General features: G+C 46.9%; 1 protein-coding gene and 1 pseudogene across 3 annotated transcripts; one reads left to right on the forward strand and one right to left on the reverse strand.

Annotated features, from left to right (window-relative positions):
* Positions 1-13,444: 13,444 nt before the first annotated feature.
* On the reverse strand, positions 13,445-13,952 carry LOC129021943 (large ribosomal subunit protein bL35m-like; annotated as a pseudogene).
* Positions 13,953-17,822: 3,870 nt separating this feature from the next.
* Positions 17,823-33,726, forward strand: SLC52A3 (solute carrier family 52 member 3). 3 transcript variants are annotated; one of them, XM_054468054.1, is made up of 6 exons: positions 17,823-17,853; positions 25,213-25,398; positions 27,872-28,489; positions 29,793-30,298; positions 31,975-32,098; positions 32,570-33,726. In XM_054468054.1, exons 3-6 carry the CDS (start codon positions 27,923-27,925, stop codon positions 32,780-32,782), a joined length of 1,410 nt encoding a protein of 469 aa, XP_054324029.1. In that variant the 5' UTR covers positions 17,823-17,853; positions 25,213-25,398; positions 27,872-27,922; the 3' UTR covers positions 32,783-33,726. The 3 variants fall into 3 exon arrangements, with proteins under 3 accessions (XP_054324029.1, XP_054324027.1, XP_054324030.1); XM_054468052.1 differs by having other exon boundaries at positions 25,216-25,398; XM_054468055.1 differs by lacking the exon at positions 17,823-17,853 and adding an exon at positions 18,804-18,826 and having other exon boundaries at positions 25,216-25,398.
* Positions 33,727-71,064: the final 37,338 nt, after the last annotated feature.

Raw genomic sequence — 71,064 nt, forward strand, 5'->3', positions numbered from 1 at the left:
GAGAGGGGTCTTTAGGTTGGGAGAGAACAGGCTGGTGGGACGGTAATTCCCAAGAGTCAGAGTTATAAGGAGGAGGGATAACGTGAGTAGAGGGGGAATTTGGAACAGGATCTGAGGTGGCAGTGGTGATCTGAGGTGGCAGTGGCTGTCTGAGGGGAAAGTTTGGGGACACTGAGTGGGGGAAGACAGTCTAGGGGATCCCACGCACTGGAGTCTTTAGGCATGAGAGCTGGCTCCTCTGACTTTTCATTTTGAGGTGCCAGATTGGGTTCTTCCCTATTTATTTTTAAGAGAAATAGGAGGGCAGGTCCTTGCCTCCAACAAAGGGCATAGCCTAGTTCTTCTTGAGACACTGGACTTTTATCATTAACATATCGGATTAGAAGCTGACACATTACATTCTCATTCGACCCAAATTTTGGCCAGAAGATTGAGGGACTGAGGATGGGTCTCTGAGTCCAAATAAAACAGCAATATTTTATCATTTGTTGCTTTTTCCTATGTGTATCCTTTCATTATCCTTCCAGTGTTTTAGCATGAGACCTAGGGGGCTATCCAGAGGGATATCTTTGTTACCATCTTTATCCCTCTTGCTCCCTGTCTTGCTTGGGATATTTCCCATCTTGATGGTTTTGGGGTAAGGTTCAAGGTTCACTTTCCCTTACTGGAAATTTCTCACCTTTTGGGGTGAGGCTCAATTTCCCCACTGGAAATTTCTTGCCTTTTCTACTACTGGAGGTTTGTGTGAGGTTCAATCCCTGCCAGTGGGGATGTCTCACCTCTTTTTAACCTCTAAGCCACCCTGACCAAGGAGTACTTCACCACCCACCACCCCCGCAGCTTTCTTACCTTGGTCCCAACCACCAAGGAAATACTTTACCAGCTCCCGTGGCTTCTTCTTCCTTGCTCTGTGTGCAGAGTCATCGCTGAAGTATGTGAGGATTCTTTAAGCCAGGTTGCTGGCCAGTTTTTTCCCCCCGTTGCTGAAAGCTCGGGTTATTCCTTGCACTGGGTGGGTTCTGTTTTCTCCCGGCTGAGGCCACCATAAGGGGCAGAGTGCTCCCCACAAGAGAGAACCAGAGACTGCCCCCAGAGGGGAATGTAATCAGGGGCGAGCCCCCAAATTGTTACATATAAAGTTTCAGTGCCGCAAAAGAAATAGCACTCAAATATAAAATTTTCTTTTTAATTCTCAGCAAGGCAAGGTACTTCTATAGAAGGATGTGCCCTCACAGATAGAGCAATGGTGAGTGCACACCTGGACAAGGGAGGGAAAGGGGTTCTTATCCCTAATGCACAAGGCTCCTGCTGCTGTGTCGTTCCCCTATTGGCGAGGGTTAGACTGCACAGGCTAAACTAATTCCGATTGACTGATTTAAAGAGTGTGACAGGATGAGTGCTTTGGTGGGAAAAAAAATGGTTATGCAGGGTAGAGAATAATTAGTCAGGATGGAGCAGGTAGCAAGTAACCTGCAAGAGTCAGGGTGGAGTAGGTAATCGGAATGAGTCAGGGTGGAGTAGGTAATCGAAAAAGGTTGCTTTACGAGGAAGTTAAATTTAAAAGCAGAAGTCAAAGAATTGAACATACTGACATATTAATTCTTTGAAGATAAATTTAGAATTCATATTTAACAATATGGACACAGGAAGGGGGTGTGGTGGGCCAGAGTGGTCTTGGAAAATACAACATTCAGGCATGAAAACAGGAGTGCCTGTTCTTACTTAGGTCTGTGGGCACAGGCCCAAGGGTGGAGCCCTCACCAGGAACCCTGCATTTCTGTACCCAGCACTCTCCTGCCCCCCTTCCATATCACAATGACCCTCTTGTTTGCAATGAGGACAAGGTCCTGGGGGTGGCTTGTAACCCAAAGGTTTGGAACATTCTCTACTCCAGTGTCCTGGATTCCTGCAATGATGCTGTCTGTAATAATTTTGCAAAAGTGGTTTCAATGCCTTAATGTCAGCAAGGGACTCATGTTCAGGTTATGATAAAAGGTTGTGGAGACCAAGGTTCTTTTGAAGTCTTATGTTGGCTGCCCTTGGAGACAATAGATGGCAAATGTTTCCTATTCGGACCTTCAAAAGGTGTTAGACTCTTAGTTAATCTCTTCAGGATTGGGAGGGCCTGGAAGAAAAATATCCAGCTATGTTAACAGATTCTTTACAGATGCAAATTTTCAGCACAATGAGTTTTGATATGCATGCATTCCAGAGATGCATAGAAATTCTAGTTACTTATAAATTTGGGGGAAAGAAGCCTGGAATGAGATGCCTGCTTTAGATAATAGGGAAGTCTAATTGCTTCTGAATAAGGAGTTCTGATAAGGAGTTTTGTCTCTGAATGGTCTGCTTGATGGTCACCAGGTATAACTTTGCTCTCCCCAGTGGCCAAATCTGAGAGTTGTGTACATAGGCAAAAACAGAGAAGCTGAACAAAGGGGTGAGGAGAGCAAAAACCACCTGGTGACCATCAAGCAGCCCCAGAGACAAAAACTCCTTATCTGAGGAATTTAGAGGTATAATCATTACCTGAAAGGGGTCACAATCCAGACCCCTAAAGAGGGTTCTTGGACCTCACACAAGAAAGAATCCAGGGTGAGTTCACAATGCAAAGCAAAAGAAAATTTATTAGTAAAGTAAAGGAATAAAAGAATGGCTACTCCACAGGGTTGCCCATTTTTATGGTTATTTCTTGATTATGAGGACTAAGCTCTGATCTTTTTATCTTGCTGAAATTCCTATCTAAGGGGTCTGGGAAGTCATGCCCTACAAACCATAAATTCTCATCAGATGGGTTTTATTTAACCCTATATATCTGACTTACTTTCCAATTTGACTCTGGCATAACATTATGTGACAAAGAAGAAAGCAAAAATATTTTACCCAAAAACATGTTTCTTTGCCATATCTTGAAATGGCCCTGCAAAGCTATCCTTTGTGGGGGGAAATCTGTGTCTGTAAAGAATCTCTATTAATATAGCTAGATCTGTCTCTTCCAGGCCTAATATAGCTAGATCTTTTCCTTCCAGGCCTTCAGAGATTAACTAAGCATCTGGCAGCATTTTTTTTTTTTTTTTTTTTTTTTTTTGAGTATAGCAGCTTTAAAAAGTCTGAATAGGAAACATTTGTCATCTATTGTCTCTAAGGGCAGCTACTATAAGACTTCAAAAGAACGTTGGTTTCCACAATCTTTTATCTTAACCTAAACATTTCCCTTCTATTGATCCCAGGTCTTTAGACAAACTCAGCCAATTGTCAACCAGAAAATGTTTAAATTTACCTATAGTCTGGAAGCTCCCACTTTGAGTTGTCCCGCCTTTCTGGACCAAACCAATGTATTTCTTAAACGTATTTGATTGATGCCTCATGCCTGTCTAAAATGTATAAAACCAAGCTGTGCCCGAACCACCTTGGGCACATGTTCTCAGGATCTCCTGAGTGCTGTGTCACGGGCCATCATCACTCATATTTCCCTCAAAATAAATCTCTTCAAATATTTTACAGAGTTTGACTCTTCATCGACATATCTAAAGTTGGCATCTGGTTCCAGGTGTCTTTCAAAAATTTTGTAGTAACCAGAATTTCTATGCGAAACTCATTGTGCAATCCTTGCTGACATTAAGGCACCAAAACAACTATAAATGTAACCATTTATCATAACCTACGTGGCTAGTATGGTCTGAATTACCCTCAAGCTTTCACCTTAAGGTTCATAAATGCTCCTAAGGAATATTCACCACAGCGTTCTCAGTCCCCTCTTGCTGAGGCACCTTGCTGCACTCTTATGCAATGTTCTTTCTTTCTAATAAAGCTTTACTTTTTCAAACCTATACTGTTGTTGGTAAATTCTTCTTATCAGCCCTTGAGTTGACCACTTTCTGATGCTGGGGCTCTGACATTTCAACCAGCAAAGGCTGAAATGTAGTTACAAAGATTTGATTTGCTACTCCCTACTTTCTGAGGGGTTGCTTAACATTCCATTGTAAAGAGGTAACAGTCAAAAGGGGCTCTTTTTCACATACCATTATGTCCAAGTTTGAATGAGAAATAGGGAACAATGGTTAAAGGTGTAGAGATAGAGTTAGGAAAATTGCCTAATAAGTGGTCTGCTCAAACGTGTGAGCTGTTTGCACTCAGCCAAGCCTTAAAGTACTTACAGAACCAGAGGGGAACCATCTATACCAATTTTAAGCATGCCTTTGGAATGGCTCATGCATTTGGAAAAATTTGGACTGAACCAGGTCTTATTAATAGCAAAGGCCAAGACCTGGTCCACGAGGAATTAATCACCCAAGTATTAAATAACCTTCAGTTGCCAAAGAAAATAACTATTGTCCATGTCCCCAGACACCAAAAAAGCCTTCCTTTAATTAAAATCCCAAACTTACAAGGTTTTCAACAAAAGTAAAATCTGCTAAAAGTTAACAGTGTAACATGTATTATCCTAACTTCTAATCTTGTGGCCTTAGGCAGTCTAGTCCACAGACATGAGGGAAGTTTGCTTTGGGAAAAAGCAGTTATCATCTTTGACATTAAAAAAAAAGGAGAATTTATGTAAAAAGAATCTTATATGGTAAATTCTCATCCTAAAATAAATTAACTGGTTGTTTAAAGAAAGGGATGTTTACAAGTCAGAAATTGAAGTCATGTCAAAGATTGTCTGTGAAAGTCATGAAAAAATGTTATAAAAGGGAATTTATGCAAGAAATGTTGTATAATTTAAAAGTAATTAGGCCTCCTGAATGTAAAACTATTGAAGAAACAGTTTATGTGCAAGGCGTGTAAGGAAAGTAAAATATACTTTTGGTAAAAGGATTAAAAGAAGGCATAAGAATGTGGATTTTTACCTACATTAAAAGGTTAAAAAATTGTTTTGAAGGTTTAAGCAAGTTTTGAAATGTTAATTGTAAAGGAATTTCTGTGTGTAAACATATTGGCTAAAGTTAAAGGGGTATCATCCAGTTTTTCTGTGAACTGGACATTAAAATAAAAGCACAATGGGTTTTAATGCACTAACCTGCTCTTTAACAAAAATTATGAAGCATTAGAAAGAGACTATAACAATTTTACCATATGGTCAGACATTAAAATTGAATAAATATGTCTACAAGATTGTATTAAAATTGAGTTTAACATTAATAGCACACTAATATAAAGGTGAAATTTAGCTTATCTGGTATAAAATCATACGGGAAGCATTATCAAATATAGAATGGTGTTTGGCTTTCTTTGGTTTAAAGCTAATAAAAATAGGTGCTAAAGAGAATTCAGGAGGAAAATGGATATTGCTAGACCAGAGAGAAATGTTATCCAAACCCCTTATCAGGGAAGTCTTGTTCCAACGGCATTAAAGGACCCATTGGAGGCCCCAAGCCACGTGTGACGCATTCGTCAGAGTTTATGGGTATATAGGAATTTATACCCTGGCCAAACAGGTTGCAGACAGTTGTTTAGTAAAACATTACCCCTTGGGGGAAGGAGTCCAGGCTTAAGGCCATTCCAAAGTATCCAGACTGACTACACAGAGATGCCTCCAATTGATCATCTAAAGTATTTATTAGTATAGTAGATCATCTTACTTATTGGGTAGAAGCTATTTCCTTTTCAAGTACAACTGATAATAACGTAGTCACGGCATTAGTTGAAAATCTTATACTCAAGTTTAGATTAATAGAAAACATTGATTCAGATAATAAGACTCATTTCACTGTACATGTCATTAAGAAATTAGCCCAGGTACTGGATATAACATGGGAATATCATACTCCCTGGCACCTACCTTCATTAAGAAGACTGGAAAGAATGAACCAAACTATTTTTTAAAAAAGCCCTTTGGCAGGAGAATGGCGTGAACCCAGGAGGCAGAGCTTGCAGTGAGCCAAGATCACGCCACTGCGCTCCAGCCTGGGCGACAGAGCGAGACCCTGTCAAAAAAAAAAAAAAAGCCCTTTCGGAGGCCAAGGTGGGCGGATCACGAGGTCAGGAGTTCGAGACCAGCGTTGCCAATATGGTGAAACCCCATCTCTACTAAAAATACAAAAATTAGCTGGGCATGGTGGCATGTGCCTGTAGTCCCAGCTACTAGGGAGGCTGAGGCAGAAGAATTACTTGAACCCAGGAGGCGGAGGTTGCAGTGAGCCGAGATTGCACCATTGCACTCCAGCCTGGGTGACAGAGTGAGACTCCGTCTCAAAAAAAAAAAAAAAAAGACCACCTAACCAAATTAGTCTTAGAGACTCGGTTGCCATGGATAGATGCTTTCCCATTGCCCTCTTGAGAATCTGAACTGCTCCTCAGACAGATGTTGGCTTATCCCCTTGTGAAATGTTGTGTAGGTTGCCCTGTTTACACTCCACTGCTGACATTCCCACATTCAAAACAAAAGACGAGTTTCTCAGAAATTATATACTTGGTTTATTTTCCACTTTCTCTTCCCTCAGAACTAAAGGTCTTTTAGAACAGGCACCACCCCTACAGTTTCCAGTACACCAACATCAGCCTGAGGACTGTGTCCTTGTCAAATGTTGGAGGGAAGGGAAATTTGAACTGGCTTGGGAAGGACCCTACCTGTTGCTTCTAACCACCGAGACCACAGTTCAAACAGCAGAAAGAGGATGGACTCATCACACCTAGGTCAAAAGAGCACCACCCCCTCCAGAATCATGGACAGCTATTCCAGGGCCAACTCCAACCAAGCTAAAGCTAAAATGGGTTTGATCCTCTTACATTGCATCTCTTTCTTTTCCCCTTCTATTGCTAGTCCTCTCGTTATTTATGTAACTAGGTCAAGTTCACCCCAAACTATTGATGCTTGCCTTGTGATGCCCTGTGGAGATTTGCCAAACCAGAGGCAACTCCCCACTTCAGAAAAGTATCTTTGTCCTTCCTGGCTCTCCTCAGACTGAAAATCTGTTAACTGGGATCAGTTAGTCTGGGAAGATATTGATGATGGTCCCAGTATGAACTTGGAATCTTGCCCTCCTAGAACAGAACTTTTAGCTGGTCTAATGGCTTATGGACTACCAAGGAGCAAGGATGGACCACCCCATTGTCAGATGAACCAATGTAATCCAGGACAGATTACCACCTCTGCTCCCCAGAGTACCGTTTCTATGGTATAGGAGCAGAAGTCTCAGGGAAGGACCCCATAGGATCCTTTGAAATGTGCTTCATTGCCTCCTCAACTCCTGCACCCCCTTCTCCCACTCCTAAGTTCTCCACTAACCAGACCTTCTTTTGTTATATACCCAATGATAAAACCAAAGTAGCTGTTGTAGAAGTTACAGATTTAAAACAAGCTATAGCAATTGAAACAGAGTACCAGGATGTAAATGCTTGGCTGAAATGGATTAAATATTCTGTTCGCATGCTAAGCAAAAGTGACTGTTTGTGTGACAGGCAGGCCAGAGACCCAAATTGTCCCCTTTCCCCTCGGGTGGTCCTCTCATGGACAGGGCATGAACTGTATGGTAGCTCTCTTCCGGAACCCCACAGCCTGGGGCAATGAGTTAGGCAAAACTCTTTCACTGCTGTTCGCTTTCACTGCTCTTCCCCGAGGTCAAGAGCCCTGTGGGTCAGCCCGGAGGGCCATCCAGCCTCCAGCCCCTGATGTTAACTTCACCTGTCCCTTTCACAGCAGGGGGAAAAGTTAGCATTCCTTGGGGACTTAAAAGGGTGCAGTGAAACCAAGCCTTTTCAAGAGCTTACCCATCAGTCTGCCCTTGTTCATACCTGAGCAGGTGTGTGGTGGTATTGCGGGGCACTATTTCTGGGTACTGTGCCAAGTAATTAGAGCAGCACTCATGCTCTAGTCCAATTGGCCATCCCTTTCACTCTAGCATTCCATCAACACGATAAAAAAGAAAATTGTAAAAGAAGTGCCTTACGTGGGTCCTTTGACCCCCATGTTTATATAAACATTACTGGAGTTCCACGAGGAGTACCAGATGAATTTAAAGCCCAAGATCAAATAGCTGCAGGATTTAAGTCAATATTTTCATGGGTGATGATTAATAAAAATGTAGACTGGATAAATTACATCTATTATAATCAGCAGTGGTTTATTAATTACAGCGGGGATGCTGTCAAAGGGATAGCAGAACAATTGGGGCCCACTAGTCAGATGGCCTGGGAAAACAGAATGGCCCTAGATATAATATTAGCAGAAAAAGGTGGTGTTTGTATTATGATTAAAACTCAGTGTTGTACCTTTATCCCAAACAACACCGCCCGCACTGGGAACATAACAAGGGTCTTATAAAGACTTACCACTCTATCCAATGAACTAGCTAAAATTCTGGAGTCAATAACCCTTTCTCAGGGTGGCTAGAAAGGGGGTTCAGTAAATGGAAAGAAATCACAGCCTCAGTTCTTACTTCTCTTGCAGCCGTAATAGCTGTACTCATTCTTGTTAGGTGTTGTGCCATACCATGCATCTGTGGGCTAGTGCAAAGACTTATAAAAGCAGCACTTACTAAAATCTTCCTTAACTCACCTCCACCTTATTCAGCTAAGCTTTTTCTTTTAGAGGATTAAGTCGAGCAGCAAAGCCAAGACATGTTTAAAAAGTTTGAAGAGGAAGTACTATGAAAATTGAAAGGGGGAAATTGTAGGATATAATAAATTCCTCTTCAAATGTTTCAGCCTGTACATTGTTAAGTACAATGAGTTCTGAGATCCTCTCCAAGGAACCAATGTATGAGTATATTCAGGTCCCCTGTTCTTTGTTCTCCATTTTAAAGTTTAACTTCCTCATTCTCTTTGCCTCCTTGCCCCTAGTTTCAGTAAACAACCTTTCACACCAGTTCTAATCAGTAGTTCACATCTATTCCCCTGGTCACCTGCTCCTTCCTGAGTCACACCTGGTCACCTGCACTGACCTGAGTCACCTTTAGTCACCTGTTCCTAACTGTCCTTCCCACCAAACAACTCACTCTGCCACTCCGACTCGTACCCTTGCTCTGTTTAAAATAGCCAATCGGAATTAGCTTAGACTGTGCGGTCCAACCCTAGTCAATAGGGGAATGACACAGCAGTAGGGGCTACCTGTATCAGGAATAAAAACCCTTTCCCCTCCCTTGTTCAGGTGTGCTCTCACCATTGCTCCATCCATGAGTCACACCCTTCTATAGAAGTAAAATTGCCTTGCTGAGAAAATTAAATTTATGTTCGAGTGCTATTTCTTTTGCAGCACCAAAAATTTGCTTCTAACAAAGGTGTTGTAAGAGTTCAAGAAAGAGGAAAGAAACATGAAAAGAGGCTCAACAGTCAAAGACAGGTTTATTTTGAAGAATAAACCCAAGAGGGGCCTCTGTCCAATTTCAGTCAGGTGTGCTCTCTCTTACATACTAAGGATATTTATTGGTTTCAGGGTAAGAGAGCTTATCACAGGCTTGGAATGTTCCTGTGTAGGGGAGAAGTCTATTGAGGGTTGGAATGTCTCTGGTTGGAAGGGAGGGTATCTTGGGGCTGACATCTCTCCACCTGGAGGGGAGGTTATCTTGGGGCTGGCATGTCTCTGGTTGGGGAGGGCTTTAACTTATGGTTGGAATGTTTCTGGTCAGAGATGTCATTTGTGGTTTATGGTCATGCTGACCCTAGCCATTAGGCTGATGCCCTTTGGATTTGGGTAGTTTTTGATCAAGGGGAACTTTAGAATGGCAGTGCTTGTCCAAGATGTCAATGCTCCTGCTCTGTCAATCCAGACCTTATAGTTATAAAAAGGATGAGAGGCAGGGTGTTCTTTCTGGCTACTTCCTGCAGATGAGGGGCAGAGAGTTTTCTGGTCTCAGATTAACTGTAGTAGTAACACTGTCTGTGGATGTTTTTGGGTAGTTGTCTGTGAAATGGCCATGATCCTGTCAGTTAAAAATCTTTGAAAAATGTTAATTAGGCAGGGTAAGAACATTAGTCCTAGGCATATTATTAGGAGAGGTCCCAGGAATGGGATGACCCATGCTATGATTTTGTTCCCAAACCAAGAATCTATTTGGTTGTTTTGGTATAACCCTTTCCTTAAGTTTTTCAGCAGCACCTCTTACTAGGCCTAATTGGTTGATACAGAAACAACATTCCTCACCCAATGACAGGCAGAGGCACATGTTTGGAAAGGCCCATGTGTTATTTTCTGTTAGTAACTGTTATTCCTGCTATGAGGATAATAATTAAGCAAAATAGTACAATAATTGAGACTCTCTGTCCGATATTCCATCCTGAGGGTGCTGTAGTACATAGTCCCACCACAAATAGTAGAGTGAGTAAAGCAATTCCCACAATGGTGGCATAGTAAATAATTTCCATTAAAAAGTTTTAATATTTGTCTTAAAAGGAGAGGTAGGAATATCTAGAAGTATTTGGTGAGGTAGGGGTGAGACTGAGTAAGATAAGTAGTTCTCACTCAGTTACTTACTTTTTATGAGCTTAAAATTTCCTATTTCCTTACATTGATATTTAGGATGTTCCTTTGGCTATCAGGGGTTGCTTCCTCAGCTTTCCAGGCTTTGACTCAAGTGTGATGTATCCAGAAGTTGATTCTTGTTTTTTTGTTTTGTTTTGTTTTTTAAGACGGAGTCTCACTCTGTCACCAGGCTGGAGTGCAATAGCGCGATCTCGGCTCACCACAATCTCCACCTCCTGGGTTCGAGTCATTATCCTGCCTCAGCCTCCCGAGTAACTGGGATTACAGGCATGCACCACCATGCCCGGCTAACTTTTTTATATTTTTGGTAGAGATGGGGTTTCACCGTGTTGGCCAGGCTGGTCTCAAACTCCTGACCTCAAGTGATCCGCTCGCCTTGGCCTCCCAAACTGTTGGGATTACAGGTGTGAGCCACTGCACCTGACCCAGAAGTTGATTCTTGTAAGAGATGCCGTCTCAATTACCCTGGGTTCCATGGACTCACTAGATGTGGGGGCAAAGGATTCCAGGCACCCTCAGTTATTAGTTGTCAGCGCCAGCAGTGAAGAGGTTTCCTCCTGTGATGGCTGGGGGGGGTGTTTAGAGGCAGTGCCTGCTGAAATGTCTAGTTTTCGGTTCATAGGGCTTTAAGAAATCAAAGCTTATTTTGGAAACTCGTAGTCAGAAAAATCAGAATTTAATTTAAAATAATAAAAATTTAAAAACATTAGGCAACACTGGAATTTAATAACAGGTGTGCTATAGTTTCTGAAACATAATTTTCTCTCTCCAGTTTCCCTTCCCACCCCCACAAAGACGGAGTCTCGCTCTTGTCACCCAGGTTGTAATGCAGTGGCGCAATCTCAGCTCACTGCAACCTCTGCCTCCTGGGTTCAAGTGATTCTCTTGCCTCAGCCTCCCGAGTAGGTGGGACTGCAAGCACCCACCACCACACCTGGCTAATTTTTGTATTTTTGTAGAGACAGGATTTTGCCATGTTGGCCAGGCTTGTCTCAAACTCCTGACCTCAGGTGATCTACCTGCCTCGGCCTCCCAAAGTGCTGGGACTACAGGCGTGAGCCACCACACCCAGCCAAGAATAATTATTTGTTACATAGGCCTTAAAAAAAAAAAGTTAACAGTGTAACATGTATTTAAGACTATTGAAAAAACAGTTTACATATACTTTTGGTAAAAAGATTATAAGGAGGCATGAGAATGTGGATTTTTACCTAGATTAAAAGGTTAAAGAATTGTTTTAAGTTGAATAAAATAAAAATGAAGGTTTAAGCAACTTTTGGAAGGTTAATTGTAAAGAAATTCTGTGTGTAAACATATTGGCTAAAGTTAAACGTATATCATCCAGTTTTTCTGTAAATTGAGTATTACAATAAAAACACAATGGGTTTTTCTTAAAGCACTAACCTGCTCTTTAACAAAAATTATAAAGGGTTAAAAAGGGTCTATAGGCCAGCCACAGTGGCTCACGCCTGCAATCCCAGCACTTTGGGAGGCCAAGACAGGTGGATCACGAGGTTAGGAGATCCAGACCATCCTGGCTAACACAGTGAAACCCTGTCTCTGCTAAAAATACAAAAAATTAGCCAGGCACGGTGGCACGCACCTGTAGTCCCAGCTACTCAGGAGGCTGAGGCAGGAGAGTAGCTTGAACTCAGGAGGCAGAGGTTGCAGTGAGCCGAGATTGCTCCACTGCACTCCAGCCTGGACGACGGAGTGAGACTCCGTCTCAAAAAAAAAAAAAAAAGGGTCCATAAAAATCTGACCTTATGATCAAAACATTAAAATTGAGTTTAACATTAATAATACACTAATATAAAGGTAAAATTTGGCTTATTTAGTCTAAAGTCATACAGGAAGCATTGTCAAATATAAAATGATATTTGGCTTTCTTTAGACTATATTTGTATAAATATGTTATTGGTATGTGTTCCAAAGTTATGGGAGACTCCTATAATTCTGATATGTCTTAGTGTGCATTATCAGTAGTAAAATTATAATTGCTAATTATTGTGTGCCACAGAGGTAACAGATTTCCTTGTCAATTGTGTCTTTAACTATGGCTACCTTAAAACTTTTGGTCATCCATAAACAATTGTTGTCTTGTTTTGGTCCTCTTTAGAAGGGTTTTATAATCAGCTATAAAGCTCTAACAAGTGCTCTTGAATGCAGGTTTCTGATAAATTTGGAGATTGTGACATCAGAATACAGGAAAAATGGTTAGGACTCTTAGAGAGCTAAAATGTTCATTAATATCAAGCAGGACAGGAATTAACTGCATGAACTGAACTAATAGGAGACTGGAGTGATCTTTTTGATATTTTGCTTAAAATATTGCTAATACTTTGTTTGTTTTGCTTTTCAAAGTCAAAGAAACTTTTCTTTATTTTATTTTATTTTTAGATGGAGTTTCGCTCTTGTCCAGGCCGGAGTGCAATGGTGCAGTCTCGGCTCACCACAACCTCCTCCTCCTGGGTTCAAGCGATTCTCCTGCCTCAGCCTCCCGAGTAGCTGGGATTACAGGCATATGCCACCACCATATCCGGTCAATTCTGCATTTTTAGTAGAGATGGGGTTTCTCCATGTTGGTCAGGCTGGTCTCCAACTCCCGACCTCAGGTGATCCGCCCGCCTCAGCCTCTCAAAGTGCTGGGATTACAGGCGTGAGCCACTGCACCCGGCCTCAAAACTTCTCTTCTGAGCTATTAACAGCTTTTAACAATTTAGTATACTCCCATGAACAAAATTTGTAGCATACTTGTTTCTCTCTCCCTGATTTTCTCCAGAATTTGGAAACTATCTGTATTTTTTTTTTAAGTTTTAAAACTTTTATAGTTTAATGTTGTCACTGTATGTTTACATATTCATTGGCACAATTTACATCAAGTTTTGTACTTATCCATTTTTTGCAAAGATATCATGTGCACAAAGATACATATCCAATAACTGAGAAACAAGTGAAACTTCTGATCTATACTTTCAGGTTTGTTCGATTATGAGAATTCTGATAAGGATCATCGACATACCAGTTTCACCTCTTCCAGAAGGACTTCGTCATTTTATCTAAGAGTTTACTCTGGGCTTTACTGCAGAATACAAATTCCCTCAATCGCTTTTTCCTTGCAGGTGTCTTTTTCCATAATTTTTTCTTATAGCCAGCCTTTCTCCTCACCCAAAAGGCCACAATGAAGTCGAAGAAACCTATAGATGACAGCTTTCACGGTCTTTCTCTTGCCTTTTCTTGTACTGAAGTATGTTAGGGATATGACTGGCAGCTTCAGGACACTTGGAAGCATGGGGGCCACTCTATTAAGGATCACTGAGGTATGCCCACATGTCAGGTTTCTCTCAGATGTGGTAAGTCTGGGAGTGGAGGAAACAACTGGTGTCTGAATATGACTAAAACGTCCAGTGGACAATGCAGAAATAAGAGAGGCATTCTTGACACAGCTGCGGTAGGTTGAAGATGCCAAAATATTCCGGGGCCGTAGGATTCCTGAAGCTGCTCTTACTGCACCAGCAAAGGCAGAGGCAGCCATCTTGCCACCCTCGCCTACGGCGGCCGCTTTGGGTATTCTTAAGTTATGGCAATGTAGTTATTTGCACAAGTGTAATAAGAATCTATTTTCTTTTGTAACAGGGCACAATTGTAAAAGCTGGCTATTTTTACCAAGGCCTTGACTGGAATGGTATGCTTTCCTTTAAGGAATCAAACTTGACTTACGAAGCCAAGAAAGCCCTTGGAAACTGGCCTTATATTTTGTGTACACAGTCCCTGTATAGGACTTCTGATCTGTGGTAAGTAAAGAATGCCCTTTCTGAGAGGCCAGGAACCCCAAGTTATCTTGTAACCTCAAGAAGAAACTCATAGGTATTTAATGGTACAATTCCATGGCTGGGCTCGGCTTTACAGTCTTATCTTAGATTCTTTCTATGGAACAATACATGTTACACTGTTAACTTTTAGCAACTTTTACTTTTGTTAGTAAGTTTGAGATTGTAATTTTGTACTAGATGTAGAGCCTAGGACCTAGACAGAAGTGCAGATAAGGTCTGACCTATTCCGGCATTTAACTCCGTGTGTGCTAGGTCTTACCTAGCTACAAAGCAGGCAAGCTGTACAGCTAAGAGTTATGGTGGCATTTTATAAAGCATTCAGGAGGCCTAGTCGTTTTTGTTTTTGTTTTCTTTAGATGGAATGTCGCTCTTGTCGCCCAGCCTGGAGTGCAATGGTGCAATCTCCGCTTACTGCAACCTCTGCCTCTGGGTTCAAGCTATTCTGCCTCAGCCTCCCAAGTAGCTGGGATTACAGGCACCCACCACCATGCCCAGCTAATTTTTTGTATTTTTAGTAGAGACAGGGTTTCACCATGTTGGCCAGGCTGGTCTCCAACTCCTGACCTCAGGTGATCCACCCGCCTTGGCCTCCCAAAGTGCTGGCGTTACAGGCGTGAGCCACCATGCCCGGCCCCCTAATCACTTTTAAACTGTACAACATTTCTTGGATAAATTCCCTTTTATAAAATTTTTACAATTTACACAATCTCTGACATGCCTCAACTTTCTGACTTGTTGTAAACATCCCTCTTTTTAAACAACCAGTTCATTTACTTTAGAACAAGAATTTACCATATAAGATTATTTTTTATATAAATTCTCTTTTCTTTAATATCAAAGATGGTAAGTCCTTTCCCTAAAGAAACTTCCTTCATGTCTGTAGACTAGATTTCCTAAGGCCACAGGATTAGAAGTTAGGGTTTTTAACTAAATAATTCAAGATATAGCTATCTTTATTAAACCAATATTGATGTTTCATTATTAAAAAATTATACAAGCAAAGATTATTCTGTTTGGATTGAGTTATAGTTTTGTACCCTCTATGCCAAATTTTGACACCTTATAGTATTTGGCAGAGATAAGTATGAAATTGCGGCCAGGTGCAGTGGCTCAAAGAAGGGTCAAATGATTGAAGTTTAAGGAATACGGTCTTAAGCCTCCTGGGGGTTTGTGGAGACACAGTTATGGGAGGGTGAGGGGAAGAATTATTGTATGGTAAATAATGGTTGTCTTGTCATGCAGATAAAAGTCTCTCGGGTGGCCGGGTGCGGTGGCTCAAGCCTGTAATCCCAGCACTTTGGGAGGCAGAGGCAAGCAGATCACCTGAGGTCAGGAGTTTGGGACCAGCCTGGCCAACATGGTGAAACCTTGTGTCTACTACAAATACAAAATTAGCTGGGCGTGGTGGCGTGCGCCTATAATCCCAGCTACGTGGGAGGCTGTGGCAGGAGAATCGCTTGAACCCAGGAGGTGGAGGCTGCAGTGAGCCGAGATTGCAACATTGCACTCCAGCCTGGGCGAAAAAAGTGAAACTCTATGTTCAAAAAAAAAAAAAAAAAAAGTATCTAGGGTAATTCTTCTGGAGCAGCCCTTTTCCTGATACAGGCACCTTTACTAATGTAGATTTCCTTGATAGATGTAAATTTCTTTTACCAAAGAATAGCTTTCCAGAGCTACTCCTATGTCTGCAGTTTCTCTGAATAACCAGCTCAAAGTATGTCAAAGAGGTGTATTTGGAGGTGGCACATTCTGGTTTCCCACAGTCATATTTTGGGGGTGTGTATGTCCTAAGCCCCAACAGTGGCGACACTTCCTGAACACCTGCCTGCTAAGCGAGGGGTCTGGCCCCTTCCCTAGTGCCTGCTCACCTCTCGCCCCAAGCATTAGCCTGGAGAATGATTGATTGCTTGTTAAGTAAATGAATGTCTTGGAAAATAACACAACAGGCAGGCCAGAATTATTTGTAGAAGTCAATATGCACTGAGCATTTACTAGGTGTCAGAATCTGTGCAATATGTTTTACATCCATGGAGGCACCAATTTGAGTCTGCATTCACATCCTGGCCCTGCACTTACAGGCCGTAGCACTGTGAGCAACCACTTTTGTAAAGTTAATGAGAGGCCGTCAGGCTGGTGGTAGAAGAGGAGCCTGGGTCCTCCTAAGGTGTAGACATAAATGATTGCTAGCCATTATTCTGGAGGTTATAAGATATGCAACTTCCCCAATTACTCATGCAAATAACACCACTATTGTAGGTTGGCCTTTTGAGATATCTTTCCAGTTGGTGTTTTTTGTTTTTTGTTTGTTTGTTTTTGTTTTATTGAGACAGAGTCTTGCTCTATTGTCCAGGCTGGAGTGCAACGGCACGATCTCGGCTCACTGCAACCTCCGCCTCGCGGGCTCAAGCAATTCTCCTGCCTCAGTCTCTCTAGTAGCTGGGATTACAGGTGTCCGCCATCATGCCCGGCTAATTTTTGTATTTTTAGTAGAGACAGGGTTTCGCCATGTTGGCCAGGCTGGTCTTGAATTCCTGACCTCAGGTAATCCACCCGCCTCGGCCTCCCAAAGTGCTGGGATTACAGGCATGAGCCACCACGCCCGGCCATCTTTCCAGGTTTTTTGCAGATTTGACACCCCATGGCTCCACCTAAACCTGATGGCTCCACCAGGACCGCCAACCCTGCTCCTGTGGCCCCACCCAGAAGCGATTCAGCCTGTAGGAGGACAGCTTCGACCCCCTATGATTTCATCTCCACCCCAACCAATCAGCAGCAAGCACCTGTTACCTGGCCACTCCCAACTCTTCCCCTATACTGCCTTTGAAAAACTCCTCACCTACAAGCTTTGAAGATGATTTGAGTACAAACTCATTTCCCCTGTGGCATGGCCAGCATCATGGTCTTTCTTTATGCAGTGGGCAGAAAGAACCCCTCAGGTGGTTACAGTATTTGTCAGGGTAGCTCAGAGAGCATCAGAAACCAGTTCTGCCATATACAAGGTGTGTGACCTACACAAGGCTCTCGACTTCTCTGGGCCTGTTTCTTCATCTGGAAAATCAGGATAGTAATAACATCTCTCCAAAAGGCCATGAAGGTTAAATGCATTAATTCATATCAAGCCCCAAGAACATGCCTGACACTGGGTCAGCTCAGTACACACTGGCAGTTGGGATTTCTGTCCCATGAAGAGGGCACTATTATTATCCCCGCTTTCCACATGACTTACTGAAGCACCAGTATTTGAACTGTTTTTGCTCCGGGGCACTCTCTTCCTGTGTGAAAGGAATTATGGAGATCTCAGGGTGGTGCCAGAACCAACTGTTTGCACATAGCTTTTGTCAACTGGGGATCAACCCTCATGAAATCTGGATGGCAGAGAGCCTCAATAAAGCGAGCCCTTTATTGTAAAGTTCTACCATCAGGATCCTCCTCCTAGCTGGGCTGTAGGGCAGATTACAGACACATAGTAGGCTCTTGGTCTTGCTGGGAGCCACACCCACCCTCTGCCTGCCTTTCCCCAAGCTCTGGGCGGGGACGGCTTTATACAAAACGAGCTGCCTCTGGCCCCTCCCATGCAGAGCCGCTGGGGAACTGGCCCAGCAGGTAAGTGGGCAGAGCGGGGCGGCTGAGGCCTGTGAGGGTGCAGCTGCAGCTATCAAGGCCGGCTGCTAGCCAGGAGCATGGGACACTGACCGGGATGTGGCAGGGGCACTTATCTGGAGCCAGCAGGTGTCCCATGGCCTTTCCCCTAGTTTCAGGCTGCCATGTCGGGAGAGTCCAAAGAGATAGGAGGGAAGAAAGGTTTCCTCCTCAGCTGGCATGTTGGAGTCGGGACAGGCTGAGCCATCCAGGTGAATTCCAGACCCCTGGTGCCTCCAGACCAAAAGGCTGGGCCCATGCTGGGTGTCATGGCTCACGCCTGTAATCCCAGCACTTCCGGAGGCTGAGGCAGGTGAATCGCTTGAGCTCAGGGAGTTCAAGACCAGCCTGGGAAACATGGCAAAACTCCATCTGTACAAAAAATACAAAAATTACCCAGGTCGGACGTGGTGGCATGGGTTAATAGTCCCAGCTATTCAGAGGCTGAGGTGGGAGAAACGCATGAGCCAGAAAGGTTGAGGCTGCAGTGAGCTCAGATTATGCCACAGCACTTCAGCCTGGGTGACAGAGAGAGATCCAGTCTAAAAAAAAAAAAAAAGACTGGGCCCCCACTGATTTTACCCAGGGCCATCTCCATGCTATCTCTGAACAACTTGACCAGGCTAAAGCTGCAGGAGCCTGGGAAGGAGGCTGGGAGTTGGGATGGACGTGGAGGGGAGGGGAACTGGCCTGGGGGAGGCTGCTCCACCAAGGTCAGCCCCATGGGAGGCCTGAAGCCCTTCCTGGCCTTGGGAGGGAGGAGAAGGGGGAAGAGAACTCACAGTCCGCTTCTGCTGGCCAGCCTGAGCGCCTGTTATCTCATTCCCTTTTTCCTGGTCGGCTGAGCCCAGAAAGGCTGGACATTCCCAGACCCTTTCACAGATGGCGAAACCAAAGCCTAGAGAGGGTGAGCAGCTGACCTGAGGTTGCACAGCCGGTGAGCACAGGCCTGGATGTCTGCCACAGCCTGAGATCAGGGGTGGGGCAGGGTTCAGGGAAGCACTATCTCCTCCCTGGGCCTTGGTTTCTCCACCTGTGCAATAGGGACGTTGAGTTGGGATGAGTTCCAGGGAAACTCTGAGGTCCCAGCAACAAGAGGTAGAGATGGCCTTCTGCTACATGTGGCTGTGAACAGTGAGGGTGGCTGAGCTGGGCCCAGGCTCCCAGCGCCCCAGCTGCCTCCTGCCTCCTGGCACCTCCTTGCCTCCCTCTCAGCCGCAGCTTCCCGTTTTTCCTTGTCTCTGTGCCTCTGTTGTCCTTTCTCCCCATTTCTGCTTCTAGCTTTTGGTTCTTTCTGTCTCTTTGTCTCAATCTCTTCTCTCTCACTCCCCTTCATCTCCCCATCCCTCCCTGTGGGTTTTGTGGTTTTGACCTCTCAGCCTCCCTTCTTCATGGGCTCAAAGTCAATCCATTCCTACCCACTCTCATGAGGGTGAGGTCAGGCCTTAGGTAGATGCCTACAGGCCTCACTAAGTTCTCCAGGAGCCTGGAACCCAGGAAAGCATTGCCTCAGACCCTTGCCCAGGAGTGAGATGTATCCAATGTCAGGCTGCCACCTGGCACTGCCCCAGGGGTCACCCTGGCCAACACAACCCTCATAGCTGAGGTGGGTTTCCTCCAGTCTGGCCCACAGGGCTAGGTGCCTACCAGCTGGCAGATTATCCCTGCAGAGCGAGAACTCAGCCATGGTGCCCGGAGCTCAGGTGGCCCAGCCCGTGGCAAGCCAGATGGTCACCTGGGCACTGGGGTAGAGGACAAGCCCCCGCTCACATGGAGATTACACTCCCATGGGAGACCAGCGCTCAACAGATAGACATAGATAAACTCCTGTAACTGAGCTGGTGTCGGTAATACTTTGATGGAGGAAAGCAGAGGACAGGAGAATGCGGAGTGGGGCGGGGGCCAGTGGGTGGGGTGGAAGCTGCCTGAGCTCCCTGGAGGAGATGGCCCAGCCCACACAATGAAGGTGCACTGGCCCTGGTCAGAACCCCACTCCCAACTCTCTTCACTCTCTTGGGCTGGGGGCTCACAGCTTTTGATGCAAGAATGCAAAAGAGAAACCTTTGTCTGAAACTGATCCTTCTAGCTTCTCTATCTGTCGCCCACCCATTATGGGGCATTTTAACTGTCTCATGTGAAGCCTTAGGTTTCTGGTCTCTGGTGATCACAGAAGGGGTCCTGGATCTTTGGGAAGCAGATATGTCTCAGAGCCTCTCTCAGCTTCTCCTGAACCTGTACCCCGTTTCTCTCTTTCTCTGGCCCAAGTCTCGGGAGGCCATCTGTGAGCGGAAAGAGATCCTGCTCAGCTTGGCGCCCCTTCAGAACCCCTTCACCCTGAGGCTTTCTCAGGGCTGGGTCCACAGTCGAGCATGCCTGGATATAAATCTCAGCTCCCAGCTGTATGACCCTAGGCAAATTTATTTCCCTTCTAAACCTCAGTTTCCTCATCTGTAAGATGGAGATAATCATAATGCCAGCCTCAGGATTGTGGAACAAGATTTGACAGGTAATGTGTTCAAAGAGCTTAGCATAGGGTCTGGCACAATAAGTAGCTGAGGAGTGGCAGCTATGGTTGTCACTGTTGTCATGGTGATTGTTAGCCCTTTTGCTACAGCTTCCTAACCCTCCAAAGGTTTACTCCTGCTTCCTCCCTGGCGCCTCATGTTTCTCCTCACAACAGCCAGCACGATCCTGTTAAAAACTAGATTAGAGCTGGTCTCCTCTGCCCACTCACGGAGCTTTTTGCTCTAGAGAAAACACCCAAGCTGTCACCACAGGGCCACAGGGGACCTGCCCTGTCTCCTCCCCTCCCACCTCGCTCCCGCTGCTGCAGCCACACTGGCCTCCTAGCTGTCCTTTGAACAGCAAAATCCACTTCTGGGACAGAGCAGGTGTGGCCGCACCCCAGGGCCTTTTCACTTGCTGCTTTCTCCCCTGGACCGTGCTTTCCACAGACAGCTCACTCCCACACTCCCTTCATGTCCTCTCCTTGACAGCTGCATATTCCCCATTCAGGAGCTTTGCTTTCCTCCGGAGTCCTTGCCACCATCTGACTTGCTCTATGTTTCTGTTTTTTATTCTGCTTCGTGACTGCTTCCTCCACCTTCCTGAGAGCAGGGATTGTGGTTGAGCACACAGTTGGTGCCCAAGAAATATTGGTTAAAATGAATAAATAAGAACTGCAAGGTCACTGTAAAACAAACAAACAAACAACAACAACAAACAGAAAATACAGATATGCATCTTTTAAAAGTATCCCAACACATTCTGAACACCAGCCATTCTGAGTCTCTCCTTTTCTCTGGGGCCTTTTTGCACAAGTAGTTCCCTCTGCCTAAGACATCCCCTTCGTTGTCATTGATGACTGTTCCTCACTGTGTCCCCGAGGTCCAAAAGCACACCTCACTTTTGAGGAAAGAGATAATTTGGGAGCGGGCCAGGGCCATAGGACAGATGGGTCACCTGGGGACACACCCCCACCGTGCCTGGTTTCCAGACAAGGAAACAGACCCCCAGAGCCAAATCCCATCCCTCAAGTGACACAGCCGTGGCAGCACCTGGGTCAGAATCAGAGAATTCGTCTTTGTAGGGAGCAGGGATTTAGACGTTCAGTGCTTAGGAGTTGTTGAACATACAAGAAAGTCAGACTCCTTCTGCCCTGTCTGCCCTCATCTCCCCATCCAGCCCTCTGTGGGAAAGCTACTAATGTTTGTAAATGTTTAACTGGACACTCTCATTAGTTTAATAGCTTTTCGTATGGCAAAGGTCACCATCATCTGCAAATTCTCCTACCCCCCTTAACTACTGACTTAGCCCTCTTTACTAGGTATATCATTTATTGCTTTTGCTATATCCTTGTTTATTTTGCACCTTCGTCTGCTGTCTTGACCTGAAAGGGTGAGTCAGGCCTGTACTGCTGGACTGTGCTTCTGTCCATTTCTCCTGGAATGTCTGAGGCTATTTCAGGAAATATTCAGAATACAGATAGTCACTACAGTTTTGACTCTTTTATGAATTAGAGTTTTGATATATGAAATGACTCTTGGTCTCAATTTATACTTTTGGTACCAAATTCTATATGGAGGGCTCTTTGTTCCTCTGTTCCTCCCTCTTTCTCTCTTCTCCTTTTTTTTTTTTTTTCATCTCTCTGCAAGACATTTGCCCCCAAGTGTCTAAACAACTACTTTTGTTAAATTTTGATCTTTGATCAAATCCTGGTTGGGACAGGACCTAAGTTTCAGAGTCAGAAAGTAGGTGGTAAAGGAGATAAATGCATTCATTAGTTTTTGGTTACTATAATCTGTCAATACATATCCTGGAACGTGTATCTCTGTGCACTTAGTATGGAGTAGTTTTTGTCTGTTTGTTTCTTTTTGTTTTTTGAGACAAGAGTCTTGCTTTGTCGCCCAGGCTAGAGTGCATTGGTGTGCTCTTGGCTCACTGCAACCTCCACATCCTGAGTTCAAGCAATTCTCCTGCTTCAGCCTCCCAAGTAGCTGGAATTACAGGCGCCCGCCACCATACCTGGCTAATTTTTTGTATTTTTGGTAGAGACAGGGTTTTACCATGTTGACCAGTTGGAGGCTGGTCTTGAACTCCTGACTTCAAGTGATCTGCCAGCATCAGCCTCCCAAAGTGCTGGAATTATACGAGTGAGCCACTGTGCCCAGTCTCTGAGTATTTTTGTTGTATATAAAATAAGAGTGACTTAAACAACATAGAAGTTTGTTTACAATTTAATAACATTAAACAAACAAACAAAACAGTTCAACACAGGCAAAACAGGGCTGGTATGTGTGCTCTCTGCCACAAAATCTCAAAGGAGCCTAGTATGCGTCTAACCCCCACCGCATGCCTCATAGCATAAAATCGTTACTGGAGTTCTGGCCATCACTTCTGATTCCAGACAGCCAAATGGAGGAAGAGCAGAAGGGCACACTCCCTTATTGTTAACTCTTACCCTGTTTGCCAGAAGGAATACCTGCTTGTGACTGCAGCGTTTACCCCAAGATAACTTTGCCACAAAATACCTCGCTTTTATTATTATTTTTGCCTTGCTCTAGTATATTGACTTTGGAAACAAAAGACATCACTCTATTTGTAGCATTCTGGTTTTAGTCGTGGTATTTCCATTTACAAAACAAAGTAATTCTCAATCGCTGAAAATAGCAAATCCTAGCATTCCTACGTGTGACGTTAACATTGTTCTTCAACAGTTGTTGGCCAAAGATTCGTTTGATGAATCCAGTTTTTCTGAAATAGATGAGTCTGATGTTAGTTCTGGTTAGAAATAACTCCAAAAACAGTTTTTACATGTTATTTTCACATTGAAAATCAGTCAGATTTAGGGTTGGGCGTGGTGGCTCACGCCTGCAATCCCAGCACTCTGGGAGGCTGAGGCGTGGGGATCACTTGAGCCAAGGAGTTCGAGACCAGCCTGGCAACATGGAGAAACCCCGTCTCTACTAAGAAATACAAAAAATTAGCCGGACACAGTGGTGCACGCCTGTAATCCCAGCTACTAAGGAGACTGAGGCATGAGAACTGCTTGAACTCGGGAGGCAGAGATTGCTGTGAGCCGAGATTAAGCCACTGTAGTCCAGCCTGGGCTACGCAGTAAGACTCTGTCTCAAAAAAAAAAAAAAAAAAACAGCAGTCAGAATCAGTCAGATTTGCTTCAACCTCAAATAGCATGTTTACATAAAATTAAATGAGCGCTGGCAACGAGCTGCACTTTTTTTTCTAAACAGGAAACGGGCTAAGGAGACTACTCAAAGTCACATTTGAATTCATTGGCCTGTGCTTGATGACATGGCCATGTGCAGCTACAAGGAAGGCTGGGAAATGTAGTCCTTTAGTTGAGTGGCCATTTGCCTAACAAAAACTGGGTCTCTTTTTTTATTTTTTCTTTTTTAAGATGGAGTCTCGCTCTGTTGCCCAGGCTGGAATGCAGCGGCACGATCTCGGCTCACTGCAACCTCCACCTCCCAGGTTGGAGCCATTCTCTGGCCTCAGCCTCCTGAGTAGCTGGGATTACAGGTGTGCGCCACCACACTTGGCTAATTTCTGTATTTTTAGTAGAGACGGGGTTTTGCCATATTGGCCAGGCTGGTCTCGAACTCATGACCGCAAGGGATCTGCCCGCCTCAGCCTCCCAAAGTGCTGGGATTACAGACGTGAGCCGCCACGCCTGGCCGATAACTACATGTTTTTGAATGCAACTGATACATTTGCTGAAATAGTAATCTTATAATGATGGTTCATTGAGCCCTTACTATGTGGCAGGCACAGTTTTAGCACTCTGCATGTTCCTAGCAACAATTCTGATGTTGGTGCTGACAGCCTACCTGTTTTGCAAGAGAAGACTCTGAAGCACAGGCGGTTAAGTCACTTGCTCAGCTTGTAAGAGTTGAAGCTGGGATTTGAACCCAGGCAACTGGTTCCAGATGTTACCGCAGGGGAGAGCTCCAAGATGGCCCAAGTCTAGAACAAAGAAAGAGGCCAAAGTGGGTGGCCACTTCTTCCAAAATATTCCTGAGAAGCCAGAAATGCTGAAGGTTGCTTGCCATCCCCTCCATTGCTGATTACAGTAACAAATTGTTAAACACACTGGGCAAACCAAAGTAATATATCTGCTGTCTGGCAGTGGCCAGTGAGTTAATAATTTACAAATCCTAAGCTAAGTCATTGAGAAAGGCCCTTCCCCCTTCAAAATGTCAGATTCCCAAGCAGCCCCTGCCCTCAAAAAGCTTCAGTCTCAACATATGTGCCTGCATGCACCCACACAAGAACAACCTGAAATGAAGGGGTCATGGGCCCTGGTGAGGACACCTGAGAAGGCGAGGCAGCCAGAGGTCTCCTGGAGGACGGGATCTTGTAGAAAGCTTGGATGTGGACAGCAGAGGGGGCTGGTGCTCCAGGCTGGGAGGACAGCACAGGCAAAGGTGTGCCACTGCTGTCTGGGAGCTTCCCCTCCCTCCTTGGGTCCTCTTGGCACACCTTGAGTGGGCCTCACCTGTGCTATTAGTCAAGTCAACTTCCTAAGGGAGGGAACAGAGTCTGAGGCCCCCAGAAGGGAGGGGGCAGAGAGGGACTGCTAGGGGATCTGACTGCATTGCACCCCAGGAGTGGCTCCTCCCAGAGAGGAAAAGGAGGTGCCCAGAAAGGCAACTGAGCACCGGGTTCGCTCAGTGAAGGTATGAGGAAGGAAGTCCCAGCCCTGTGAGGGAATTCTGTGTGTGCGAACCGTGGGGAGGAGCTGCCAGGATTCAGGAGTTTCCTGGGTGAGGTGTGGCCACAACTGACACTCCTGCTTTGTACTAGAAGGAAGGAGTATGGAGTTAAAGACTGCGGTGTGAACTGACGAATCCTGGACAGGCTGCTTGCTGCAGGGGACCCAGTCCAGATCCCAGGAGAGCCCCTCTGCCCCTTCGGACCTCATCTCCCATCTACAATACGTGAAGATTGGCCCAGTTGACGTGTCTCTACAAAAAGGTGCATATACCACTGGTGAGTTCAGTTGATACCTAGTAGGGGAATCTTTTCCCTTTTTAAATTTTCATAGTCATGTATTAATTCTCATGTGAATTAGACAAAAATAACGATGTCACCAAACCTGCCATTTCATGATAATGATCAGTAACCCTTAGTGGTGCTTACCCTATGCTGGGACTGTTGGAAACAGCATAAACTCACCAGCATCCTTATATCTCATTACAAACCACGGAATTCATACTATCACTATCCCCTACTTACAGATGAGGGGATGAGGCAGACAGAGGCAAAGCCACTTGCCCAGGGTCACCCAGATTGTAAGCAGCACAGCCAGGGTCAAACTCAAACAGTGGGCTCCAGAGCCTCACTCCTGGCATCTCCCATATTACTGCTCAGACTAAGGATAGCTAGAAGAAAGTTGTTAGTAACAGCACAGGTGGGCTGCCACTGGTAGCTGGCAAAGGGGTAAACAGATGGCAGAATGGCTCTGGAGGGCTAGAGGAAGTGGTCTCCAAAGGCCACCTAGAGAGTGATATAATTTCAGGAGGAAAAAAAGCCAGATTGAAATCTTATTTCAGGTAACCATATATTTGCATCAGGTAATATGTTTACATGGTTCACAAATCAAAACTCTTATTAAAAGATATACAGAGGCAGGGCCGGGCGCAGTGGCTCACGCCTGTAATCCAAGCACTTTGGGAGGCTGAGGAGGGTGGATCACAAGATCAGGAGATTGAGACCATCCTGGCTAACACGGAGAAACCCCGTCTCTACTAAAAATACAAAAAATTAGCTGGGCGTAGTGGTGGGCATCTGTAGTCCCAGCTACTTGGGAGGATGAGGCAGGAGAATCACTTGAACCAGGAGGTAGAGGTTGCAGTGAGCTGAGATTGTGCCACTTCACTCCAGCCTGGTGACAGAGTAAGACTCTGTCTCAAAAAAAAAAAAAAAAAAGATATACAGAGGCGTCACCAACATCCCTGCAGTCCCTGTGTGTCCTTCAAGGGTTGCTTTGTGCAAGTACAAGCAAAGAAAACATGTTTTTCCTCCTCTCCTATGACCAAAAGGCAGTACACCTTTTCCTGGTTCCATTTACCTGCCTTGATTTTGTTTCAAGATTATCATTATAGCCTGGAGACCTTTCCTTATCAGTCACCAAGATCTGCTTTCCTTATTTCTTATTCCTTTAAACAGGTATGTGGTATTCCAGCAGGTCCCTTTAATTAGCCCCCTCTGTTGCTAGCCACCCAGGAGAAAATTTCCCATAACTTGCTATTACCAACAAGATCACAATCTATAATAACCTTGTATGTGAGTCATTTTGTCAGGCTTTGGGACAATCTCATGGTGAGAAATGGCACCTGGAGTAGTTTTCCTATTGTGAATGAAGGTGATAATATTTTCATGTGTTTAAAGCTTATTTGTACCTTTTTCTCTGAATTGTTCATATCCTTGGCCCTCTTGTATATGGGGTCTCTTTGTTCTTGATTTTTAAAAACTCTTTATATATTAGGAATGTCACACACGTCCATGTGAAGAGACCACTAAAAAGGCTTTGTGTGAGCAACAAGGCTGTTTATTTCACCTGGGTGCAGGCGGGCTGAGTCCGAAAAGAGAGTCAGTGAAGGGAGATAGGGGTGGGGCGGTTTTATAGGATTTGGGTAGGTAGTGGAAAATTATAGTCAAAGAGGGTTGTTCTCTGGCGGGCAGGGGTAGGGGTCACAAGGTGCTCAGTGGGGGAGCTTCTGAGCCAGGAAAAGGAATTTCACAAGGTAATATCATCAGTTAAGGCAGGAACCGGCCATTTTCACTTCTTTTGTGATTCTTCAGTTACTTCAGGCCATCTGGATGTATACGTGCAGGCTTGGGCTCAGAGGCCTGACAAGGAAGATGAGCCCTTTGTCTGCGATTTATGTGGCAAGTATTTTCCCCATGTTTTCATTTAACTTTTGACCTTGCTGTTGGTATCTTTTGCAGAAGCTGCTTTGTTTGCTTTTGTGTGTTGTATTGAACTTTTCTTTCATGAATCATGGTTAGGAAAGGCTTCCCTTGTTTTCTGCTAATAAAAAGCCAGCTTGGGCCAGGCATGGTGGCTCACACCTGTAATCCCAGCACTTTGGGAGGCCGAGGCAGGCGGATCACCTGAGGCCAGGAGTTCGAGACCAGCCTGACCAACATGGTGAAACCCTGTTTCCACTAAAAATACAAAATTAGCTGGCATGGTGGCATGCGCCTGTAATCCCAGCTATTCGGGAAACTGAGGCAGGAGAATCACTTCAGCCCAGGAAGCAGAGGGTCACTGAGCCAAGATCATCCCATTGCACTCCAGCCTGGGCTAAAAGAGCGAAACTATGTCTCAAAGAAAAAGAAAAAAAAGCCAGCTGGTTCACAGGAAGGGGAGTAATAAGAGAAAACCCTGGGCCCCAGGTCCCAGCATCTTGCTAGTTGGTGAAGTTGAAATTACTCACCTGGTGTCCTTCTCTGCCAGCCCCACTGCAGGCTGATCTGGGGAAGCCTCTGGACCAGGGCAGATACCGCCATGGCCTTCCTGATGCACCTGCTGGTCTGCATCTTCGGGATGGGCTCCTGGGTGACCATCAATGGGCTCTGGGTAGAGCTGCCCCTGCTGGTGATGGAGCTGCCCGAGGGCTGGTACCTGCCCTCCTACCTCACAGTGGTCATCCAGCTGGCCAACATAGGGCCCCTCCTGGTCACCCTGCTCCATCGCTTCCGGCCCAGCTGCCTTTCCGAAGTGCCCATCATCTTCACCCTGCTGGGCGTGGGAACCGTCACCTGCATCATCTTTGCCTTCCTCTGGAATATGACCTCCTGGGTGCTGGATGGCCACCACAGCATCGCCTTCTTGGTCCTCACCTTCTTCCTGGCCCTGGTGGACTGCACCTCTTCGGTGACCTTCCTGCCGTTCATGAGCCGGCTGCCCACCTACTACCTCACCACCTTCTTTGTGGGTGAAGGACTCAGTGGCCTCTTGCCTGCCCTGGTGGCCCTTGCCCAGGGCTCGGGTCTCACTACCTGCGTCAATGTCACTGAGCTATCAGACAGCTTACCAAGCCCTGTACCCACGGGGGAGACTGACATCGCACAGGTACCCAGCATCACCCGGAGCCATCTCAGCACTTGGCTTGATCACAAATGTAGGGGAGGGAAAAACTGCTCACCTCCATCCTTCTAGGTTCTTTGGTCAGCCTATGAGTTAAACTGACATAAGGCAGATCAACAGCAGGAAACTCATTTTAATTACTTACATACATACGCATGGGAGTCCCCAAAAAATACGAGACTCAAAAAAGGGCCAGATGATTTCAGCTGGATGTAGCATCCTGAGCTACAAAAGGGAATAGGGGCTTGGGGCTACTGCAGGATGGTGGAGACAAATTATGGGAGGGTGAAGGGAGGAAACTTATGGTGAATAAACATTGCACTGTTACGCAGATAAAAGTTCCTCAGGTGATAAAGGCCATCACCTTTCTCTTCCTGGTTCAGATACCTCTTCTTGGTACAGATACCTCTTCTTGGTACAGATAAGATAGCTTTACTAATAAAAATTTCCTTTAGAAGTAAATTTATCTTACAAAATGGCAACTTTTCAGAGCTACTCCTTAACCTGCAATTTTTCAAAATAACTAGTTAGAAATAAACAATATGCCAATAGGTTCAATTTTGGGGTGGCATATTCTGGCCTCCTACAGTCATATTTTAGGATGACATGTCCTGAAGGCCCTTATTTCCTAGACGGTGGGTAAAGCAGTGTTCTTCCTTAGGTGGGGGCTCTCCCCTTAGGTGGGGGGCTCTCCTCTTAGGTGGGGGGCTCTCCTCTTAGGTGGGGGCTCTGCCCTTAGGTGGGGGCTCTCCCCTTAGGTGGGGGGCTCTCCTCTTAGGTGGGGGGCTCTCCTCTTAGGTGGGGGCTCTCTCCTTAGGTGGGGGCTCTCCCCTTAGGTGGGCGGCTCCCCTGCTCAGTCTCCAGCTAGCTCCTCCTCTGAACATGTTTGTGGTTGCCACTGCTGTGGGGTAGCAGAGTGATAAAAGGTGTAGCTTCCAACTCAGAAAGCACCAGGTGGAGTCTGGCTTTGCCACATTCTCCCTGTGACCCTCAGGTAAGGGACAAAGCATTCTGATACCTCAGTTCCCTCTAAAATGGGGGATGATGGTCCCCACTGCGCAGGCCTGTTAGGAGGCACAGGGTCTTATCCATGCACAGTGCCTGTGCTGAGTGGGCAGTCAGTATCAGCAGTCATTATTGCCACATTTTTAGTTATGTTTATTTATTAATTATCTACTAATAATAACAGGTGATCTGTATTCTGTATTATCACTGTCATGATTGTTGTTCTGCAGTCTGATCCCCTCCCCTGACCAGGGATCTGACTGACCTGTCTTGTCCTTTGCAGGGAGTTCCCAGAGCTTTGGTGTCTGCCCTCCCCGGAATGGAAGCACCCCTGTCCCACCTGGAGAGCCGCTACCTCCCCGCCCACTTCTCACCCCTAGTCTTCTTCCTCCTGCTATCCATCATGATGGCCTGCTGCCTCGTGGCGTTCTTTGTCCTCCAGCGTCAACCCAGGTGCTGGGAGGCTTCCGTGGAAGACCTCCTCAACAACCAGGTCACCCTCCACTCCATCCGGCCACGGGAAGAGAATGACTTGGGCCCTGCAGGCACAGTGGACAGCAGCCAGGACCAGGGGCATCTAGAGGAGAAAGCAGCCCCCTGCTGCCCGGCCCACCTGGCCTTCATCTATACCCTGGTAGCCTTCGTCAACGCGCTCACCAACGGCGTGCTGCCCTCTGTGCAGACCTACTCCTGCCTGTCCTATGGGCCAGTTGCCTACCACCTGGCCGCCACCCTCAGCATTGTAGCCAACCCTCTTGCCTCACTGGTCTCCATGTTCCTGCCTAACAGGTGTGCCCTCATCTGGTCCTAGGGAATCCTAGTGGGGGAACACTTCATTTCAGAACCCAGAATTCCAAACGCACCTACTGGGCTATACATGTAGTGGTTAAGAACATGTTTTGGGAGCACCCCGGTCCAAATCCCAGCTCTGCCACTTGTCAGCTGTGTGTAAGACAAGTCACTTCAGTTCTCTGTGCCTCAGGGATATTTATCGGAAAATGGGAGTAGTAACAGTCCCACCTCCTAGGACTGCTGGAAGCATGATGTGAGCTAATTCTATAAAGCTCTTGGAGCGGTGCCTAGCACGTGGCAGGTCCAGCGTAAGTGTTGACCATCATTGTCATCGGTCCATGAGGAGGAGCAGACAGCCACTGGGGTTCCCATTTATAAGGGGAAACCCTGAGGCTTGGAGAAAGAGCTTGACCTGGTCTAATTCCCAGGATTTCGGCCCTGCCTTCCTGCCTCTAACCTCCTGCTGGTTCCCTTAGAGCCACAGTTCTAGAAGAATGGCTGGGCAAGTTGATAAAATGCAGATTGAACCAGCCTAGACTGGGACCTGGGATTTCAATTTTTAGTAAGGAACCCAGATGGTTCTGAGGCAGGGGCTTCAGACCCCTGTAGGAGAAATACCACCTCGGGATCTTGACATTTGAGGTAGGTCCTACATCCTCGTATCCACACTGGCCTGCCTGCCCTCACTGGCCTGCTTACACCCACTCTCCCAGCCCAGAAGGAGGACAGTGAGGACAGAAGAGCTTGACAGAAAGCTTGCAAGGAAGCTGGATTTTCTACCTTGGGACCTAGAAACTGGAAAGAGGATGGAGGATTTGAGGGAAGCAGGACCAAAGGCCCAGACCTGCAAATCCAAGAAACCCCAAATATTAGAATTATAGAATCTGAGTCATGGAATCCAAGAACCTTGGAGCAGAAAGAGTCTTTAAGGTTATAGGCAGACCTCTGTCTGTTCTTACCCAGGGCGTGGACCAGTCTTGGGGTTCTGGAGATTGGGACCCCAGGGACAAGGACCTCTGAGGAAGGACAGTGGTCCCAGATGTAGGTTTGCATGGAAGGCCACCTGTAGAGAGATGCTCCTAGCAGCAACAAGCCAGCTGCCAGGGCCCCTGGAGATCAGCAAACTCCACATTGCAGAGGCAGGTAGCTGAGGCCAGATGGGGAGGGGTCCCCAGAGGAGGCACAGCAAACCCTACTGTGCCAATGCCCAATCCAGCCATCTTCACTTCAGCCCAGCTTCCTGGCTGAGGCTGAGGGTGTGTTGCAGGAGGAAATGGCAGCAGGTAAACACCAGGTGGGCCCACAGCTGAGCCAGGCCCTGCATGCTCTGCTCCTGGAGGTCACGCAGCCTTGCAAAACTCCGATTTGGAGGCTCAGAGACCAGTCTCAGCTTAAACAGTAGAATTGGGATTTGAACCAGGACCATCCGGTGCCAGAGTCCATTATGTTTTTCTTGCTGGGGTGCCAGGCCCTGCCGTTAATGCTGGGGATGACTCAGGCCAGCCCTGCCCACTCAGAAGCCTCCCTGACCGACTTGAGCCAGGCAACCTGGAATTTTCTACATGGGTCTAAACTAACTCTGGAGACACTGGCCATCTACATGCTGCCCAGTGGGGCGGGGGGGACAGAGGTCAGGCTTCTCACCTCCACTCACCTCCCCCACTTTCCTCTAGGTCTCTGCTGTTCCTGGGGGTCCTCTCCATGCTTGGGACCTGCTTTGGGGGCTACAACATGGCCATGGCGGTGATGAGCCCCTGCCCCCTCTTGCAGGGCCACTGGGGTGGGGAAGTCCTCATCGTGAGTATCTGGCCGGTGGGGCTGCTCCCACTCCGTACCCCTCACCCCTAGCCAAGGCCTGGGAGAGCCTGGGCGCAGCCCTTTCCAGGGAGCAGAGTCTGTGGGGCTCTCCCGGGAAGCCCCACGTGGGAGAAGTGCTCCTTCCTCATTTGGGAGTGGAGGCTTAGGGAATCGAGGTGACTAGTAGGACTCTTCCCACCATGTGTACCTCAGCAGTGGCCTTCTCTCAAGGGCCCTTCACTTGATCATGGGCACATTAACCCAGAAAAGCCATTGGGTTCTCCTTTGCCCCTGGGCGGTCAACTCATGGGACCCGTCAGCCCCGCAGGATCACTCCCAGAAGGCTCTCCTTGCACCTAGAGAGTATTCCATGGGTTTCCCTGAGCCCTGTGAGAGTTCTTTGCTCTGGCGCTCGCCCCGCAAGCCCCGCAAGCCCCGTCACTCTGCATCTCTTCCCTCCCGTCCCCGCAGGTGGCCTCGTGGGTGCTTTTCAGCGGCTGCCTCAGTTACGTCAAGGTGATGCTGGGCGTGATCCTGCGCGACCTCAGCCGCAGCGCCCTCTTGTGGTGCGGGGCGGCGGTGCAGCTGGGCTCGCTGCTCGGAGCGCTGCTCATGTTCCCTCTGGTCAACGTGCTGCGGCTCTTCTCGTCAGCTGACTTCTGCAATCTGCACTGTCCCGCCTAGGCAGGCCACCAACCCCGCCCCCATCGCTAACGGACGGAACTGGGGTCCAGAGAGGCAAGGTCACAGAGCAAGTGGCAGGAACAGAGAGACAGAGCCTGAGTAATTGAATTATGAACGCAAGTGCCCACTAGGGACTGTGGGGAAGATGGGACCTGGAAATGCAAGGTGCAGCTCTATCCCCAACTCTGTGTCACAGTACCTGTGACTACCAGTTCAGATCTCCTTTGCTTTGACTCTCAAGAGAGGACTGATTTGCAGCATCTAGCTGGAGGCAGGCCCAAGGGTGTTAGAAGGGAAACAGCTGGGAGGGCGAGCTGTCCCTTCAGGCTGTGTGACCTTGGGAAAGTCACTTGGCTTCTCTGTGCCTGTTTCTTCATGCATGCAATGGGGATTACAGTAAGTACCAACTACCTCACAGGCATGGCACGGAGACAAAAGGAAAAAGCAGCCGGCATCAAGCAAGCCCTCCTGGGCCACCTGCTGATCTGACAGTCCATCGTAGTAACAAGAGTGGCAGTCTGCACAACCTAGAAGTGGCCAGAAGGGCTGAGACAGGCCCCTGCCCTCTCTCCTTTGCCCCTCAGTCTCACAGAGGGGCTTCTACAAGACAAGCAGCTAGCAGTAGAATCTTGGGCTTGGCTTTCGGATTCTCAGTGTGGAGGGACATAGTACCCTACACACCCCTTCCTGTCATCCTTCCTGGCCCATAAAGCCCACTGTTGGAGAGTAAGTACCCTCCTGGAAGCAGGGAGAGATGATTTGCCGGTGGAGCTAGGGAAGGCCCATCCCTGAGCCTCTGAAAGTGAACTCACCGACCAGGTTGGGGACCAGACATGCAGAGCCCCTGGAAGTATTCTCTCAAATGGAGGCGGCAGAGGTGATTGTTATTTTGTTTTAGTTTTTGTTTTTCATTTTTTTAAATAAAGGCATTCCCTGCTTTTACACTCAGATCTTCCTTCAAAGGAGAAGTTCAGGCATGGCACAGTGGCTCACACCTGTAATCCCAGCACTTTGGGAGGCCAAGGCGGGCAGATCACTTGAGGCCAGGAGTTTGAGATCAGCCTGGCCAACGTGGCAAAAACCCACCTCTACTAAAAAACAAAAAATTGCTTGTCATGGTGGCACATGCTTGTAGTCCCAGCTACTCAGGAGACTGAGAATTGCTTGAACCCCGGAGGTGGAGGCTGCACGGAGCCGAGATCGTGCCACTGCCCTCCAGCCTGGGTGACAGAGCAAGATTCTGTCTCAAAAATAATAATTTTAAAAAGAAGAAATTTAATGTGAACTCCCAAAATTTGTAATTAGTTTTCACTTGGTTCTAAGCTCAAGGCTGAGCTCAGAAATGAACAGAATCAAGTGCTTAGAGGATGTCTGGTTCTGGGACTTTTTTTTTTTTTTTTTTTGAGATGGAATCTTGCTCTGTCACCCAGGCTGGAGTGCCATGGCACAATCTCAGGTCACTGCAACGTCTGCCTCCCAGGTTCAAGTGATTCTCCTGCCTCAGCCTCCTGAGTAGCTAGGATTACAGGTGCCCACCACCACACCTGGCTAATTTTTTTTTTTTTGGAAGCAGAGTCCTGCTGTTGATCAGGCTGGAGTGCAGTGGTGTGATCCCGGCTCACTGCAAGCTCTGCCTCCCAGGTTTAAGTGATTCTCCTGCCTCTCAGTCTCCTGAGTAGCCGGGACTACAGGCGCGCGCTACCACACCTGGCATATTTTTTGTATTTTCAGTAGAGACGAGGTCTCATCATGTTGCCCAGGCTGTTCTCGAACTCCTGAGTTCAGGCAATCTGCCCACCTTGGCCTCTCAAAGTGCTAAGATCATAAGAGTTAGCCACTGTGCCCGGCCCCTGGGACTTCTTTTTAGAGGTTTCGTTTGCTTCCCACCACCACTCTTCCCTTCCCTGTTTACTTATTGTGAATAGGTAATACAGTCACGTGTTTGAAAAAATCAGAAAATATAAGGTGTACAGAGAAAAGTTTTCATCCCTTCCCTCTCCCTCATCTGCCCAGTTTCTCTTAACACGCACACACACACACACACACACGAGCACTTTTATCAGTCCCTGTTTACCCTTCCAGAGATTATACAAATGGCAAATACAGTCTTCTCAGACCTCTTTTTTTACAGAAAAAGTAGTAAACTATTGTGCACCTTGCACTTTTCATTCAACAATGAAAACAGGCTCCTTGTTTTTTTGTCATGGCTGTGTAGTATTCTCTTGTGTGGAGATGCCACATTTATTTAACCAGCCCTCTGTAGAAAGACATTTGAAGGTGTTGGAGACAAAATTAAAGATCTGATCCAGAAAACCTTTCCACAAAAGTAGAAGAGAAAACAGTTTTATTATTAAATATGCGTTAAACCAGACTGCAGTGGGCATCACAGGCAATCTGCAAAAGAGATTACAAAGAGAAATATATTTCATCCTCCTATATAACCAAGCAGGTATAACCTATTGCATACATGTCCTCAAATAATAACTAGGGCCGGGATGGTGGCTCATGCTTGTAATCCCAACACTTTGGGAGGCCAAGGCGGGCAGATCACTTAAAGTCAGCAGTTCGAGACCAGCTTGGCCAACAGGGCGAAAACCTATCTCTACAAAAAATACAAAAATCAGCTGAGTGTGGTGGTGCATGTTTGTAATCCCAGCTTGGGAGGCTGAGGCGGGAGAATTGCTTGAACCTGAGAGGCAGAGGTTGCAGTGAGCTGAGATCGCACCACTGTACTCCAGCCTGGACAACAGAGCGAGACTCTGTCTCAAAAAAAAAAAAAAAAAATTGTCCTCAAGTCAGATGACTGCACAACACGATTTGCAACTTATTTCATCCCAAAGTCACGTGGTAATTGGAGTGGCCATCTGTGTTAGCTAATTGTCTTTATCTAGAGAAAATATAAACTCACATCTTTATGATAGGTGATGGATTGTTTTGCAACTTGGAGCCAGGCACTGAAGTTAGGCTCCCATCCACCCATGGAGACTGGATGAGAAGGGTGCTATCTTGATGTTTACCTTCCAAAGAGATGGCTCCTACGTCCTTGGGAAAACATTCCTGGCTTGTAAAACTGGCAGGAGGCTCATCTGGCTTTTAAAAAGACTCACATCTTAAAGGAACAGAGAAATAATTGAGAAGTTTTCTAAAGTGTTTCCTCTAGAGTGTTTAAGATCAGGAAACGGGCTGTTTCTTTCTCTTTTCTGCACCAGGGAGAATTATTTTAGTTTTTGTATTTGCCCTTACAAGGGCATTTGGGTTTCCAGTCAGTCCCTCCCAGGAAGGATGTTGGAGTGGATAATGATCAAGGAGTTTCTCTGTACTGATGTAGGAAGTTGCCCCAGAATTAATTATACGTGTGCACACACACAAAGGAGATGCAGAAAAGCATGTGGAGTGTGGCGCTATCCATGCTGATGTGGTTTGTGAAGGACTGGGTGGAGGGTGCATTGGCAATTGGAAAAGGCACCTCCCTGGTTTTGCTTTCATGCACCATCCTTGCAGGTCTTTAGCCCTTAAGGTACCGTGCAAGACCCAGCTCTTCTCAGCCTTGTCAGCACATGCGGATGAGAAAAGCACCTCCCTCCTAGGATTGCTGTAAGGATGCACTGAGCTAGTATGTGCAAAGTGTTTGGCACCGCACTGGCAAACAGTAAGTGCTCAATAAATATCATTAAAAAGCTGTCTCACTTTGGGAGGAGATCCACCACAGACGCTTGATGTCCCCAAACTACACTCTGCCTGCCCCCGCCCCACTCCCAACTGAAATGCAGTTTTGAGGCAGGCCTAAGACACGTGATGCTCCTACAGACACCAAGTGACCAGCTAGGTAAATTCTCTGAAGAATGAGATCAGGGCTGGATGTGGTGGCTTACACATGTAATCCCAGCACTTTGGGAGGTTGAGGCAGGAGGATTGCTTGAGCCCAGGAGTTTGAGACCAGCCTGGGCAACATAATGAGACCCTGTCTCTACAAAAAAAAATACAAAAATTAGCTAGGCATGGTGGCACATGCCTGTGATCCCAGCTACTCAAGAGGCTGAGGTGGGAAGATTGCTGGAGCCCAGGAGTTCAATGCTGCAGTGAGCCATAATGGTGCCACTGCACTCCAGCCTGGGTGACAGAGTGATATGCCATCTCAAAAAAAAAAAAAAGGCTGGGCACAGTGGCTCACGCCTGTAATCCCAGCACTTTGGGAGGCCAAGACGGGTGGATCACCTGAGGTTGGGAGTTCGAGACCAGCCTGATCAACATGGAGAAACCCCGTCTTTACTAAAAATACAAAATTAGCTAGGCATGGTGGTACATGCCTGTAATCCCAGCTACTTGGGAGGCTGAGACAGGAGAATCACTTGAACCTGGGAGGCGGAGGTTGCAGTGAGCCAAGACCATGCCATTGAACTCCAGCTTGGGTAACAAGAGTGAAACTCCGTCTCCAAAAAAAAAAAGAGAGAGAGAGATCAGAACTCCAGAAGTCCAAGGGGTGGGCTTTCCCAAGGATGCCCCTGCAAGCTGGTATCTCAAGGCAGGTAGGAGGGAAGGAAGTGTGAGGTAAGGCAGAAGGTGCCTTCCAGGAGGAAACTACACTTTTGAAGGCCAAAGGATAGAGCCAGCAGGGTGCATTCCAGGGCCTGATGGAAGCCAGGATGGGGACCCAGAGAGAGAGAGACAGAGTACCTTGGAAGCCAAGATCATGGAGAGATGGAGGGCTGCTTTGGCCTGCGTGACATTGAAAGAGACCACACCAGATGCAAGCAGGCTCAGAAGCCACTGCAGCCATCCTGAAGAGAAATAACATCACCCTGGGCAAAGAGTATAACCGCCCAAGGGGTTCACCTTGCAGGCTGCCTATTCATCAAGAGCCGATTCATCAAGACAGGAGAATTGCAATAGAGAAAGAGTAATTCAAGCAGAGCCAGCTGTGCGGGAGACCGGAGTTTTATCACTCAAATCAGTCTCTCTGAGCATTTGGGGAGAAGAGTTTTTAAGGATAACTTGGTGGGTGGGGAGAAGCCAGTGCACCAGGAGTGCTGATTGGTCAGGCATGAAATCACAGGGAGTCGAAGCTGTCTTCTTGAGCTGAATCAGTTCCTGGGTGGGGGCCACAAGATCAGATGAGCCAGTTTATTGACATGGGTGGTGCCAGCTGATCCATCAAGTGCGGGGTCTGAAAAATATCTCAAGCACTGATGTTAGGAGTAGTTTAGGGAGGGTCAGAATCTTGTAGCCTCCAGCTGCATGACTCCTAAACCAAAATTTCTAATTTTGTGGCTAATGTTAGTCCTACAAAGGCAACTTAGTCTCCAGGCAAGAAGGAGGTCTGCTTTGGGAAAGGGCTGTTTAAAGTATAAACTAAGTTTCTCCCAAGGTTAGTTCAGCTTATGCCCAGGAATGAACAAAGACAGCTTGGAGGTTAGAAGCAAGATAGAGTAGGTTAAGTTAGACCTCTTACTGTGGGCCAGGCGTGGTGGCTCACGCCTGTAATCCCAGCACTTTGGGAGTCTGAGGCAGGTGGATCACCTGAGGTTGGGAGTTCGAGGCCAGCCTGACCAACACGGAGAAACCCCGTCCCTACTAAAAATACAAAAATTAGCCAGGCATGGTGGCGCGTGCCTGTAATCCCAGCTACTCGGGAGGCTGGGGCAGGAGAATCACTTAAACCCAGGAGATGGAGGTTGCAGTGAGCTGAGAACATGCCATTGCACTCCAGCCTGGGCAACAAGAGCAAAACTCTGTCTCAAAGGAAAAAAAAAAATGATCTCTCACTGTCTCAGTCATAATTTTGCAAAGGTGGTTTCAAGAGGGACCTGCACTGGGCGTGGTGCACTGGACCAACCTACCACATAGACCAAAATGTTCTTCTTTTTGATCTCCTAAGAATGTTTTTCAGGATGTTGGTCACCAGCTGAACAAAGGGACTCTGCAGGAAAAGGACAGAATGGCCCTCCCTCTCTCCCGGGCTGGCAGGTGGGAGCTGAGAGGAAATGCATGTGAGAAGGCAGGGTGGGGGCTCAGTCTCTGCCCTGAGAACCCACAGCAAGAGTGACTGCTCCAGCTTAAAGCTGCCCACTCAAACCTCCAAAGTGGAGGTCCCCAGGAGACACACCCTCCTGCCATTTTGCTGGGGTGGTGTATTCTGGGAGACTTTTTTATTTTATTTTATTTTATTTTATTTTATTTTATTTTATTTGAGATGCAGTCTCGCTCTATCACCCAGGCTGGAGTGCAGTGGCACAATCTCAGCTCACTGCAACCTCCACCTCCTGGGTTCTCCTGCCTCAGCCTCCCAAGTAACTGGGATTACAGGCACTGCCACCACACTTGGCTAATTTTTGTATTTTTAGTAGAGACGGGGTTTTGACATGTTGGTCAGGCTGGTCTCGAACTCCTGACCTCAAGTGATCTGCTCGCCTAAGGCCTCCCAAAGTGTTGGGATTACAGGCGTTAGCCACTGCACTGGGCCACTGGGAGGCTTCTAGAACTGCCTGGAAACCAGAGCCAGAAAAGTGAAGCCTGTGGCAGGGGGACCTACCCACCCTGGCTCCCTGCTGTGCTTGACCTGGTCAGCCCTGCCCTAGATTTGGGCAAATCTAGCCCCAGCTCAGGAATCCTGGCCCCAGGCCCAGTTTCTGTCTTGCCCCGCCCTGACCTTCCCTGGCTTAGGGAGAACCCTCTGCCTCTCAGGGCACACGGCTTCCAGTGGCCGTGGCTTGACTTGTACTTTTTAACACTTTCTCTACAATGGCCTGTGGGTCTGCATGTGTGTCCCCGGCCTTGCACATGGGGTTGTGTGCTGACAGTGGTCCTTGCTCTTCAAGTCTCTGAGCTCCAAGAGGGAGGACCTGACTTTGAATTGTTCACTCTGAACAACCGCCACCCCTGCCTTCCCCCGCCCACCCCTGAGGCTCAGCCTCAGGTAGGAGTTAGGCAGGACTGGTTTCACAAGGTACAGGTCACAAAGACCTTATTGATAAAACAGGATGCAGTAAAGAAGCTGGCCAGATCCCGCCAGAACCAAGATGGTGATGAAAGCAACCTCTGGTCCTCCTCACTGCTCATTATAATATATATGCTAATTATAATATATTAGCATGCTAAGAGACACTCCCACCAGCGCATGACAATTCACAAATGCCATGGCAACAGTCGGAAGCTACCCTATATGGTCTAAAAGGGGGTGTGCTGGCAGGCTCCTGTAATTCCAGCTACTCAGGAGGCTGAGGCCTGAGAATTGCTTGAATCCAGGAGGTGGAGGTTGCAGTGAGCTGAGATCACGCCACTGCACTCCAGCCTGGGCGACAGAGCAAAACTCCATCTCAAAAGAATGGCACAGGCCAGTGTCCTCTCTCAGAGTTCAGTGGTTAGAATGTAAGACACAAATTTTCCCCTCTTGATGGGGAAAAATATTACCATTGAGAGAATAAAGGTGAATAGCACTGCTAGTTGCCACAATATCCATTCTCCTGTTTCTTTCATAGTCATAGAACCCCTGACTTTTCACTGGGCACAAGGCAGCCCAGAGGAAAGACCACATTTCCCAGTCTTCCTTCTGGCCAGGATGGCCATGCGACTACATTTAGACAAATGAGATGTGATAAAGAATAGTGTGTGTAAATTCTAGGTTGTATACTTAAAAGGCCCTCTACTTCCCATTTTCCCCTTCTTGCTGGCAGGAAACAGATGTAATGGCTAAATCTGGAGCAGCTGTCTTGGACCACGAGGAGGAAGCCAACAGTTGAAAATAATACATATGCATATACACACTCAGTCACACAGGATGCGGACTGGAAAGATATATACCAAAATGTTAGCCTAGTTAGCTCTAGGGGAGGGGAGGAATCTCAGGTGATTATTTTTTCTTCTTCGTTCTTTTCTTTCTTTCTTTCTTTTTTTCTTTCTTCTTTCTTTCTTTCATTTATTTATTGAGAGGCAGTTTCACTCTTGTCGCCCAGGCTGGAGTGCAGTGGCACAATCAGCTCACTGCAACCTCTGCCTCCTGGGTTCAAGCAATTCTCCTGCCTCAGCCTCCCGGGTAGCTGGGATTACAGGTGCCTGCCACCACACCTGGCTAATTTTTGTATTTTTAGCAGAGACAGGGTTTCACCATTTTGGCCTGGCTGATCTCGAACTCGTGACCTCAGGTGGTCCACCCGCCTTGGCCTCCCAAAGTGCTGGGATTACAGGCGTGAGCCACCATGCCCGACTGTTACTGTATTGTACTCTGAATTTTTCTTTGAACATGTTTCAAAATCCAACAAAAATAAAGAAAAGTAAGAAAAGAGGAGTCCTATAAATAGATTCTATTGTTTAATTCACCTACATTTGCTTCAGATCAGCCTCCAGAGGTCACATACACACACACTTGGAGTTACATTTTTTGGAATATTTGGCAGTATTTTCTGTGGGTTATGGAACTTTTTTTTCAGATGTTCTTTTTACTGAACAGAATGTCTTGGAGATGATCCCATGTCCTATGTATAGCGTGACCTCATTTCTTGTAACCAGCACAAAGCACTCCTTGGCTAGGCGTGCTGGGGTTTACTGGGTGGCCCCTGTTGGTGGACATCTGCACTGTTTCTGATGTTAAGCTACTGAAAGCAATGCAGCAGTGAACGTCCTCATACCCGCCTCTCTGTGCACCTGAGTGAGGCTTTGGAGTATCACATATGGGTGACTCTCTCATGTAGGTTCTTATCTGGCTTCCCTGCTTATTTGCTGCATAACCCTCAGGCGACTTACTGCACATCTCTGAGTCTCTGCCTCTTCATCTGTAAAATAGGGAAAATAACAAGCCTGACCCAGAAAATTATTGTGAAGATAATAACAACTGAAATTTATCACGTGTTTACTGCATGCCAGGCACTTTTCTGAGATTTCTATAAGATTTCTATAAGATTTCTAAGATTTATATGAGAAAGATTTCCATTTCTTCACTTTTCTAAGTGCCTCCCCTGAATTAACTAATTTAGTACTCACAACGGGATGACATGAGGTCATGCTTAGACAGCTGCCCTGAAAGTTTTTTAGAAGCTCCTGGCTTTCAGACAACCAGCATGAAATCCTCTGGCTAAATTTTCATATGTAAATGACTTCCATATGAAATACGGAAATACCCTTCCACTGACTTCCTAGGGTTGGTGGATGTATTAGTCTATTCTCTCGCTCTAATAAAGACATACCTGAGGCAAGACATGCTGGCTCATGCCTGTAATCCCAGCACTTTGGGAGGCCAAGGCAGGTGGATCATGAGATCAGAAGTTAGAGACTAGCCTGGCCAACAGAGTGAAACCCTGTCTCTACTAAAATACAAAAATTAGCTGGGTATGGAGGCATGCACCTGTAGTCCCAGCTACTCAGGAGTCTGAGGCAGGGGAATCTCTTGAACTTGGGAGGCGGAGGTTGCAGTGAGCCGAGATGGTGCCCTTGCACTCCAGCCTGGATGACAGAGCAAGACTCTGTCTCAAAAATAAAATAAAATAAAATAAAATAAAATAAAGACATACCTGAGACTGGGTAATTTATAAAGGAAACAGGTTTCGTGGACTCACAGTTCCACATGGCTGGAGAGGCCTCACAATCATGGCTGAAGATGAAGGAAGAGTCAAGGGACATCTTCCATGGTGGCAGGCAAGGGAACTCCCCCTGATAAAAACATCAGATCTCTTGAGATGTCTTCATTATCACGAGAACAGCACAAGAAAAACCCGCCCCATAATTCAATTACCTCCCATGGGGTCCCTCCTATGACACGTGGGTATTACTACAATTCAAGGTGAGATGTGGGTAGGGACACAGAGCCAAACCGTATCAGTGGACCTGTGGACCTCATAAAGTGCAAACACTCACATTATCTGGTGTAAATTAATGGCCACACATTCCTCCCAACCCTTATCCACACCCCTTTGCAATGTGACTCTGCTATTCTTCCCATCCAAGGTGGAGTCTGTTTCTCTGCTGACTTGAATCCGAGTGAGCCATGTGAATTGATTTGACCAATAGCGTGTGACAGAAGTAACATCATGTGGTTTTCAGAGCCTCTGCCTCAAGAGACCTTGCAGCTTCAGTCTTGGACTTGGACCGTTGGACCCTTGGGCCTCTATGTAAGGGATGATGTCTGACCTAACAGAGCAAGAGTGACCACAAGGAGGAGAACACAGACATTCCTGCTGACAATCAGCACCAATTGCCAGTCATGTGGATGAGGTCATGTTGGACCTCCCAGCCCCCCGACCCTCCTCTTAAATTTTTTGGAAGAGTTTGAGAAAGATTGGTGATAGTTCTTCTTTAAATGTGTGGTAGAATTCACCAGGGACTTGTCAAGGGTTTTTCTTTTTTGGATGGCTTTTGATCACTGTTTCATTACAGGTCTATAAAGATTTCCATTTCTTCATGACTCAGTTTTGGTGTATCGTGTGTATCTAGGAATCTGTCCCTTTTTTCTTTCTTTCTTTCTTTCTTTTTTTTTTTTTTTTTTTTTTTTGACAGAATCTCGCTCTGTCACACAGACTGGAGTCCAGTGGCACAATCTTGGCTCGCTGCAACCTCCATCTCTCAGGTTCAAGCAATTCTCCTGCCTCAGCCTCCTGAGTAGCTGGGACTACAGGCACGTGCCACCCATGCCAGGCTAATTTTTTGTATTTTTAGTAGAAATGGGGTTTCACCGTGTTAGCCAGGATGGTCTCAATCTCCTGACCTTGTTATCTGCCTGCCTTGGCCTCCCAAAGTGCTGGGATTACAGGCGTGAGCCACCACGCCTGGCCAGAATTTGTCTGTTTCATCTAGGTTCTCCAATTTGCAGATACGAAATTGTTCATAGTATTTTCTTATAATTCTTTTTATTTCTGTAAGGTCAGTAGTACTGTCCAAACTTCCATTTCTGATTTTAGTAATTCGAATCTTCTCTTCTTTTCTTAGCCAGTCTAGCTAAAGGTTTGTCAATTTGATTGATCAATTTTTTGTTTCTTTGATTTATTATTTTTTTATTTTTTATTTTTTTGAGACAGGGTCTTGCTCTGTTGCCCAAGCTGGAGTGCAGTGGCATGATCTCAGTTCACTGCAACTTCTGCCAGGTTCAAGTGATTCTCCTGCCTCAGCCTCCCGCATAGCTTGGATTACAGGTGTGCACCACCAGGCTCAGCTAATTTTTGTGTTTTTAGTAGAGATGGGGTTTCACCATGTTAGCCAAGCTGGTCTTGAACTGCTGGCCTCAAGTGATCCACCTGCCTCTGCCTTCCAAAGTGCTGGGATTATAGGTATGTGGCACCATGCCCAGCTTCACTGATTTTTTTACCACTGTTTTTCTATACTGTATTTTGTTTACTTCCACTCCAATCTTAATTATTTTCTTTCTTCTGCTAGCTTTGGGTTTAGTTTGTGCTTCTTTCTCTAGTTCTTTTTATTTTTTATTTATTTATTTATTTTTTTTTTTGAGATGGAGTCTCACTCTGTTGCCCAGGCTGGAGTGCAGTGGCACGATCTCCACTCACTGCAAGTTCTGCCTCCCAGGTTCACACCATTGTCTGCCTCAGCCTCCAGAGTAGCTGGGATTACAGGTGCCCATCACCATGCCCAGCTAATTTTTGTATTCTTTCTGTAGTTCTTTAAGGTGTAGAGTTAGGTTGTTGTTTTGAGACCTTTCTCCCTTTTTTAAAAATTTTTTATTTATTTTTATTTTTTTTGAGACAGAGTGTTACTCTGTCACCCAGGTTAGAGTGCAGTGGCACACTCTCGGCTCACTGCAACCTCTGCCTCCTGCATTCAAGCAATTCTCCTGCCTCAGCCTCCTAAGTAGCTGGGATTACAGGCGTGTGCCACCATACCCAGCTAATTTTTATATTTTAGTAGAGATGGGGTTTCACCATGTTGGCCAGGCTAGTCTCAAACTCCTGACCTCAAGTGATCCGCCTGCCTCAGCCTCCCAAAGTGCTGGGATTACAGGCGTGAGCTACCACGCCTGGCCCCTTTCTCTCTTTTTAGTGCAGGTCTTTACAGCTATAAATTTTTCTGCTTTCACTGAATCACGTAAGTTTTGGCATATTATATTTTTATTCTCATTCCCTCATGGTGTTTTCCAATTTCCCTTGTGATTTCTATTTTGACACATTAGTTGTTTGAGTGTGTTTTTAATTTTCACATATTCATGAATTATCTTGGTTTTCTTCTATTGATTTCTAGCTTCATTCCATTTTAGTCAGAAAAGGTACTTTGTATGATTTCAATCTTTTAAAATTTATTGTCCAGGTAGGGTGGCTCACACCTGTAATCCCAGCACTCTCGTAGGCTGACTTAGGCAGATCACTTGAGGTCAGGAGTTCAAGACCAGCCTAGCCAACATGGTGAAACCGTGTCTCTACAAAAATACAAAAATTAGCTGGTTATAGTGGTGGGTGCCTGTAATCCCAGCTACTCTGGAGGCTGAGGCATGAGAATTGCTTGAACCCGGGAGGCTGAAGTTGCTGTGAGCTGAGATCATGCCATTGCACTTCAGCCTGGGCAACAGAGCAAAACTCCATATTAAAAAAAAATAAAAGATAAAAAAATCATTGATGTTTGTTTTGTGGTCTAACATATAATCTGTCCTAAATAATTTTTCACGTGCTCTTGAGAAGAATGTGTATTATCTTGTTGTTGTGTGAAATGTTCTATAGATGTCTTTTAGGTCTTGTTGGTTTAGTGTTGTTCAAGTCTTCTATTGCCTTCTTTTTTTTTTTTTTTTGAGACAGAGTTTCACACTTGTTGCCCAGGCTGGAGTGCAGTGGTGTGATCTGGGCTCACCGAAACCTCTGCCTCCCAGGTTCAAGTGATTCTCCTGCCTCAGCCTCCTGAGTAGCTGGGATTACAGGCATGCGTCACCACGCCTGGCTAATTTTGTATTTTCAGTAGAGACGGGGTTTCTCCATGTTGGTCAGGCTGGTCTTGAACTCCTGACCTCAGGTGATCCACCCGCCTCGGCCTCCCAAAGTGCTGGGATTACAGGCATGAGCCACCACACCCAGCCTCTATTGCCTTCTTTAGTCTTCTGCTTAGTCGTTCTATTCATTATTAAAAGTGGAGTTTTGAAGTCTCCAAATATTATTTTTGAATTGTCTATTTGCCCCTTCAATTCTGTCTGTTTTTGCTTCATACATGTTGGGGCTTTGTTGTTAGGGGCATATCTGCCTATAATTTTTATGTCTTCCCAATGGATCGATTGATCCTTTTACCATTATAAAATGTTCCTCTTTATCTTTTGTAACATATTTCATTTTAAAGTCTTTTTCCTGACATTAATATAGCAAATCAAGTTTTCTTATGGTTGCTGTTTGCGTGATATATTTTGTTCATCCTTTAACTCCCAACCTACTTTTAACCTTTGAATCTTGAGTGTATCTTCTGCACACAGTATATAGTTGATCTTGGCTTTTTATTTAGTCAGGAAATCTCTCCCTTTTGACTTGATCCATTCACATTTAATGCTATCATTGAGAGAAGTTGGATTTATGTCTGTCATTTCACTTTTTATTTTCTGTATGTCTCATGTCTTTTTTGTTCCTCTTTTCTTCCTTGACATCTTTTACCCTAAATGAATATTTTCTAGTGTAATATTTAAATTTCTGTTTTTTGGATTTTTTGTTTGTTTTGTTTTTGTTTTTGTTTTTGAGACAGAATCTCACTCTGTCACCCAGGCTGGAGTGCAATGGCATGATCTCAGCTCACTACAACCTCCACCTCCTGGGTTCAAACAATTCTCCTGCCTCAGCCTCCCAAGTAGCTGGGATTATAGGTGCCTGCCACCACACTCAGCTAATTTTTTGTATTTTTAGTAGGGAGGGGGTTTCACCATGTTGGCCAGGCTGGTCTCGAACTCCTGACCTCAGGTGATCCACCTACCTCGGCCTCCCAAACTGTTGGGATTACAGGTGTGAGCCACCGTGCCCGGCCTTAAATTTCTTTAATAGCTTTTTCACTGTTCTGTTTGTTTGTTTGTCTTAATGACTGGTTTAGGCTTACTATATGCATCTTAACTTATCAGAATTGACTTCAGATTTACAGTAACTTAATTCCAGTGATATACATAAATATTACTCCTATATATTTCTATCTTTTTTTTCTTTGGCAGATTCTTGTGCTATTGCCCAGGCTAGAGTGTGGTGGCATGATCTTGGCTCACTGCAACCTCCACCTCCTGGGTTCAAGCATTTCTCATGCCTCAGCCTCCCCAGTAGCTAAGATTACCGGCACATGACACCACACCTGGCTAACTTTTGTTAGAGATACGTAGAGATACATGGTTTCACCATGTTGGCCGGGCTGGTCTTGAACTCCTGGCCTCAAGAGATTGGCCTGCCTCGGCCTCCCAAAGTGCTGGGATTATAGGTGTGAGCCACCGTGCCCGGTGACTCCTATATAGCTCTATTCTCTCTTCTTCCTCTTTGCACTATTCTTTTTATATATATTACATCTACATATGTTACAAAACCAACAGTACTTTGTTATAATTATTACTTTATATAGTTTTATGTCTTTTGAAGAAGCTGAGAGAAGAAAGGAGAGCAAGTATATATTAAAAGACTTTGTTTTATTAACTTTCTTACTTATAATTTCTGGTTCTCTTCATTTGTTCCTGTGGATTCCAGTTCCCATCTGGTCTCACTTTCTTAATCCAATACAGCTCTGCTCCCACTCACCTCCTGTGTGCTATTATTATCAAAATATATTACATTTCTATATGTCTTGGCCCCACAATACAATTATATACAAATTATTTTTAAAAATCTGTTAAGAGAAGGTGAATAAATATGTATTCTTACTGCCTTTCATAACGATCTAATTGCCTTTCCCAGAGCACTTTGGCTTTTGTGTATGTAGATTCAAATTACTGTCTGAAGAACTTCCTTTAGTATTTATTGTAAGGTAAGTTTCCTGGCAACAAATTCTCAGTTTATGTTTATCTGGAAATATCTCTTTCATCATCACTTTTGAAAGATAATTTTGCTGGATGTAAGATTCTTGCTTGGTAGTTTTTGTTTATGCATTTTGAATATGTTGTCCCACTGCCTTAGGGCCTCCATCGTTTCACATGAGAAATCTGCTGTCAATCTTATTTGGTGTTCCCTTATATGTGATGAGCTGTGTTTCTCTTGCTGCTTTCAAGATTTTCTTTTTATCTTTGGGTTTCAACATTTTCCTTTTATGTATCTGGTTGTTGACCACTTTGCATTTGTTCTACTCGGAGTTCATTAAGCTTCTTCATGCATAATTCATGTTTCTCATCAAATTTGCAAAGGCTTCAGTGATTATTTTTGCACATTTTTTTCTGTTCCTTTCTCTCTTTCCTCTCCTTCTGTTATATATGTTATTGTGCATATGTTGGTGCACCTAGCTGTGTCCCACATTTCTCCAAGGCTTTGTTCATTTTTCTTCATATTTTTCTCTCTGTTCTTCAGACTGCGAAATCTCTATTGATCTGTCTTCAAATTCACTGAATCTTCCTTCTGCTGGCTCAAATCTACTGTTGAGCCCCTCTAGTGAATTTTTCTTTTGCACTTTTCAACTCCAAAATTTCCATTAAGTTTTTAAATATAGTATCTTCTCGTTGACATTCTCTGTTCATGAGACACAGTCATCATAGCTTCCCTTATTCTTGTTTTTTGTTTTTGTTTCTCTTTTTGAGATGGAGTCTCTCTCTGTTGCCCAGGCTGAAGGGCAGTGGTGCAATCTCAGCTCACTGAAACCTCTGCCTCCTGGGTTCAAGTGATTCTCATGCCTCAGCCTCCCGAGTAGCTGGGACTACAGGCACCTGTCACCATGCCCAGCTAATTTTTGTATTTTTAGTAGAGATGGGGTTTCACCATGTTGACCAGGCTGGTCTCAAATTCCTGACCTCAGGTGATCCACCCACCTTGGCCTCCCAAAGTGCAGGGATTACAGGCATGAGCCACTGCACCCGGCCTATCTTCCCTTATTCTTTAAGCATGGCTTCCATTATTTCTTCGAATATATTTACAGTAGTTGCTTTGAAGTCTGTGTAAGTCTGACCTCTGAGCACTCTCACAGGTAGTTTCTGTTGACTGGTCTTTCCCTGTGTACGGGTCACATGTGTTCATTTCTTTGAAAGTCTTGAAATTCTTTGCTGGAAAACAAACATTTAAGATGATATATTATAGCAACTTTGGGTCCCTGATCACTACCAAAATCGCCACTGCTTCTGAGGGCACTCCTAGGCTTAAATTTCTGCATACTCTGCTCTAAAGAAAGTCAGTTCCTTTACGGACAACTTTAAAGATCTGTGTTGTTATGACCTGCCTCTCTCTTGGGCAAAGCATCTGTGACACTGCTCTGGAGCTGGGGGCAGGGACAACAATTCACTTCTCCCAGAGTAACCTTCTTGCTTTATGAGCAGGGCTGAGTTGGGGCAGTAGTCTTAGTCTCTGGTCTTCTCAGCTTGCATCTCCAGACACGGAACCTCTGCTTTAACAAGTAAGCTAAGACAAAAGCAACTGGGGCTTCAATATTCTTAGCCTGCTGCACTTGGCATAGCCACCACCCTATGAGTGGGGACTGGGTAGAGGAAGGAAGATCCCAGTCTCCCAGCCACACCTACCTGGGGTTTAGCCTCTGTAAGATATAGCTGTGGGGAGGATGACAAATGCTGGTAGCCTTCCCTTTCTGGGGAGATGCTGTACCCCATCGACTAGGAGCTTGGGGGGAAATGACTCCCATCTTCTTGGCCCTGGCTGCTCACAGTGGAGTTTCCATAACAGTAAAATGGAATGGAGGGGAGACAGAGAGTGGATTGTGTCTCAAGTTCTACAAACTCACTGTTCTTACCCAGATTTAGTAGATTTTCTTGAATAAGTGTTTCTTCACTTGCTGTATGCTCTTAGGACAATTTCCAGAGACTTCAAATGATTGTTTTTTAGAAATCATCATCAGTTGTTTTCACCAGAAAGCAGTCTGCAGTGTTCCTCACTCCACTGTTCTGGAAGTAAATCCCCTGCAGACCATTTTTATGACCCAGCCTCTGAAATCATGGAGCATTGCTGTTGCCCTACCCTCTCACCCAGAGTCAAGGGGAGCAGTCAGATTCTCACCTTCCGATGGGAGGAGAACCAGACAGTTTACAGTGCATTTCAGAAACTGACACAAACCATATAGATTATCTCAATCAATCCTCACCACACCCTAAGATGTAGGTGCTATTGTCTTTCCCACTGTATAGAGGGAGGAAAGGGAGGCAGAGATGGGAGAGGTCACCCAGTTCAAGGTGACGGAACTGAAATACAAACTGCAGTAGTGTGACCTCTCTACACTAGCAACCATGATTCTGTCTGCCTCTCAGCCTCACATGGGCAAAAAGGACAGGGAAGAGTGCTCCAGGCCAAGGGGACAGCAGCAGCAAAGGCCCAGGGCAGGAGTGAGCTTGGCACCTCAAGGGCCTGAAGAGGAGCCCAGAGAGAGGGATAACGGGTGAAGACAGGGATGGAAGCAAGGTTAGACCCTGTAAGGACGGGGTGGACTCAGAAAAGATTTAGGTCTTGATCAAAAGTGGTGGGAGCCATTGGAGGGTTTAGGCAGGTTGGGAGTGACATGCTCTCATTCCTGTTCTGACAAGAGCCTTCGTTGGGATCCAGCAGGAGAGGCACGAAGGCACATTGGGCAACCCTTCCCACAGTCTTGTGGGCATCGTGGTCAGTTGTGGGCGCCTCCCAGGAGTGGGCCAGCCCTGGAGCACCTGGATGCGAGGAGTGAGGACCCTCCAGGAACCTCCTGGCACACGGGAGTGTGTGTGTGCGTGTGTGTGTGTGAGAGCGAGAGAGTGAGATTGTAATCTTGGCAGCCAAAAATCAATGCCTGCTGGGGTGGAGAGCAGGATTTTCCCCTTGAAGTTTCTGGATCACCTCTTGTGCACATGGGCAGGGAGTTCTGCTGGTTCCCTCCTGCTTCTTTAGTGATTGCAAGGGAAATCTGTGGCTTCAGGCAGGATGTCAGATGGGGCAATGCTGGAGAAGATGGGAAGATTCCCTGGAGGGGTACCCCAGGAGGGCCTTACACACACCTGCCCCAACGCATACCTCCTCTACAGAGGGAGGAGGGAGGTGGGACAGGGAACCCTCTACCTCACACTAGGAGCGTTCACTAGCAAGAAGACTGGCAAGCCGAGGGCAGAGGGAAAGTTTGGTTAGATCACCTCTCCCCCTAAATCTGTTCTAGGCTCTAGAGCTAACAGTAGCCTTTCCTGCAAAGAACTGAGAAGGCCTCTCCTCCTCTAACCCCGACACGCACAACCTCTGTTGGCTCATAAAGATCTGTTCTACCAGTGCTCAAGAGACCCTCAAAAATGGCCCAGACCTGGAGTTACATATTGCCATTTTTGAGATTCCTTTTTGACACCGCAAGTCCTGTCCTCAGCACCCCCTTTCCTAGGATGGAAAACAAGAAAGTTTCCCCACCTCCTAAGCTGATTGATAATATTAATGTATAACATTAATTGAGAGAGCACTTATATGGAAGATGGCATTGAGTCCCTAATGAAATAGGTAATCATGAATGAGACTAATGAGGCTCAGAGAGGTTAAGTAACTGAACAAGGTCACACAGCTGGTAAGTGATAGAGCTGGACTTTGAACCCAGGTGGTCTGGCTCCAGAGCCAACAAGCATGATCACTCCACTGTGCTGCCTCCTTGAAGGTGGCCATTAGAGGATTCATTTCCTCCTGGCAAATGTTTAACATCTCTAGAGGGGAAAACTCCTGTTTGAAGCATTTGCCAATTGCCATAGTGTAAATACTCACCATTGCTGATTTCAAGCTACAACCATGATGTTACTGAATGTAGAGTTAGGTACAGATGCACACAATTAGCTCTCCCAAGCTGGCGCAGGCCACTTAGTTGAGCAGCTTGAAAATTCAAGAAGGGACCAAGCAGGAGGTGGGCAACGGAGAATTTAGTGTCTGTATTCGTTTGTTCTCACATTGGTATAATGAACTATCTGAGACTGGGTAATTCATTTAAAAAAAAGAAGTTTAATTGGCTCACGGTTCTGCAGCCTGTACAGGAAGCATGGCTGGGGAGGCCTCAGGAAACTTACAGTCATGGCAGAAGGCGAAGGGGAAGCAGGCACGTTCTTCATGGCTGGAGCGGGGTAGGAGCAGGTGCCACACACTTTTAAACAAGCAGATCTCGTAAGAATCCATTCACTATCACAAGAACAGCAAGGGGGATGTTTGCCCCCAAGATCCAATCACCTCCCACCAGGCCCCTTTTCCAACACTGGGGATTACAACCCCACCTGAGATTTGGGAGGGGAAACAAATCCAAACTATATCAGTATTTTGTTTGTTTGTTTGTTTTCAGATGGAGTCTTGCTCTGTCGCCCAGGCTGGAGTGCAGATGCGCAATCTTGGCTCACTGCAACCTCCACCTCCTGGGTTCAAGCGATTCTCCCATCTCAGCCTCCCAAGTAGCTGGGATTATGGGTTCATGTCACCACACCTGGCTAATTTTTTGTATTTTTAGTAGAGACAAGGTTGCACCATGTTGGCTAGGCTGGTCTCAAACTCCTGACCTCTAGTGATCCACCCACCTTGGCCTCCCAAAGTGTTGGGATTACAGGCATGAGCCACTGTGCCCAGCCCACATCAGTGTCTTTAAAGAGAATTTTCCCACCAATGGGCTTGTCGGAGCCTCCAGCAATCTGAAGAGCTGATTTCAATTCTATTTTTTTTTTTTTTGAGATGGAGTCTCGCTCTGTCGCCCAGGCTGGAGTGCAGTGGCATGATCTCGGCTCACTGCAACCTCTGCCTCCCAGGTTCAGGTGATTCTTCTGCCTCAGCCTCCCGAGTATCTGGGATTACAGATGCATGCCACCACACCCAGCTAATTTTTGTATTTTTACTACAGACAGAGTTTCACCATATTGGACAGGCTGGCCTCAAACTCCTGACCTCGTGATCCGCCCGCCTCAGCCTCCCAAAGTTCTGCGATTACAGGCGTAAGCCACTGCGCCTGGCTCTGATTCTTGTCTTACAGATACAGAAGCTGAAGTGAGCTTTATGCAAAATGAGCTTTATGCATTTGTACAACGGTCACTGAGCATATACCGTGAGTGGGGCCCTGGATGGAAAAGACCAGCACCAAGGATGCAAAGTTGACCTGGATCAGGTTCTAGCCTGCCTAACGGAGCTTGCGGGCTGACAACAGGTACACAAGCATGCATGCATGGCTCTATGGAGCCTCCGTTCAGGTGGCAAGCATGCCAGTCAGGAGTGTGGGTTCTGGTCCCGGACTTCCTGCCTTCAAATTCAGGCTGTACCACTCACTGGCTGTTGAAACCACCTTTGCAAAAATTGTAACTGAGGAAATTATGACAGTGAAAGAGATCAGACCTAACTGACTCCATCTTGCTTCCAACCTTTAAGCTGTCCTTGTGCATTCCTGGAAATAGACTGAACTAACCTTGGAAGGAATTTAGTTTATAGTTTGACTCTGAAACAAAATTGATAACAGCCCTTTCCTGAAAAGATCCGCTTCTTGCCTGGGGACCAGTCTGCCTTTGTAGGACTAACAAATTAGCTACAAGATTAGAAATCAAGGTTTAGGGGCCATGCAGCCTCCGACAGCAAGGGTCTGAACCTCCCCAAGTTGTTCCTGGGGACAGTATCACTATTGCAAAACCTAAGATCAGTGCTTGAGATATTTTGCAGACCCTGCACTACAGCAGCTGATGGATCAGCTGACACCATCCAGATTGGTAACCTAGCTTAACCAGTTCTGCGATCCCACCCAGGAACAAGGTGAACCCCTTCGGGCTGGGTGGTACACTGTTTGACCTTGGGCTAGTTACTTAAACTTTCAGTGCCTCAGTTTCCTCATCTGTAAAGAGAAGAGATAATAATACTACCTACCTCATAACATTGTTAGGAGGATTATCTGAATTAATGAATTAATGCATGAGTAAAGGGCTCCGAGCAGTGCCTAATACATAATAAAAGCTCAATAAATGTTAGCTGTTTTTATTATGTAACTTTGGAAATGCAACTATGTGTGCTCAGAAAGAGAGAGAGAAGGGAGAGTGATGTACACAATGTGGGCGATTCTGCTTGGACATGATCCCAGCTGTGAGCGAGATGTGGGGGTGTGGATCCACTGCTCAGAATCCCACACACCCCTGAGAGAGAACAGAACCTAAAATTACAGTCTGCAAATGCATGCAATCACCACCATATACTGCTGTTCTTTATGGTCCATGCATTTATTGCTGCAAAGGACTATATTTAGAAAACTGCCCATATTGTACTTTATGAGTGACTTAAAGGATTTTTAGGAGTTCTTTAAAAGTTTTTGTTTATTTTTATAATTTTTCCTTGCGTTAGAACCTAACACTCACATTAAATGCTCTCCCACAGTAAATATATTTCAAAATGACAAGTGATAGAATAAATGGGTGAGGATTTTCTAAAGGCTGTTTTGCTGATAGTTGGGGGTAGGGAAGGCAAAGCTAGACCCCCAACCTCTGGACTCTGAGTCCACTGTTCTTTCTTCTGTAATCAGGACCCTGAGGGGACAACCCTGACATACTACCAAGGACCCTGGACTTCAGCTCCTGGCTCCCTACTCAGAAGGGAGGGGTGGATCCTCTAGGGCCCAAGGCAGAACCTGAACTGAGTTCCCATTCTAAGAGGGTGTTTGGAGTAGAGGTGAAAGGGAGACAGGGATTCTAACCCCAGCCTCACAGCTGGCTCTCTCCGTGTGAGCTCCCTAAGCCTCAGTCTCAGCCTATATAAAACAGAGGTAATCACACTTATCTTAGTGTGTACAGAGGTAAATATTCTGCGCACAGCAGCTGCCCAAGTCCATATTCCCTTCCCTCCGCCCTCCTATGCACATTGGCTGCAATGTAGCTTTGGGCCAGTAGGTGGTGGTGCCGCCCAAGAAGCAGGAAAAAAGCAGGGAAAGAGGGATGTGCCTGGATGGTGGATCGACTGAGGTCCCGCTGATCCCAGGCCAGGAAGCGGGGGCATTGAGAGCCGAGATAGGAGTCCAGGCCACATGAGTGCTTGCCTATGCCCCACATGTGAAGGCACGCCAAGAGGCTCACATACGTGCATAACCAAGGACCAACCTTGCACCTGAAGGAGGCCTTTCACATATGAGCTCCTCGAATCCGCACACTTGTAGTGACAATATGGTCCCATTTTACAAGTGAGAAAACTGGACCAAGAGAGGCAAAGTGACCTGCACTAGGTCACACAGCAAGTCCATGGCAGAGATGGATTTGATCCACTCCTGTAATAATATTAACAGCCAACTCCCATGTAACTCCTGCATGTGCTGATACTGTCCTAAGCATGTCTGCACCTATGCACTTATTCAATCCTCATGACAGCCCTCTGAGGTAGGTATGAGTAGTTATTTTTAGTCTCACGTTACAGAGGAGGAAATGGAGGCACTGAGAGGTTAAGCAGCTTGCCCAAGGTCACAAAATCAGAGCTGCGATTATCTTTTTTTTTTGAGACAGAGTTTCGCTCTTGTTGCTCAGGCTGGTGCAATGGTGTGGTCTCGGCTCACCGCAGCCTCCACCTCCTGGGTTCAAGCGATTCTCCTGCCTCCGCCTCCTGCGTAACTGGGATTACAGGCAAGCGCCACCACACCCGGTTAATTTTGTATTTTTAGTAGAGACGGGATTTCTCCATGTTGGTCAGGTTGGTCTTGAACTTCCTACCTCAGATGATCTGCCCGCCTCAGCCTCCCAAAGTGCTGGGATTACAGGTGTGAGCCACGGCACTCTGCCTGATTTTTTTGTTTTGTTTTGTTTTGTTTTTTGTTTTTGAATAGTCATCCTAACAGGTGGGAAGCGGTGTCTCATGCTTGCAATTCTGATTTGCATCTCCCTAATGATTAGTGATGCTGAGCATCTTTTCCTGTGTTTATTGGCCACTCGTACATCTTTGGAGAAATGTCTATTCAAATCCTTTGCTCATTTTTTCATTTGGTTGTTTTTTGTTGTCGTTTTTCCTCTCTTTGCAATTAAATAACCTGTACACTGAGGCAAATTACTCATTTGGGCCCTGCGTTCCTTCTCTCGTCCTGCATCCAGGCCTGGACCCTGCCCTAGATGCTAGGGATGTGGTGGAGATCAAAACCCAAAGATTCCTGCCCCATGGAGTGTCCTCTCCAGTGGGGCAACCAGACACTAGCGTGATGTCAGATGACACAGCAGGTTTTGGGGGTTTTTTTGTTTGGTTTGCGTTTTTTGTTTGTTTGTTTGTTTGTTTTTTTTGAGACAGAGCTTTGCTCTTGTTGCCCAAGCTGGAGTGCAGTGGCGCGATCTCGGCTCACTGCAACCTCCGCCCCCGGGTTCAAGCAATTCTCCTGCTTCAGCCTCCCGAGTGGTGGGGATTACAGAGGTGAGCCACCACACCCAGCTAATTATTATTATTATTATTTTATTTTTTAGTAGAGATGGGGTTTTACCATGTTGGCCATGCCGGTCTTGAACTCCTGACCTCAAGTGATCATCCACCCACCTCGGCCTCCTGAAGTGCTGGGATTACAGGCATAAGGCACTGCGCCCTGCGTGGTTTTATATCAAGGGGCATCGACAGGCAGCCTCAGGCCCCCTCCAGCCCTTGTGCCTGGCACATGAGACCCTCACAGCAGGTTTGAAAAGTCTAGAGTTTCCAGCATTTTAAAAATATTTGGAGAGTTAACATCAAAATCTAGATATATAGCTTCTCTTGAAAAGTTGAAAGCTGAAACCACTCAGGCTTGTTTTCCACCTCAAAGCCATCATCCAGATCAAGGCACCAGCTTAAAGGGGCTGCTTCACCCAAGATATTAATAACATCTCTCCTGTGGGCAACCACTCCAAAGTCTGATCATTGCAGAGTACAGAGGCGTGACCTCCCTGTCTCAGGCTGTGACATGTCCTAAGGGCTGGCCCAGCTGCTGATGGGACTGGTCAAGGCCTCTATTGCAACTGCCTGAGCCTGCTTCCCTGACTCCTCCAAGATCCTAAGAGCACTACCTGGAAAACCACCCACATGCAGATTTCCATCTCAGGAGCTGCTTTCCGGAACCTTGACCTTCAAGATGAGACATGAGCTCACTGGCTCCCCACAGCCTCCTCCTGGCCCCCCACAGCCTCCTCCTGGCCCACCTGAGTTTTTTTGAGTTTTCACCTCTGGTTTTGTCCTGGACAGGACATAACCCCATAGTGATGGCAATAAGAGGAGCTCACCCTTCCAAGCCAGGAGCCATGTGCTAGGCAGTATTCTCAGATATGTTCATTCATTCTCACAATAACCCTATGATTGTTACATACCTATTAAAATATCTTTTTTTTTTTTTTTTTTTTGAGACAGAGTTTCACTCTTGATGCCCAGACTGGAGGGCTGGAGTGTAATGGCGTGATCTCAGCTCACTGCAACTTCTGCCTCCCAGGTTCAAGCAATTCTCCTGCCTCAGCCTCCCAAGTATCTGGTTCTCCCTGTTGGTCAAGCCCATCTCAAACTCCTGACCTCAGGTGATCCGCCTACCTCTGCCTCCCAAAGTGCTGGGATTACAGGCATAAGCCACAGCGCCTGGCCTAAAATATCTAAATTTTTAAAAACCTGACAATACTAAGTGTTGGAGAGAATGCAAAATGGCATAGCTACACTGGAAAACAGTTTGTCAGTTTCTTTCTGTTTTTTGGGTTGTTTTTTAGGCAGGGTCTTACTTTGTCACCCAGGCTGGAGTACATTGGCGCAATCTCACCTCACTGCAACCTCCGCCTCCCACCCTCAAGTGATCCTCCTACCCCAGCCTCCCGAGTAGCTGGGACTACAGGCACTCACCATCACGCCCAGCTAATTTTTGTACTTTTAGTAGAGATCGGGTTTTGCCATGTTGCCCAGGCTGGTCTCAGACTCCTGAGCTCCAGCAATCTTCCAACCTCAGCCTCCCAAAGTGCTGGGATTACAGGCATGAGCCACATCAGATTCTTTGTAGTTTTATTTTTTGATTTTTTGGTTTTTTTAGACAGAGTCTTACTCTGTTGCCCAGGCTGGAGTGCAGTGGCATGATCTCGGCTCACTACAACCTCCACCTCCTGGGTTCAAGGGATTCTCCTGCCTCAGCCTCCCAAGTAGCTGGCACTACAGGTGCATGCCACCACGCCCGGGTAATAATTTCTGATAAAATTATAAATACACTTACAATATGACCCAGTAATTCTACTCCAAGGTATCTACTCTGGAGAAACGACAGTGTATGTCCGCACAAAGATCTATACACACATGTTCATAGCAGCGTCATTTATAATGCTCCCAATTAGGAGTGACCCAAATGCCTTTCAACTGGTGAATGGATAAGCCGTGGTGTATCCAGCAGTGAAATACTACTCAGCATCCAAAAGGAACAGACTTCTGATGCATGCAACAGCATGGATGCATCTCAACTGTGTTATGCTGAGTGAAAGAAGCCAAACTCACAAAAGCTTCATACTGCAGGATTCTGTCTATGTAACATTCTTGCAAAGGCAAAACTTATACAGACAGAAAACAAGGCATGGTGGTTGCTAGGTATATTTGTTTGTAAAGACTACTGTAACAAAGTACCACACACTGAGAGGCTTAAAACAACAGAAATGTATTCTCTTTCAGTTCTGAAGCCAGATGCCTGAAATCAAGGTGTTGGCAGATCCACTCTACCTCTGGAGGCTCTAGAGGAGAATCCATTCCTTGCCCCTTCTGGTTCTGGGTGCCTCCTGCTGTTCTTTGCTTTGGGCCACATCACTCCAACCTCTGCCTCTTAATTACATCTGCAAAGATCCTTTATCCAAATAAGGTAACATTTACGCAATTCAAGGATTAGAATCACTAATTTTTTTTTTTTTTTTTTTTTTTTTTTGAGACAGAGCCTTGCTGTTGCCCAGGCTGGAGTGCCGTCATGTGATCTCGGATCACTGCAACTTCCAGGTCCTGGGTTCAAGCGATTCTCCTGCCTCAGCCTCCAGAGTAGCTGGGATTATAGGTGTGCATCACCACACCTGGCTCATTTTTGTATTTTTAGTAGAGATGGGTTTTTGTCATGTTGGCTAGGCTGGTCTCAAACTCCTGGCCTCAAGTGATCCGCCTACCTCGGCCTCCCAAAATGCCGCGATTATAGGTATGAGCTACCCTGCCTGGCCTAGAGTCACTAACTCTAGATGACCTTTATTCATGCTACTATATCAGGGAATACAGAGAAGGGTATTGACTACAAGGGGCATGAGGCAACATTTTTCGGCGATGGAAATGTTCTACATATTAATTGTGGTGGTGGTTACATAACTTACAAACTTGTCAAAACCTATGGAACTATTGAACACGGTGGTGTGAGCCTGTAAGACCCAGCCACTCAGAAGGCCAAGGCTGAAGAATTGCTTGTGCCTAGGAGTTCAAGACCAGCCTGGGCAATATAGCAAGACTCTGACTCTAGACAGACACACACACACACACAAACACACACACACAAACACACACACCTATAAACTGTGCATTATACCCCCAAGTTACCCTACTTGTACATGGTAGAACCGGGGCTGAATGAAGGATGAATGAGGCAGGCTGGTACCAGAGTCTGTTCTCAATGCTATCAATGCACTATTTATTATTTTGGGGGGAAATGAGCTGGGGTGGGAGTTGTGGGTTCCACTGCAAAAGAAAGTTTCAGAATGACAGGACTAGACGGACTCTCCCACAGTGGTGACATGTCACGATTCTGCAGTTCTTTGGCTTTTAGAATTTCTGCTTCAGAATTCCGTAAGGCTGAAGATGCTGCACACTTTGGAGCCAAGAGGGCAATTGTCTGGGATGCTCTGGCTGGGTGGGGGAGGGGAGAGGACGATGGAGGTGGATGAAAATAATGGGAGGGAGGTCTGACCCCTCTCCCCACAGAGCACTCACACCCTGTCCCCAGGGACAAGGCCTCTGTTCCCTCCATTCACTCACCCCAGCTGATGCCACACACCCCCACCAGAGGCCTCCCCACCTCCCCTTATTGTCTGAAGGGCTCAGATGGAGGGGCTGCCCATTAACCCCTTCCTGGCCTCATTGCTTCACTCTGCAGCTGTCACACCAGTGGCCTCAGGCCTGAGCAGGAGAGGACTTGGTAGTTAATCACAATTAGAGAGCAGAATGTCAGCTGCGAGGCTGGCCTCCTTCATCGGCTGCCAGCCGGCCTAGGCTGAGGGACAGCCTGCAGCAGCCACGCAGCAGGTTCTGAGACCTGCAGCGGCAAAGAGAGGATAGCCCCTTCCTGGTTCATTCCTGGAGACTTCCCCCAAAATTCCAGTCAAGTATCCTCCATTGTCAGAGCTGCATCCAGTAGCTTTCACACCCACCAAGTGCCCCCTCACCAGCACCTCTGCCTGGTCCTCACATGCTGGGCTTCTCCCCTCCACTGAAACGCCTCCTCCTCCAAGAGGCCTTCCCTGACCACCCTGACTAATGTGGCACCGTTCCCAGTCCCTCTCTATCCCATGCCCTTCTCACCTGTTTTGTTTTGTTTTGTGTTTTGTTTTTCCAAAGCACTTGCCACTAGCTGGAATTGTCTTAGGTATTAACTGGTTTTGTGTGTGTATTCATTTCCCGGGACTATAGTAACAACCACAGGCCAGGTGCAGTAGCTCATGCCTGTGATCTCAGCACTTTGGGAGGCCAAGACAGGTGGATCAGTTGAGGCCAGGAGTTCAAAACTAGCCTGACCAACATAGTGGAACCCTGTCTCTACTAAAAACACAAAAATTAGCCAGGTGTGGTGGCAGGTGCCTGTAATCCCAGCTACTCCAGAGGCTGAGGCAGGAGAATCGCTTGAACTTGGAAGGTGGAAGTCGCAGTGAGCCAAGATCACACCACTGCACTCCAGCCTGGGTGACAGAGTGAGACTCTGTCTCACAAAAAAAAAAATAAATTAATAATAATAAAAAAAGAACAAATAACCACAAACCAGGTAGGTTAAGACAACTGAAATTTATTCTCACAGTGCTGGAGGCTAAAAGTCTGAAATCAAGGTTCCAGCAAGGCCATGCTCTCTCTGAAAGCCCTAAGGAAGGACACTTCCTCGCTTCTCCCCAGCTTTTATGGCTGCAAGCCTCCTTGGCCTTCTTTGGCTTGTGGATGCATCACCCCCATCTTCGCCTCTGTGGTCACGTGGTGTTCTCCTCTGTCTGTTTCCCTCTTATAAGGGCACCAGTCATTGGAGTAGCCCACCCTAATTCAGCATTACCTCACCCTGACCTGACTACATCTGCCTAAACCCTGTTTCCAAATAAGGTCACACTCACAGGTCCCAGGGTTAGAGCTGGGATGTATCTTTTTGGCAGACACAATTCTCCCACAACAGTGTGTTTTCTCTATATTTTCTAAGAAACCAAGGCTCTGTTGGTTCTTGTCATGGAATGTATTCTTTATGCAGCCATATTTAACTTAAAGACAGCACATTTTATCAAAGTTTCTACCCCAGGCCAGATGTGGGCCTGGGAAGAGGGGACTGTGCTGGGAAGAGTCTCAGGGCAGGAGAAGCCTGCTGTCTGAAGCAGAAACATGGAAGCAGGTTCCCCCATAAAGGTGGCTCCCACACATCTCCAGGACTCTGGGGTCCAGCTCACAGAGATCTCTGGGAAACATGTGTTGATCTGACAGATGAGGAAGAGGGGAAGGCAAAGTGCAGCAGGTCCAGTGAGACCCAAGGGACCAACTCAGGCAGGGGACTGGAGAGAATTCACCAAGGAGCTGAGCACTCAGGGAATGGCACATATGCACTTGGGCAAACCAGAGGGAGCCAGGCACTGAGCTGTCTCTGCAGGGAACAGGAAAGTGGCTGGAGAGGATGCTGCCTGAGTGGGGCCACATAAGGCCAGGACAGCTCAGAGTCTGAACTTCGTCCAGATTGCTGGGAAGAGCCATTAAGAGATTTAAAACATGAATGTGGTGATGTCACGTATGCATCTAACTGATCTTTTCAGTTTTAGTTTTTAATTAGGTAGTACATTCAACTGGTTTAAGATTCAACAGGTGTAACAGAATATGGCCCAAAGTGTCCCTTTTCCCCAGCCCCCAGCTACCCAGTTCCTCTCCCACAGACAATCACCATTACAAGTCTCTTCCAGACAGTCAATGCAGATACAAGCAAATTTCCTTGCTTTTTAAACACACTGGATTCCATAATTTAAACACTGTTCTGCATCCTGCTTTTTAAAAATATCAAGGTATAATTTACATGCAGTGAAATGCACCTGTGCAATCAACACCCCAATCATGATACAGAATATTTCCAGCATCCCAAGAAATTCTTTTATGCTCCTTCCCAGTCCATCCCTCCACCCCAGAGGCAGCCACTGCTCTGCTTTCTGTCATCATAGATTGGTCTGTTTTGCCTCTTCTAGAATTTCATATAAACGGCATCATTACAACATGCTGTTTTTTGTATCCAGCTTGTTTTCATTCAGCATGTTTTGAGATTCATCCATGTGGTTGCATGCATTGGATCACTCATTTAAACTCCAGTGTAATATTTGACTCACCAGTTTATCCATTCACTGGCTGTTTGATCTTGGGCCGCTTCCAATTGTTGTCTATCACATGTTAAACTCTGTTGAACATTTGCATAGAAGTCCTTGTGGAGCTATATATACATATATATTTTTATTTTGAGCAAAAACCTAGGGATGAACTTGCTGGTTCATAGGAGAAGTGTATGTTTAACTCTATAAGAAACTGCCAAACTATTTTCCAAAGTGAAACATCTTAAATACCATTTCATATCAGTGCATTGAGAGTTTCCTCATGTGTGTTTGTGGCCATCATGCTCCATTGTATAAATGTCCCATAATTTGTTTAACCAGTCCCCTATTACAGGACACTTAGGTTGTTTCCAGTCTTTTGCTGTCACAATGCTGCAGTGAATAACCTTGTAAACGTGTCAAATGTCACATGGGTTAAGCAAACCTATAGGACACACTCCTAGACATGGAACTCCTGAGCGTGCGTAGACTGATGGTCATTTCCCAATATCCAGACTGCACTTTTTCTGATACTTTTTTTTTTTGAGACAGAGTTCCGTTCTGTCACCCAGGCTGGAGTGCAGTGGTGTGATCTCGGCTCACTGCAACCTGTGCCTCCCAAATTCAAGCAATTTTCCTGCCTCAGCCTCCTGAGCAGCTGGGACTACAGGCACACGCCACCACGCCCGGCTAATTTTTGTATTTTTAGTAGAGATGGGGTTTTTCATGTCACCCAGACTGGTCTCAAACTCCTGACCTCAGGTGATCCACTGGCCTCGGCCTCCCAAAGTGCTGGGATTACAGGTATGAGCCACCACGCCTGGCTATGGACTGAACTTTTTCCTTTGAAATAAGAGCCTCAATTTTCATCTGGACACATGGTGCCTGGAACACAGATCATATTTCTCAGCCTCCTTTGTAGCTTAGTGTAGTGATGTGATCAAGTTCAGCCAATGGAACATCAACAAGAAGATTATATGTGGCTTCCGAAAGAGTCTTTAAGGGAAACTTCCTCCCTCCTTGGCTCCTTTCTGCTTTCTAATGACTAAAAGACTCTCCATCTGGGGGCCGGGCGTGGTGGCTCATGCCTGCAATCCCAGCACTTTGGAAGGCCAAGGCGGGCGGATCACAAGGTCAAGAGATCAAGACCATCCTGGCTAACACAGTGAAACCCCATCTTTACTAAAAATACAAAAAATTAGCCAGGTGTGGTGGCACGCGCCTGTGGTCCCAGCTACTCAGGAGGCTGAGGCAGGAGAATCACTTGAACCTCCAGTGAGGAGGTTCCAGTGAGCCGAGATCAGGCCACTGCACTCCAGCCTGGGTGACAGAGGGAGACTCCATCTCAAAAAAAAAAAAAGACTCTCCATCTGGGGATGCAGATGTGAGGGCTGCTGTTTGAGCAGCCATGTTAGGCCATGAAGTGGAAACCGTGTACTGAGGGGGTAGTGTAATAAGACAAAAGGAGTTTAGGTTCCTGAACTGTAGAGCACCGTGCCAGTTTTAGACTGCCTATTTAGACTTTATTTACATGACACAAAAATGCCTCTATTGGCTGAGTGTGGTGGCTCACACCTGTAATCCCAGCACTTTGGGAGGCCAAGGTGGGTGGATCACCTGAGGTCAGGAGTTCAAGACCAGCCTGGCTAACACGGTGAAACCCCATGTCTACTAAAAATACAAAAATTAGCTGGAGGCTGAGGCAGGAGAATTGCTTGAACCCAAGAGGTGGAGGTTGCAGTGAGCCAAGATCACACCACTGCACTCCAGCCTGGGTGACAAAGGAAGAGTCCGTCTCAGAAAAGGAAGAAGGAAGAAGAAGAAGAAGAAGAAGAAGGAGAAGGAGAAGGAGAAGGAGAAGGAGGAGAAGGAGAAGGAGAAGGAGAAGGGGAAGGGGAAGGGGAAGGGGAAGGGGAGGAAGAGGAAGAGGAGGAAGAGGAAGAGGAAGAGGAGGAAGAGGAGGAAGAGGAGGAGGAGGCGGCGGAGGCGGAGGAGGAGGAAAATGCCTCTAACACCATGACTTTTTTTTTTTTTTTTTTAGATGGAGCCTTGCTCTGTCACCTAGGCTGGAGTGCAGTGGCATGATCTCAGCTCACTGCAGCCTCTGCCTCCTGGGTTCAAGTGATTCTCCTCCTGCTTCAGCCTCCTGAGTAGCTGGGATTACAGGTGTACACCACCACGCCCAGCAAAGTTTTGTATTTTAGTAGAGGCAGGGTTTCACCATATTGGCCAGCCTGGTCTCGAACTCCTGATCTCAAGTGATCAGCCTGCCTCAGCCTCCCAAAGTGCTGGGATTACAGGCTTGAGCCACCACACCCGGCCTAAACCATGATTATTATGGGGTTTCTGCCATGCGCAACCACCAGGTTACAGATCCTGTGCATTTGTGATTTTGAAAAGTAGTGCCACCGAACTTTGCTTTTAAAAAGTTCATTTTGGAGGATGGGTGCAGGCAGATTGAAGGGCAAAATAAGGGATACGGGGAGACCAGTGAGACAACTGGACAAGAGTCAAGGGCGGATGATGCCTAAACCCTTACAAGGGTGAGGGCAGCCAAATCCTCTCCAAATCTAAAGGGGAGAAGGATAAACTGGAAATGATGAAACGACCCGACACTCCACCCTCAGCCCACGCTTGCAGGTGGCGCTGTGCCATCTGGCCCCGGCCCACTTACCTACCTCACTGATCACCTCCACTCCCCTCGCACAGTAAGTACAGGTTACTCTCCCCAGAGTGCACCTTACTTGCCCGTACTGCAACCCCTTTGCAACAGCTGAAACCTCTCCCTGCAATGCCCTCATCTCCCTTGACCCCCACCCCTTCACCTGGTCATCTTAGACCAGACTTCCTCCAGACAGCCATCTGGGACTCTTCCTCTCCCGAAGGGCCTCCCTGGGCCCTCATCCCCTGTGTGGCCCTTACTCTATCACGTGCAGGGCTGCATTCTGATAGTCTGTTTCTAAGTCCATCTGCAGCGCGAGGCTGAGCGCCCTTTCCTGGTGAGGATGGCAACTGAGAGGGGCCCAGCTCCCGACAGGGCATTTAAAAATATGGTTCACTTGCCCTGTTCTCAGCACTTTACCCTAAACTCGTACAATAGAGCAACCCCGTATAAGGGTGAGAAAGGGTGAACGAATGAGTGAGTGAGGAATGAATGAGGCCCCACCAGGGGGCGATGGCGCTTTGCCACGAAGCCCGGGGCGGAGGAGGAGACGAGAAAGCTGCTTTCCTATCGCCCCCTCCTCTGCGAGTCTCGGCGCCTCCCTCCCCCGCCCCACTAGGGAATCGCCTCGCCCCGCCCGCCCCCTCCGCGCCTCAGATAATTAACTCGAACCAATAAAACGCTGATTGCGGCGCCTTTGTGCGCACCGCCTCGGCATTGTCATGGAAAACGGGGTCCCCTCCCCAGCCGGGCTGCCCACCCCTCCCCGGCCCCCGCAGCTGGCCCGGAGTCGGCCCGAGCCACCTGGACGGGACCAGGGGACCCCCAAGCCGTCCGGCGCCCCGTCCATCTGCTCCCCACCCCCACCGTCAGCTGCAGACCCGGCCTGGCCGGGAAGGGTGGGCGAGGGCTTCCTGCGGCGCCTCCGAGGCCCGCACCTCTTCCCTCCTGCGCCGCCCCCGCGGGGCCCGAGCTGAGCGCGCTTCCCGGATCCCGGCCCACGCGACTGGGGTCTGTCCCAGAGACGGCGGTAGAGGTGTGTTGCCGTTGAGGGAATAACAACAGCTGTGGAAGCCTGAGTACAGAAGGGAAACGGTGGAAAAGCCCCGCACGCAAGCACCATTCCATTCCTAGTCCCCCAGAGAGCCTTATAGAAATATTCTATGCCGCCGGGCGCGGTGGCTCACGCCTGTAATCCCAGCACTTTGGGAGGTCGAGGCGGGCTGATCACCTGAGGTCGGGAGATTGAGACCAGCCTGACCAACACGGAGAAACCCCGTCTGTACTAAAAATTTAAAAAAAAAAAAAAATTAGCCAGGCGTGGTGGCGCATGCCTGTAATCCCAGCTACTCCGGAGGCTGGGTCAGGAGAATCGCTTGAACCTGGGAGGCGGAGGTTGCGGTGAGCCGAGATCGCGCCATTGCACTCCAGTCTGGGCAACAAGAGCGAAACTCCGTCTCTCTCTCTGTCTCTCTCTCTCTCTCTCTCTGTCTCTCTCTCTCTCTCTCTACATATATATATGTATATTCTATCCCATTCTATTATGTGTGTGTGTGTGTGTGTGTATTAAGAGGCGACAGATAACACAGGAAAACAAGTTGGACGTAACCAATTTAAACAATGCAGTGGGCTTCGGTTTTTGAATTTCTTTTACAAGATTGTTTCCGCTTCATCCTCACTCCCCATGGCTGTCAGTTTAGGGGGTATTTCCCCAGAGAGTTTTCTCTGCATGCACACTCATAAATGTGTCTGCACATACACACCTATTAAGCTGGATAGAGTCTCGCGCTACCAGCTACGGGTCGCTTTATTTTACCTGACAAATAATGTAGGGATCTTTTCATGGCGTGCTGAGGAAAGAGGCTGGGCTGCCACAGACCACACATCAGCTCCCACCTGGCCCCTTCAGCCTGGGCGTGCCCTGCCATCAAGCCTGTGTGCCTGTGCACCACCCAAGTTCATCTGCGGGTAGAGGCTCTGTCCTTGTGTCCTTGTGTGAATGGGTGGGGTGGAGTCTGCGTGTCCCTGGGCTCCTGGGACCCTGTGAGGCCTGTGAGCAGCCTTTCATCAGAGAGAAGCGGAATGATAATAATAATAACTGTAAAGAAAAAATATCCAAAACTTGGAAATAAGACAAAAAGGGTGTCTGTGTACCCTTTCAATATCAAGCTAAGGCACTGTCCGATGAGCCTGGGTCACCTGATTCTAAGCAAAGTTACCCGGTAACTTGTAAAAAGTGCACAAGTTGCAAATGATTTCTGATCTGTAGAAGAAATAACGCTAAAGCTTATGGTTTTGGTGCCCTGTAAGACGTTAACCAATGTCGTAGCTAACTTTGCCATTTTATCCTCCTTTGAATCAGCTTTGCCATCCTACCGGTTCCATCATTAATGAGCTAAATAACACTTTGACGTGCTCACTATACATCTGTGTAAGATCCATGTTTTCAACTTTCTGAAAATAATTTTTGACCCAGTTACCCTTTCTCAAAGGCTCACTCGGTGCCAGGCACCATGCTGATGGCTTCCCATGGATGAAGAGGCTCCGAGGTGGGCTCTGGGGTGAGGCAGATCTGTGTACAAGTTCTCCTTTTGCTACTCACCGGCTATTAGACCTCATGCAAGACTTAAATAAGCACCTACTGTGGACTGGATCCATTCACATTCTTATCCCTCATTCAACTCAAATTGCACAATAACACTGCACGATGAGGTATGTTTTCACATTTTTCCACTTTGTGCAGGTCTCTGAGCACATCCCTTCCCTCCCTGAGCCTCAGGGTCTCCGGCTGTAAGATGGGGTTGGTAACAGCTGCCTCCCAGGATTGTGTGAAGATGTAGTACAATGCTTGCAAAAGCAATCTGGTCAGCAGTAGGAGGCTCGGGGAGGTGGAGTAATATTCCCAAAGCCCCAGAGCTGGTCCCAGCTCTTCTGGCTCCAAAGCCTGTGCTTTGGCTCCTCCTACTTCAGTCAATCAAGCCTTCATTTCTTCTTCTTTTTTTTTTTTTTTTTTTTTTTTGAGATAGAGTTTCGCTCTTGTTGCCCAGGCTGGAGTGCAACAGCACGATCTCGGCTCACCGCAACCTCTGCCTCCCAGGTTCAAGTGATTCTCCTGCCTCAGCCTCTCTAGTAGCTGGGATTACAGGCATGCGCCACCACGCCTGGCTAATTTTTTGTTTTTAGTAGAAACAGGGTTTCTCCATATTGGTCAAGCTGATCTCGAACTCCCGACCTCAGGTTATCTGCCTGCCTCAGCCTCCCAAAGTACTGGGATTACAGGCATAAGCCACTGCAGCTGGCCTCAAGCCTGCACTTCTACATCTATAAAACGGGGATAACAAAACCTCCGGGAGCTGTTACTGGTTGATAGCAAACTCTGCCTGGCAGAGGGGTCAGCTGTTGTGGCAGCTGTAGACAGTTAGTTCTGTGGTTGTGTGAAGGGCTCAAATGCTCATGTCACATATCAAAGTCATCTGTGAGTTACCTTTTTTGTTCTTTTTTTTAAGGCTGGCACCTGAAAAGAGATTTTTTTCCCCACCCTCAACAAGGGGAGCATTTGTGCTCTGAGCTCCAGGCTTTGGCTGGGGGGTCCCTTGGCCTCCCAAAGTGGTGGGATTACAGGCGTGAGCCACCACACCCAGCTCTATGTACTTTATTTTGTTTAGTTTATACCTTAATAAAAAGGCAGAAAGAAAGAGAGGGAGGGAAGGAAGGAAAGAAAGAAAAGTTGGTACAGTGATCCTTGCCTGGCCTGGCCTCCAGGACAAAGTGAAGAGGCTGGTACCCAGGCCTCTCTACAAATAGTGGGCAGAATGGCACCAAGATATACTGTTGACAGCAGACAGAAGAGAGAGGCTGGTGTCGGGCCTGCCTGTCTTTCTTTAGTCCCCATCCTAGGCGTCTCTCAATGGGACATTCCCTCCATAGTGGAAGGCAGGTAGTACTACCTGATGGAAGACAGAAGGTGGGACTTTGGAATCACACCTACTGGCTGTGTGACCTTGGCCATGTTGCTCGCCTTCTCTGGGCCTCAGGCTCCTCATCTGGAAAATGAGAACAGTAGTCTCAAAGAACTTCAGTTGACTGGGCATGGTGTCTCACGCCTGTAATCCCAGCACTTTGGGAGGCCAAGGCGGGCAGATCACCTGAGGTCAGGAGTTTGAGACCAGCCTGGCCAACATGGCAAAAGCCCATCTCTACTAAAAATACAAAAATTAGCCGGGCATGGTGGCACATGCCTGTAATCCCAGCTACTCGGGAGGCTGAGGCAGGAGAATGGCTTGAACCTGGGAGGCAGAGGTTTCAGTGAGCCAAGATCACGCCACTGCACTCCAGCCTGGGCAACAGAGTGAGAGTCTGTCTCAAAAAAAAAAAAAGAAGTGCAGAGAGGCTTGAGACACTGGCTGAAGCACCCTCAGCACAGAGGGTTTGCTTTGGCCAGTGTTCCACAAATGCAGCTCTTACTGGCCTCAACCCCATGTGTGAGGGAGTGCCAGCCTTGCTGTCACAGGGCTTATCGACAGGTGGGAGGTGACGTTGGAGTCATGAGTTCCAGCCCTGATTTTTTTCCACTTACTATCTGTGTGACCATGGGCCTGTCACTCCTCAGTAAAATGCCTTCCTTCCTGAGTTGTCATTTCATTCATTCATTCATTCAACTTTGGGCAATTTCCTATGCTTTTCTGTGTTTCAGTTTGCTCATCTCTAAAATGGGGATGATAACAGCCCCCACTGCAAGGATTGCTGTGAAGATGAAAGGAATTTGCACTTAGAACAGTGCCTAGCACAGCAAGGACTCAGAGGCACTGTCTGGTATCACTATTTGTGCCCATATGTGGATAAGCTCCTGCTGTGTGGTGGGCACCAAGGGTGCCTGTGGGGCTGGCAGTCCAGCTGAGGGCTGGGCATACCCTTCATGCAGGGTCATGCAGGTAGATGACAAGGGAGCCCTAGAGCACTCTGCCTTCCAAGGCTACCGCAGTAACTGGGCCAGACGCACAGCTCTGCCAAATGAGGCGCCAGGAGAGGCTGTCACGGGTGCACAAAGGCAGCTCCTGAACTCATCGTGGGCAGGGCCCAAGGGAAGAGCTCCAGCCACCTGGCTCAGCAACTGTTCATGGGGCAACCTGGCCCCAGGCCTGGGCTCTCCTTCCTGTCTGTGCAGTGAGAGGATGAAGCAGCAGGGCAGGGGCCGGAGACAGGCCCAAGATGCTGGGCAGAGAGACGTAAGAGCCAAGTCACAGGGCTTGGAGAGAGGGAGGGAGACAGACTTCTAAGACCAGGAGGAGAAGAAGAGGAGGGGAGGGAAGAACATTAACGATGAACAGCTAACACTCACCTGACACCCATGGCACCCTTCAAGAGAGACACTGTTAGCATCCCACTATACAGCTCAGGAAGCCAAAGTACAGAGAAATTAAGTGATTTGCCCAACGCCACGCAGCCAGTGTGTGGCAGAGCAGGGATTAGAACCCAGGGAGGCTGACATCAGAAGCCATGCTCTTAATCATTATGAAACGGAAGAGGAGGAAAAGGAGAGGTGAGGGGGAAGAAAGACTAGACAAAAGAAAGAGAGGAGGAAAGGGGAGGAGAAAGATGAAAGAAAAGAGAAGAATGAAGGTGAAAGAAGGAAAAAGTAGAAAAGAAGAGAAAAGGTAGAAGAGAGAAGGAGGTAGAGGAGATAAAGGAAGAAGAAAGAAGTGGAGATGTAAGGAGGAGAAAGAAGTCAGCACCAAGGAGGGAGAGAGACTCATCCTCAGGGGTCTAGGGAGGGAGGCTACCCTCTGCTCCCACTCACGTCCCACCTGCATTGAGCTGCTTCCTGAGCTGCACACTAGGTTCCGGACAGCCCTGGCCACCACACTGGGAAGTCCTGGCACTCTGGAGCAGTGGCTCCCATAACAGGGACTGGTGAGCCAGCCACTGACCACAGCCAGAGAGGGGAGGCTAAGGGCTGAAGAACCGGAGGGGCTGCCAGGCAAGGAGCCCCTGCTGTTGCCCTGCTGGAGGACCTGTTTCCACCCTACAGCCACGCTTCAGGGTGGGCTTCTGGCCTCCAATTCCAAGTTGAAAAGCCCAAGTCAGGAAGGTGAAGTACATCCCCCAGGTCTCATGGCT

This window comes from Pongo pygmaeus, chromosome 21 (genome assembly GCF_028885625.2).
Source record: "Pongo pygmaeus isolate AG05252 chromosome 21, NHGRI_mPonPyg2-v2.0_pri, whole genome shotgun sequence".
Classification (NCBI taxonomy): domain Eukaryota; kingdom Metazoa; phylum Chordata; class Mammalia; order Primates; family Hominidae; genus Pongo; species Pongo pygmaeus.

Excerpts from the sequence above, each read along its gene's own strand:
- SLC52A3 (XM_054468054.1), top strand. The coding sequence starts at position 27,923 with ATGGCCTTCCTGATGCACCTGCTGGTCTGCATCTTCGGGATGGGCTCC. Across the intron at positions 28,490-29,792 it reads GGGAGACTGACATCGCACAG|GGAGTTCCCAGAGCTTTGGT; the intron begins GTACCCAGCATC and ends TGTCCTTTGCAG. Across the intron at positions 32,099-32,569 it reads GGGGTGGGGAAGTCCTCATC|GTGGCCTCGTGGGTGCTTTT; the intron begins GTGAGTATCTGG and ends CCGTCCCCGCAG.